Source organism: Pyrus communis, chromosome 17 (assembly GCF_041283825.1).
Source record: "Pyrus communis isolate YQ-2024b chromosome 17, ASM4128382v1, whole genome shotgun sequence".
Lineage (NCBI taxonomy): Eukaryota > Viridiplantae > Streptophyta > Magnoliopsida > Rosales > Rosaceae > Pyrus > Pyrus communis.
In genome coordinates this window covers 18,596,445-18,668,533 of record NC_142581.1, presented here as the reverse complement: position 1 = coordinate 18,668,533, position 72,089 = coordinate 18,596,445, and the positions used below count along the sequence as shown (strand labels likewise).

The following is a 72,089-nucleotide window of genomic DNA, read 5'->3' as shown; positions in this document are numbered from 1 at the left end:
ATAGAAAGCATCATATATTAACCAGCAGTTATTACCTAGGCACAGTCTATGCATAGATAAAAGATTCTGAGTCAATCTAGGGACATATAGAACTGAATTAAGTTGTAGTGGTTTAAGTGGTGTATGTAGAATAAAGGAACCAATGTGGGAGATTGATAAACCTACACTACCACCAGCTGTTTGAATTGTTTCATTAAAAGGGAATGGAGAAGCCAATGATAAGTGTTGGGAGACTTTTAGGTCGAGGTGGACTTAGGCTTTGAGAATGTCTTCTTGTCTCCCTTGGTGCTGGTTTACAACAAGTCTTGGGATATTTTGAAAGATATAGCTTGTCTGAGGAAATAGCCCGGTAACATAAACAACTTGAAGATGGCATGAAATATCAAGATAACGACTTGCTTAAGAGAAGTGTGGTGTGGAAGCTAAAAGATTATCGGTTTACATGAGAAAGAAGGTTGGCATAGTTGCATGGCATTCATAGCTGCATGTTTCAGGCTCTCTTAGGGTGATGGCAAGGCTTCTAATGGTTGAGATGTTTGATAGAAGGCTGTGGAAATTGCTAAGGTTGAATGAATGGTGATGCTTGAGGCTTAGAGTAAGCTTCTGAACTAAAATGGAACTTTCTGGGCTTCTTCATGGGTGATTCTATCTTACTACGCTTTCTTTATTTCTCGCTCTGTTTTCCTCTTAATCCCCTATCCAATAGCTTTTCTCTCTCTTTATGTAGGTGGATGGTTATTTTCTAGATTTCAAGGGAATATCCCTTTATGGCTCGGTCTTCCTTCCCTTTCTCCCTGGCTATCATATTATTCCCCTTTTGGTGTAAACTAGATGCACTATTAAGACCTGCAGATTGCTTTTTCCCGAGGTGCTGCTTTCCCGGGACGGCCTTTCGTAGGCGCTAAATCTGGTAGCACACCTCACGGCTTTTGCGCATTAGCTATCTGTGCAGGTTGGGAAAGGAAAGTCAACATTAAATGCCTGACTTGTTGGGCATAACATGCATTTAATGCAAGAATCTAGTTTATTCCTAACCAAAGGGGTTGGCTTGCTAGGGAAAGGGATAAACTAGGCTAGTTATCTCTTAATGATGCATGCGTGGAATACAAAGGGTATGAGCTTGGACCTTTGGGCTCCTAAGCAACCTAAAGTCTTCCATGACCCCGATTCCACATAGGCCCGATAACAAAGCCTGGCAATTCTTGACACGACCCGATAACCCGACAAGACATGACATGAATTTAACAGGTGTTTAGGTCGACACGATAACGAATAGGGTCATTATTGGGTAACCCGATAAGCACCTGTTAAGATAAAGGGTTAGTCCGGGTATACACGTGAATTACACGATACATGATAAGCAAAATATTAATTTAATAATTTTATAACCAAAAAAAATACTATAATAATTATATATAATTATTTATATTAAGTTAACAATTTTATACCCCTAAAAACTATAATAATTATATATATATATATTAAATTAAATTTAAAATTTTGGTGACCATTGGATTGGTTAAGATTTAATCTCAACCATTCATTATAAATTAGGTCTCTATTTCCCTCGAGCATCTCTCTGTCTCTCTCATTCCCGAATCGTCTGCGAACTCAAACTGAAGCCCACTTCTCTGACGCTGCTCCTTCGACCACCCTCTTCGACGGGAATCCAGCCAGCCACAAGTAAGCCATACACAGAGAGAAGTAAGCACATATTCTCTGATGCGGATTAAGTCCCAAAATCAAGGTAAGGGTTTCTGATTTTGGACGAGTTTTTGTTATTTAGGGTTTAGGGTCAAATTGCATGTTGATTTCTGAGTACTTTATTGAAATCTCTTGATAAAATTGGATGTTGGTTCTTATATGTGAGGGTTTAAGGTTATGTGGGTTTCGAATTAAGGTGGGTGCAACTGTGTTGGTTTCTGTTTTTTACTTTTTCTATGGTAAATTTCTTGTGGATTTTAGGGCTATATGAGTTCTCCATAGTGTTGGCTCCATGCTTCCATCTTCTAACTCCATGCGTGCTCCCTCCATATGCTAGCCCATAAGATTGTGAATGTGTGTGCAAGCTGTCAGTGCATGTGCTAGCCAAAAGTTCTTCAATTTCTATTGTGTATAAATAAGCCTTCTTATAAGGCTTTAGATATTGAATCTGTATTCCATTTTCCCATGCCATCTGTTCTTTGTAAACTGTGTTAGATATATAAAAGTGTCCATTTGCACCAAAGCTTGTATATGTGAATTGGATTTTGAAATTGAATTGGATTGTGATTTGTGGATAAGTGAATTGGATTTTGAAATTGAATTGGATATGTGAATTTGAAATGGATATAGATAAGTGAAATTGAATTGGATTGTGATTTGTGGATATATGAAAGTAAATTTGAATTGGATTGTGATTTGTGGATATGAGAATTGGACTTTGAAATTGAATTGGATATGTAAATTTGAAATGGATATAGATAGGTGAAATTGAATTGGATATGTGAAATTGAAATTGAAATGGATATGTGAATTTGAATGGATATGGATATGTGAAATTGAAATGGATATGGTATGAAATTGGTATGAGCAAGATTTTACATTTTTGTTTTTCTTTCTTAAAGCAATGTATGCTATAGAGCAAGATTTTACAAACCTTAGTGATGAAGGGTCAGTGGAAGTTACAATGGGAATACAACCTGATCATGGAAATGAAAATGCAGAAGATACAAATACAAGTCCGACGAAGAAAAAGGCTAGAGTGATCAAATTAAGGAAGCGAACACTCAGGTCTTGAAGGCAATAGATCAAGCTAAAGTTCCAATACAATTTCTTCATGATGAGCGATGAAAATTGAGGATTTTGTAAAAGGAATAACATGCAAGCTTTGAGTTCCATTCGCAAGGTTTAAACATTTGAGAGAAAGGCTCCACAACCTTGAAAACAAAAACTCTTTCATTTTGCATATCCTTGCACATTTAATATTTTGTAATAGACTAGTAGTCTATGGATTTTTTTTATTAGGCTCTTATTTTCAAGTGTAGATGTAGTACTTAAACGACAAATGTGTTTTAATGTTTTGAATTAATATTTATGTGGCAATGTGTGGTATGTGTAAATTTTAAGAAAAAAAATATATTTTTCTTAACGGGTCATAACAGGTCTGGTCAAAGTGACCCGACCTATTAACCCGACCTATTAAGGACCCGTCAAGATAACGGGTGTGACACGACACGTCATGTTAAGATAATAGGTGTTACATGAAAATGACACGAACACAATAGACATGACCCGTTTGCCAAGCCTACCGATAACCTTCTGTAACCATCCACACCATAATCCACTTGGTAAGCCCCGATTATGTGACTTGGGATTAGCATGATTTGTGGCTAAGGAAGCATGGCATGATGAATAGGCATGAGCATGGCGTGAACATCGGGCCTAATCATCATGGCATAGCATGCTTGTAAATATATTCTTCGTCGATCCCGTGCCTTAGAATGTGCTTGGGCATGAATGTAGGCTTTTCGTGACAATTGGGGATTGAGACTTGATTGGATTGGTGTGTGAGACTTTTGGGCCCCAACATTAGCCTCCTTGATTATTTGGGCTATGAGATACTTTGAGTGGGCTAAATAATCAACCCCAGGCCCAAGGGATTCCCGTTTTGAACATGGGCTTCTTGATAAGACTATTCCTCTTTTTGTGTGGCAGCTGATCATTCCTTACCGTTGTGCTCCCTTGTTTCCCATGCACATCTAATCATACAGAGAAACTCTGGGTATTCCCCCACCTTCACTTGGTAACTGTTACAAACTGCTTTTCCCCGTAAGACAAGTATTTAATTTGTCCTTGTTCTCCCTCTCCTTTAATTCTCCTTTCTTCTTCAAATTTTCATAACTGCTTGCTTTTTATTTTTTATTTATGTGTTCAAATTCTTCTTTGCTTTCTGTGCTAGGTTGTGTCTTCCCATTCATATTCATTCGAGTTCTGCGACAGGGCTTTATCCAGGTAAGGAAATTCTTCCTTTGACCTTCTTCAAATTTTTCTTCTCATTTTTATCTTCTGTGTTTGCTATGCGTTGAAATTAGGCATACATCTTTCTTCTTTTGATTGTGTGTTTTAAAGATTCTAAGGTTTCACCATGGACGCGCAAGGGGTGTGGATCTTTCCTTCGGGAAATCGAACTCCACTTATTGGGTAGCCTTGCTACTTTGAAATTATATGTGTTTACCCTTTGTGGTTTCTCTATTGCTTTCCTTGTATGTTGTGCAAATGTCATTTAGCCTTGCCTTTTTGCATCTTGGTGGGCACTTGAGCGGGATTGACTAATCAATTACATTGATCTGCTTGGCATGATTAGCTTTATTGCTTGTATAACTTGTATTTTGCTTGGGTGCACGTATGGCACACTTTCCCTGGCTATATCTTTTAGGACTTTGATAGCATGGCATGTGTAGGGAAAGATGCATGTGCTTTGCTTGCTAGCATGTAGGGACAATAGTCCTATGTTAAAGTCTTAGACTTTTGCATGAAAGGCTTTGAATTTATGCATGTACCCTTTTGCTTTCCCAAGGCACGTTTGTTTACTTTCCCGGGGTAGATTCCTTATTGTGTTTCGCCTTGTATACTTGCACGTTTCTACTTGCATGTTGCACTGGCTTGTGATATCTATGGTGTGATGCTTGCTTTCCATAGATGTATTATGGTTGCGGAGTCACCAAAGTGCTTAACTGCGGTTGATTGGTCATTCACCCCTAAAGATCGACTTCGACGTGGCAAGCCGCCGCCTCCTCTTAGTTCTCAAAACAAGACTTTCAAGGAGGAAGTGCCTTCTTTAGATTTGGTCCCTCCTATTGATCCCAAACGTATTTCATGGTGCTGCATCAAGAGTAGGTTATTTCCCACCGTGCCGATTTACTTTGAGTTCTCCCATGGTGAAGCCACTGGCTGGGCATATTGGGTGGATACCGAGCTTAGCTTTGTAAACCAGTGCACAACCTTGATAAGGGCCAAGGTTTTAGACGTTGTCTTCCTGACCAAGAAGCAGGTTGTTCGTCTTGAGCACAATTTCTTCTCCATGTGGTTAAGCGGTGGAGTATAGAGACCCATACTTTTGTTTGTGCTTAGGGAGAATTTACCCCCATTTTGGAAAATCTTGCCAATATTATTCATCTTCCAGTTGCAGGTAACGTGGATCATTTCCATTACATCATTCATTCTACAGACATCGACATTTTTAATGTTTGAAGAATGGTGCTCCTACCTCTCCGAGCAAGGCTTTTCGCTTCAACGAATGGATCAAACACTTTTGGAAAAACAAACAAGAGCCGAATTGTAGGTTTGAGGCTATGTTATGTTTGTGGCAAGGTCACTTTGTCTTCTGTGATAGCAGGGATACCTTCAATCGTCAAGTGATTCCTTAGGCCATGGCAATCACACGCAGCCAAGTGGTTCCGCTAGCTTCATTGTTTCTTGGGCTCCTCTACCATGAATTGAAATAGCTTCACACTCTAGAGGAGCAGGTCGTGGGTAGTGCCCTGTTGAAAAGTTTTCTCTATGCTAGCTTCTTGTAAATTTTCTTATGGGAGCGCATCAAAGGTTTGAAGATGAACTTCTTACCCCTCTGGTGCGGGGAAGAACCATTATGTTATTGACTCTTCATCTTATTTGCCTGAAAAGCTCATGCTGGCTTGTCGCTGGTTTAGGAAGATTCCAGCAAAGAAGCAGGACTTCTTGGAGCTTCTAGTTGATGTGAACAACTTTGTTTTCCATCCATACGTGTCAATCCCTGAAGGTTTTTCCTCAATGATGTTCTTTACTGATGTTGTTTGTGATGAAAATCTAGATTTCCCTTCGCTTACCGACAAAATCGTTGGCTGTACTAACTCCTTCCATCCCTTTTCAGGGGGTAGACAGTGAGGAAAAGAGTGCAGTTAACTTTCCTTTCCAGGTACGACAACAACTGGGCTTTGACCAAGGTGTGCTAATGTCTTTCCCTGTTGAAGTTGAGACCTCATTCAACAATCTGTTTTGGAGTTCTATTTATTACCAACCAGAATGTTTTCACCCTTTCCAGTATATTACCAATCAGACTTGGGTAGGTTGCATCTTTAAAGGCTATGCTGCCTATTGGTTGAAGTGTTTCTCTGTTATCACCAAGTTTCATGGTGACAAGTAGCCGCAGTTGTCTCCCAGCGTTGTCAGCCATCCTAGGCTAGTGTTAAAGCCTATGACTGCTGTTTCCAGTTCGAAGTGTCGGTGCCTTACCGTAGCTGAGGAAAGCAATGATTTCAGTGATTCTTCCTTGAGTACGAAGAAGAGTAGGGCGTCTGGTATCGACGAAAAGAAGTTTATAAGTCGAGGGAAGAAGGCGACTTCGGGTATATTTTCTTAGCTTGACTTCCTTCGTTAACTTTCCTCTTGCATGCTTTTCCTAAGTGCTTTACATGTTGTGCCTTAGATGATGCAGTGAAACACTTTAGGCCTCACATGTTAAAGGACGGCCCTCCTAGCAATAAGCCTGATGCTTCCCCTACTCCAAAGAAATCGAAGAGTGAAAGTTCCTTGTGGGAAGCCAAAGCTTGGTAATGAGTCATATTCCCTTGTTTCTTGCTTTCATTGGTTTGTGGTAGTGTGCTAATTATAATTTTGTTCCTGCCAAGGAAGTAGCTCTCGCTAACCCTGCACGTAGGACCAGGAATGCCCGAGCGTCTGCCTCTTTCGGCACTCCCAAGCCTTCTGAGTTCCTTAATATTACTGAGGCAAGTGAGGAAGAGTGGAGCGCTGGGGGAAACTGAAGGTGATGAGGCAACTGGAGAGGGTTTGGCCGTTGAGGAAAGCAACAATACAAGTGCCGAGTCCAACCTTAAGAGTGGGGAACATCCTCAGGCTTCCTTAGGGAAGGATAAAAATAGTGGTAGAAAACTAAGCAGCAAGGATGACAGCAAGGCAACATAAGATGTTGATCTTAATGAAGTTGATGGGTTTTTGAATGATGACGTTTTGGTGGAAACATAAGATATAGAGGTATATCTCCCTGTTTTTCACTTATGCTTGCCCTTGCATGAATTTGTTACTGTCAATTTTCCTTTTAAGCCTTTAAATTTTTTTTGCTTAAGCTTGCATGTGCGTGTAGGAAGTAATTAAACTTCTTCTAGCATGTTGATTTGTTAGGATTCTACCTTGGACTTATGTGGGCTGTGCTACTTTGTGCCTCTGCTTGTTAATTTGTTCCCTGACTTGTGCATATTTTCTTGCTTTCCCTGCAGGTGAATGCTGGTGGCATTGTTCCCAAGCTTACAGAGGACGCCGCGATGGGCGGTAATGTACTACCGGCAGACATCGTACCCCCTCTAGAGGTTCTTTTCCCTGAGGATCAGGCTGCAGTGGTTTCCAGCATCTTCCAACACTCTCAGCATCGTACCCCTTCTCAGATGCTAATTGGGCAGGCTGCCATATTTCTAGGTGACTCTCTCATAAGTTGGAGTGCTAAAAAGCAACCAATCGTGGCCAGATCCTTTACTGAAGCTGGATATCGATCGTTGGCAACCACAATAGATGAAATTACATGGATTTGCAAACTGCTAGTTGATGTTGGTCTGCAACTACCATGTTCTCCCAAGCTTTGGTGTGATAACATCTCAGCTATCTCACTAGCTAAGAATCCTATTTTCCATGCATAGACAGAGCACGTTGAGATCAACTATTACTACATTCAGGAAAGGGTTCTATCTAAAGCTATTTCGGTTCACTTTATCTGCACTCAGGACCAAATTGCTAATATATGCACCAAGTCTCTCCCAAAGGCTCGATTTCATCTTCTTGGAGACAAACTTTCACTTCGAGCTTCTTAGTTCAGTTTGATGGGGGATATTCATGGTAGCATTGTAAAACCAAGTTGATACTTTTCTGTTAGTTTCTGTTAGTTTTCCTAACTGTAATTAGTTAGTTGAGTTGTCATTAGCTAGAAGGATCTATCTTACCTGTATATATATGCACCATAATGTAATCTTATTGATTAAGAAATACAGAAACAGTTTTCTCTTCAGGTTGCCTGTTGAGTTAAAGGCCTTAGACAAGCTCAAATATTTGAACCTATAGTTTACCATTAAGATGGATATGGTTCCTAAGAATGTAATTACAAGTTTTATGACGCTCAGAGTTTTGAGAATGATTATGTTTCATCTGACGATCTTCTGTTTGGTGGAGAAGAATCTGTGTTAGGGAACTGGTGTGCTTGAAACATTTGGATGTGATGACTATGACCATGAGGCGTGTCTCTGCTTTCGAAATATTCTTTACCTCAGCTTACTGGCATGCACTCAAGTTCTATGCCTTGAGTCCTTCACCTCTGTCCAGTGTTTTAAAAAAACGCGCCTGAAGAGGCTCTATGAGCTCCCTTGATATATCACATATATCACCACTGGAAAATATGAAACATCTTGATATCCTTAATATTTGGGACTGCGAAAGCTTAGAAGATTTGAAAACTGATTCGTTATGTAATGGAGGGGCTGTACAAGTATCTAATGATCCTTGCAACTCAATCATCACGATCAAAAGTTGCGTCCACAGCCTTCAGCGGGTAAGCGTTTGAATGCCCCCAAACTAAAGGACTTAACATGGCTTATTTTTGCTCAAACCTTGTGACTACAGACATCTCGACTGCCCTGAAATGGAGCAAATAATCAGTTCTAGGCAATTGAGGAAAGCTGAGGAGGTGCTGGACAATTTAAACTCATTTGCAAAACTTAACAGCTTGATATTGATCAATCGCTCAAAGCTGAAGAACATATATGCAAATGCAGTGCCCACTCCGTTAACTGTCCACAACTCAAGCAGCTCCCGCTGGATTCCAGTGTGAACAGACGGAATATTGCCATCGAAGGTAAAGATGAAGCTACTCCAAATGATTATATTTCCCGCTTTAGAAATTTAAAGATTTGACGTACCTGACATTGTTATGTCGTTGCCAGTCTTCCTCTCATATAAATTGGTAAATATTCTTCGTTTCTGAACATGTTTTTATGTAGGAATTGATAAATGCATATAGTCCGTAAGTTACCCTAATTAAAGAACCACATGGAATGCGGAAACCCGAAACTTTATGAAATTTGCCATCACGGAGATTAACATATATCAGAGAATTTGAATTGCGGCCATGAGTTTGGCTTATTTGGTTCAGAACTGATATATATATTTTTTTTAATTTTCATTAGGGATTTGTTTTATTCTCAAACAAGTGAATTTACCATAAAAATCATATATACTGGTTAAATCTTTATCATGCCTTTCCTAATTATTTGTCATAAACCCTAGGATATGAAAACAAAAACTGAGTATCATAAACATTGAGGTAATCCTGGTTTCAACATGAAGAGCTACCAAGAAAAACAAAGACCATTACCAAACAAACATCCAGGCTGGTTAGTTTCTAAGCGGGAGAGAGGGTTTGTCCTCGTACTGATCGCCAATTCTCTACTTCTTCTTAATAGGTATTTCATGTGATTGTGTATGAGTTGAAGGTGCCGATATTGCAGAGGACGCACTTCCTACTAAAAACGCTGCCAATCTCACAACACGGGAAGCACGTCCAGACTCCTAGATGCTTCTGAAAAGACCACGTAATAGTCCTCTTAAAGTTTTGAATTCTTATGTTTTGAATTTTTTACAGACAAAGTTAAAAGCAGAGGTGAGAAGTGCTTTTAGCTATACCAAAAGAAATTGTAGTATTGTTACCGTCCCAATAGATCTATAAGAAGTCAGGATGTATGGCTTCTTCATTTGCTTCGACAATACAAATACGCTAATTCTCCGACAACCAATTTAGCTCAAAAGTAGCTGCATTAACTTCTTCAAGATCGGTCAGTAACATAGATCGATAAATCTTCACCATAGAATTTCTGTCCATTTTTTGTACCATTAAGTCTCTTAATCTTAACAGACTTTAAGCGCTGCTGCAAACAATCGATGTGGTTGTCAGTTACAAAATCAAACAATGAATAAGAGTTAGTAGATATCATAAACATATAACATAAGACTTGAATAAATTTCAAAATAAAATTAGAGAGATCTTCTTCTATGTATATAAACCTTACTGATAGAGCTAATATATACGTTGCTTTACCAATACCTAGCTAGACCTCATACTTTGATAAGGAATTGGAAAGAACTCTAGAGGAGACAGGGACACAAGTGTTTAATTCCTATTCACATGGTTTCTCTATAAGGCTTCCGGGAGGGCAAACTGACTCAACTAAAGAACTTTTGACTACCTTGGGTCAAAAATTTAAAAACACTTTGGGTCGTAGAAACGCTTTATGAAAATGCTCATGCTATGTAGTTACCTAGGAAGCACTTGAATTTCTGAAGCACGTGCTATGTCCAGAAGTCATATTATGTAATCTACCATACAAACACATATTAATTACATCAACGATTGATACTGGGATTATAAAATTACGTACCTTTATCATATAATTTATTGGGAGCTTTAATGAAAAGGGCTTGAGTCAACAAATATTTAACCAAAAACCATCCTAAAATGTTATTTAGCCAAAATGACTCAAAGTTTAATAAAAAAACCATCCAAAACTATTCTCTACCATTTTCACGCCCTTATCCTCATCTTCCTCGTCATCGTCCTCATCCTCATCTTTTTTTTTTCTGCACCATGAACAATTTATAGTGTTAGTATTTTATTCCAATAAGATCCAATAAGGATCTACGGTCCCGTGATGTACGTATATATTAGACGTCTATAAATAGAAGGAAAAAAAAAAAAAAAAAAAACATAAAACTATTTCTGGAGAACCTAAAACATAACACTGTTTCTGGAAAAAAAAATTCAGATACAGTGTTTGTTTTTTCTATGCACAAACAAACACTGTATTTGGAAAGAAAAAAACCAAAATCCAAAAACAGTGACTTAGATTCCAGAAACAGTCTATGTTTTAACCTTTGATTGTTTCTTTTCTTTCATAGGTCAGTTGATTATATTTAAGAAACAGGATGCTTATTTTGGTTTGAATCCAAGTACAATGAATTTCGCTATTTCTTTTCTAGCTTACATTTAAGAAATAGTGTATCTATTTCATTTGGATCCAGAAACAGTGACTTAGATTCCAGAAATAGTTTATTTTTACAATCTAGAAATCGTGACCTGTCGTTATTATTGAATAACATGCATATCTCAAATTCATTTTCTAGAGAAACAAATGATGAACTCAACTAACGAAGAAGAATTGAAAAACAGTACCTCGAATACTTTATGAATAATAACGACGATTACGTTTCAACGAAATAAAACAAAATATAAATTAAAGAGCATGAGGATCTATATTTTTGTTTCAAAGAAAAAGAAGAAGGTTTGCAAAATAACGATCAACTCCATTAACAACAAAAATCTGGAACTCAACCTAAAAAAGTTAGTGGTAAAATGAACAAATTATAATTTATTATAGTTAGGTTATTTTTAGTTCGACTACTTTAATATGAGCCTCATTAAACAAAACTTATAACATGGTTTTTTTTTTTATTAAAACTAATACTTTTCAAATTCTTTTCATTAGTTTTCCTTAATTTTTATATTAGGTGGATAGGACGCTGTCACAGATAGGGTGAGGGGCTGACAACAGCAGAGCAAACCTTCAATAAGAGCTATATAATCTACCATCACTGATGGATTGTCTACCACCCTCAAATGGGTGACTTTTACTAACGATGATGGAGGAACTGTTTGAGCTTTTCGTAAATCTTCGGGAAGGAAACCCATCTGCAAAATAATGTAAGATGAAAATTAATACAAGCCAATTTTTATTCGCAGCTTCCATGGTACAATTACACATGAATATAAGCTGCTATCAGGAATAAAATTGTGTTTTACATATGGACTTACTTTTGAGTGAGGCTTAACTCCTAAATTCAAATCTTCAACTGGTCTGAAATTCCCAAGATATTCCCACAATTTAAGAACCCATGATCGACCAAGAAGCATACCACATCTAAAATTTAACTCAAGATTAGCTACTTTTAGCTTTGTAGAATTCAACTAAAGAGTGGTGGATGGGATATTGTTAGCTGTGCAATTGTACGAGTAAACGAGAAGATTTGGAGTATTTATGTTGACCTCCTTCACACAATTATTGCCATGCAATGTTATCGATAATTATTTCCTGAGGATATGGCTAGAAACTTTCAGAATCTTAGTGGAGTCAAAAGAGGCGGACAAGGCCAGCTCCTCGAGATATGGAAACTTCGAAATAAGCGTCTCAATAATTTGGTTGGTAATGAATGTGTGATATGTAGCGTAAACTCAACTCCTTTAGATTTCTGCAATACACTACATCCCCGAGAATTGGCATTTCGAAAAATTGAGGAATTTCATTCAAATGAAGAGTTTGAAGATTGATCCCTTTAATATTGTACGTATAATCTTCGGTTTGGAATCCAAGAACAACATTCTTGAGCTTGAAGATGGAAATAATTTGAAGATGTTTTATGTTTCTGCATGATTTGATGTCTAAAGTCTCGACAGAAGGGCAGATCAAAAAAAGGTCTCCGGCTTGCCCATTCAAATCCACATTTGACAACCTCAGCACCTGAAGGCAGCTAAGCCTCTTGTTTCCAAAACACAATTACATAAATTTAACACAACCAATGCACCAACAAGAGTAGGAGGAGGAAAGTGGTACCATGAGAGCGAATAGATCTTATAGTTCAAGTCTAGCTTCTTGACATAGTTTTCGGCCATCAACTCTATTTGATCATCAGCGACTTGCCCCTGCTCTTTGTTGCCATGAACGGCTCGTCCGTATCCCTGCAATCTTGACAAGATCCCTCTCAGCCTAAAGCATTCGCTGATACTTTTTTTATGATCGCCATGTTTATGGCACAGTACTCCCATTGATTTATCAACCCATGCTGTAAGCTGTATCCGCTTCTCCACGTCATTTTTGCGATCGTATCAATCCATTATACAACAAAGCACGGAAGGAATTTCTGTTTGGATTTTGTAATGAGAGTCTGGTACCGAGTTCGATCAATAGTCTTCTATTTCTTGGATACGATGCTCATGTAGAAACTTATAACTTTGTAGAAGAAAAGTCAGAAGGTAGGGAGATAGAGAATTGTAGAGAGAGAAGCTGTTGAATAGAATGATTTCATTACTTGCAACAAAATGTGTACATTATAAATAAATAAATAGATACAATTAGTTGTCACCAACTAATCTAACAAACTCTAACCATCATAGCTTAACAGCTAAGTAAAGCTTTAATCAGGTACATCATTTGTTGGTGGTCCTATTGTATCCTTAACACACCCTCTCAAGCTAAAGTTAGGAGATCTAATTGAAAGCTTGGAAGTCAACTTTGTAAACCGATTAGATGGCAAAGATTTAGTGAAAATATTTGCAAGTTGAAGAATAGAAGGAACATGATGCACAATGACTTTGCCACAGAGAACCTTTTCTCTGATATAGTGATAGTTGATTTCAACATGTTTAGTCCTGGCAGGGAAAACGGGATTGAAGGCCAGTGCAATTGCACTTTTATTGTCACAGAAGATTGTAGGAGTTTTGAGAATGGGAAAGGAAATATCCTGCAAGATTTTACAAATACAACTAAGTTCTGCAGCTGTATTGGCCAGAGACCCATAGTCGGCTTCAGTTGAAGATCTTGCAACTGTGTATTGTTTCTTAGCACTCCAGGATATGAGGTTGGGACCAAGAAAGACACAGTAGCCACTAGTTGATCTTCTATCAATTGGATAACCTGCCCAATCTGCATCAAACCACGCAGTGAGGCATTGAGGATCTTTAGTAAACCATAGGCCTGAATCAATAGTGCCCTTCAAATATCGAAGGATCCTTTTGACTTCCTGCAAGTGAATGGTTCAAGGAGAATGCATGTGCTAACATACTTGATTCACAGTAAATGTCAAATCAGGTCGTGTCCAAGTGAGATAGTGTAAAGCCCTAACAGTTGATCTATAAAATGTAGGATGTGATATAACAATGCCTGAGTGATCCAATTTTGCAGAACCAACAAGAGTGGAGCAAGACTTGACACCAAGCATATCAGCTTTCTTTAACAAATCAAGAACATATTTTTACTGGTTCAGAGACAACCCTTTAGCAGACCTGTGAACTTCAATACCCAAAAAGTAGTGAATGTCACCCAAGTCCTTCACAGGGAACATAGTTTGTAACTGAGCAATAATTAATTGACAGAATGAGCTAAAGCTACGAGTGATGATGATATCATCAACATATACTAAGATGAAGGTGATGGTAGAATCCTTTTTGATAAACAAAATGGTGTTAGAATAGGAAGAGGAAAATCCCAATGACAAAATGGCCTTGTAAAATGCTTCATACCAGGCTCTAGGTGCCTGTTTTAAACCATAACGAGGAATCCTACTCAAACAAGGTTTCCTATTTTAGGAAAGTTAATCCTAAGTTTCCCGTTTTGGTAACCTTTCCTAATCTTAAACGTCCGTATTTTTCTAGCCACTTTGAAGTCTTTGTAGGCGCTTTAGGACACAAAACGAAGGCCCTAGCCCAAATTCTAGCCCTAAGCCGTGCCTTTCCCCTTGTTTCCTTCCCTTGCCGTGCAAGGGGGGGCACTTTGGTCCCATTTTATGCACAAAAATCTTAACCCTAAACCCTAGCCGAACCTATTAAGCTATTCCCTTTAATTTCTGGTTTTATTTCCTAAATTCTAGCAGCCTTTAGGTGAATTTTAGTTAATAAAAATAAATTAGGTTTTAAATTTCATAAAACCCTTGGTCTTACAACCTAGCCGCACCCTACTCTATGCATTTTTCACATTTTTCAGCCACACACATTCCCTTAATCCGTAGCCATCCATTTAATCCACCCATTGATCTATGAAACCACCTCTCATACACATTCATTAATTCCAGAAATTCGTCCAACCCTCTCCACACCCTTGCCGCAGCCACCAAACACCTTTCTCCTTAGTTTTAAGCCTTGCCGCACCATCCCCTTCCCCTAAACACTACTACATCCCTCCATAACCATTCATCCATACACCTAAGGCCCTAAACCTGTCCCTAGACCTTTGCCGCACCAAGGAGGAGGAGAAGGAAGCTCAGAAGTTCATGCAATTCAAGTTCGTGTCGCTGGAATTTCTAGGTGTTTCTTTTCCTTTGATTTCAATGTTTAATTTCAATTCTCTTTGTTTTGTGCGTATGAGGAACTAAACCCCCCTTGGCTAGGGGGGGATTCGAAACCATGAACATACTTGCTATATGAATTGATTACTTCTAATTGCGTTTCATAAGTTGTGAATTCAATTTACTTATCTATGTGAATTACATTGATTTGTGTGTGTTGGTTGAGAGTGCACGCTTAATTATCATGCATAAATTGGATGCTAGGATATAAGGAAATTTCACCTAATCGTTATGGAATTATATTCACAAGTAGTAAAGGTTGATGATCTTAATCGCGTTAAGTAAATTCTTGGCATAAGTTTCATGCAATCATAGTAACAAGTGCTTCGTCAATGCTTATGGTTTTCATAGAACTTAATGATTCTTGCTTGTATCTCTATTATGCAATCATGTAGGGGACTTGTGGGGAATGTTTTGGGTTGTCGTATGCAATCATCCAATTCAATAACGTTAGGAAAATCTGAAGGTTAATTTAAGCGAACCTAATTAACTTGGGGCGTTGAGAATTCATGGGTAATTGAAAAGCAATTGGAAATCGTTTTATATGCAAGTATAACATGTGTGGAGATGAACCCCTTAGCTAGCTTCCCATCCATTCAATTCCATCAAATTCGTTTTACAATCTGTTCTAATTTAAAAAGTTTGTTTTGTTTTTAAATTCGTCCAAAATCAATCCCCCTTTACTTTGTTGAGTCATAGTAGTTAGAAATCACTTTAGTTTGTGTTTTTAAGTGTCTTAGGTCAAAGTAAAACCAATTTTCGTCCAAAGTTGTGTCTAGTGTTCAAAACTGCCCAGATTGTGTTTTTAAGGCTGTTTTGAGTGTTTTGGTGCTGTTTTGAGTCTTTTGGTTTGTTTTGGTGTTTTAAAGTTTAGTTTTGCATTCTTTGAGTCTAGTATAGTGTTTTAAACTTGTTTTTACATATTTGAGTCAGTTTCCAAGTGATTAACAATCCCTCCTAATCCCCGGTCAAGAACGATCCCTACTTACATTCTTCACTACAATTGATAACAAGAGGGTTTTAATTTGTGTGCTTAATTAGTTAGCATCAAATTTTTGGCGCCGTTGCCGGGGATTAGCAACTTTGCTAATCCCTTGGTTCTTTTCTTTTTGGTTTAGTTGTTTTCGTTTTAGTTTCTAACTTAGTGTTGTTTTCTTTGTTTGTTGTTACTTTTGATATTTGATTTAGTTCTCTTTCTTTGATTTTAGGTACTAGAGAAGTAAGATATGGATTTTGCTAGCATTCAAGCTCAATTGGCAAATCTTACTTCTCAATTGTCGCCGTATGCCGAAAGGACCACAATGCAGAGTGTCCCTACATTTGGTGCTTCATATAGGCAAGGATTTCAAGCCAATCAATGTCCACAAAGAGATTGGAGGGATCATTCAAACTCTATGTGGTGGGAAGCTCAACAAGTTCAACGTGAAGCATATTGGCAGCCATATGAGGAGTTCTATTCAAGACCTATGCAGCCACCACAACTTCATATGCAATATGCTCAATTAAATTCAAGTTCGTCAATAGATTATAATCAAATTCTTAATGAATTAAATTCTTTGGTGCAGGGGTCACAAAATCAAGCCAAGGAGGTTCAACAAGAAGCATATTGGCAACCATATGAGGAGTTCTATACAACACCTATGCAGCCACCACAACCTCCCCCACAACAATTCCAATCAAGTTCAAGTATGTCCATGGATGATGATAAAAATTTTCAATTACTAACCTCTTTGATGCAGGACGAACAAAATCAAGACAAGAAGTTGGGTAAATTGGAGGAGCAAATTGGGCAGATTATGGAGTTCATGAAACAAATTCAAGAGCAAAGTGAACTCTCCAACTCAACTATTGAAAACTCGAAGGAAGATTTTGAAATCCATAATGCTATCACTTTGGGAAGTGTTATGGAGGTTGGAGCTGACCTAAAAATGTCCAAACATAGCCTAGAAGTGGATGAGGAGCTGCTAATTGAGGAGGAGGAAGAAGACATGCACATGGCAAGGGTAGAACAACCCTTGCCGCAGCCCCCTAAGCCCTATAAACCACCCACCACAAGTAAGGACGTCCCAATTTCATGTTATTCTGATGTTATTCCACCCAATGTCCCTTTTCCTAGCAGGTTTTTGATTCCCAACCAAGAAGGGAGTAAAAAGGACATCGTGGAAGCCTTCCCAAAGGTGCAAAATGCTATTCCAATTCTTGGTGCAACACAGCAAGTTTTAGATGGTGTTGAATTCTTCAAAGGACTTTGTACACCAAGAAGAATGATTCAAGAGAAGGTAGTGGCTGGAGAAGATGTAGAAGGCATCAAAAAGGACATATTTGAAACCACAAAACCCAAAGAAGTTGAATTTGATGACATTGGACAAGTCATAACCATCACATGCAATCTGGCCAAGTCCAATATCCCTGAAACTTTCAAAGGAGTGGTGTTTGTCATTGAGTTCTTGTCAGACAAAACAAGTAAGTCATCTTCTCCAAATTCCATTACATTTTATACTAACTTGCTAATTTTGATGAATCAGGCACCTACACTAGAATTCAAACCAATGCCGGTTCACTTCAAGTTTCACCTTCCATTCAAGGATCAATTCCATGCCGTGGGACCTAGGGAAGTTTGAATGGAAGCATCGTCCGGCTGCAAGACGTTAAAGCAAGCGCTTCGTGGGAGGCAACCCATGCATTCAAATAAGGAAATCTAGGAATTGCTCTAACAACCAGATTTGAGTTTCTAAACCCTTCTCCTTGCTATCATGCGTAGTTGCTTGTTATTTGTTTGCTTTTATGTGAGTCTTTGTGTGAAACATTGAGGACAATGTTTGATTTAAGTGTGGGGGGGTAAACATGTGTTTTTATGCAAAAATTCGTGGGATTCTATCACCTATCACTTCCAATGTTGTTCTCACTGTTTTTAAGTGTTTTTAGTGCGTTTTAAGCTGTTTTGGTGTGTGTTGAAGTAAAAATCCGAAAATTTGAAAAAAAAAAATCGAAAAAAGTGTTTTGAAAAAGCCAAAAAAAAGTTGTTTTTATGTGTTTGTGTGTCTTAGGGTACCTTCCAACACAATGATGAGGATTTGGTTTTTAATGCATGACTGTTAAAGAAAGTTACAAACAATGATGGACGTGTGAATTGCTCTTTGGTTTATGCTTGGTTGTAGTTATAGTTTACAAATTCACATGTAATCATAAAGGATAAAATCAGTTTTGTAACATGCTTGAAGGAAGGAACTCAAACAAACGCTACATCCCTGAGAGATTTGAGCCTAAACGTTTATTTGGAGAGTTATTAATCTGTGCATTCTTGTTTTCTAAAGTCGTTGCATGATCTCATTATTCCTTGCTTGGTTGCTACTTAGAATGCGTTTCATCACTATAGTTCCAAATACTAGAACTCATACCCGTTTCATTCAAAGCATGAAATTGATTAGCATAACAAATAACAAGATGAAGTTGTGTAGTAGTCACCACCATAGCCAAACAGCCGAATCCACCCTTGTCACTTGTATTGTAGGTTTAAACCCCTTAGAGCCTTATTTAGCCTATTTTCTTGTTAACCACATCATCCTTACCTAGCCTAGAATAGGACTTTCCATACCTTTGTTCTTAAAGTATAGTGGAGCATAACTTAGAAGGAATTCCTATTGAGTGACATTTGTGCAGAAAACAAGTGTGGGGGAAGGGATTTTGTGAGTGTGGGTGTGCCAAAGTCTTAAAAGGGGCACAAGAAAAAGAAAAAAAAAAAAAAACAGAAAAAAAAAAACGAAAAGAAAAAAAAATTTGTGAAAAAGAAGAAAAAGAAGAAGAAAAGGAAGAAAAGGAATGAAAATAAGTGAGAATGAACTCACAAGTGAGATTGTTGAAGAAAGGGTCCAAAAAGTTGAATATGGCCCTAATTTTTGTGTGACTTCCCCCTTGGGTGATCAAAGTTGACTTCCGCGTTCTAAAGGGAATTCTAAGTGCCTAATTCAATACTTTGCTCACTATTGCTTTAAGAATGTTTGTTATCCTTTACCTTTCGTTGTTAGCCAATACCCTAGCCTCGTTACAACCCTTTGACTTCTAACTTGATTGTTATGTGTTTCAATATGTGGAGTTTAAAGTGGGTTTGATCATATGGTATCCCTGGTTCTCGCATCTAAGTGGTAGCATTCCATTCATGAGATCATATATATACATGTTAATAATTCCAGAAAGTGCTTTCCTTGTTATAACATATGTGAGTGTTCGTCTACATGTTTACTTCAATCTTCTCACATATACCTAGTGTAGGGAGTGTAGTTAGAAAATCTGTGTGAAAATTGAGAGTACATCTAGTAAGGAATTGAGGGAATTCTCTAAGGCATGTTACTACATTCAAAATGTTGTTTTAATTGATTAAATGCAAGCTAGTGAATGGTGACTATGATTAAGTATGCTCAAGGGTAAGGATTGCTTAAATCTATGTAAGTAGTGATCTTTAACATGTTATGTTTCATTGGAAATCCCTGAGGCAACGTTGGAAGGTTTAGAGTTATGTTTTGTTTCTTTTGTTTATTTGTTTTGCTCGAGGACTAGCAAAAGATAAGTGTGGGGGAATTTGATAGGAGCATATTTAGGCGACTTAACTAGCTTATTCTTGTGCATTTGTGCTATTATTTCTTAGTTAATGTCGTATTACAACTCAATTTCGTGTGTTTGTAGGTCCTATGGGTTAAAGTATCAAGAAAGTGCATTTTGGTGCATTTTGGAGCTATTTTGGACACTAGGTGGTGAGCTTGCATGTGGGCTAACATGGATGGACGAATTTGGACTTCAAGAAGTTGGAAATGTGATAAGAAGAGGAAGGAACTAAGCTAAGGACAAAGTGGATAAGGAAAGTGCAAGAAAAGAGGAAACATTATCCAAAACATTATCCAACATTATCCAATTATCTAACCTTATCTAACCTTATCCTATCTTATCCTAACCTAATCTTGTTCCACCTTAATCCTAGCTGCAAGTGGACCTAAAAACCTAATTTCTAGAAGCCTTATCTGACCCTAAAAGGGTGCCACACCCTTACCCCTTTTATTTCTTCTAGAAAACCCAAAATCAGCCACAAAACACTTAGTTTCTAGAAGGCCCAATTTTGGACGAATTTCCTAAACCTTTTTCCTTTTGGATTCTGATTTATTAGGCCTCATTCCTTGTGGATTTGGGTTATATAAATCCTTTTATGAAACGAATTGGGCCAAACCCTCTCCTAAGTGGATTTAACTCACTTGTGCTAAACCCTAGGGCCCTAATCCAATAAATCTGCTAAGTGTAACCCTAATCTAATTAACCCTAGGACTATATAAACATATTTTCAGCCACAAATTCGTACCACCCCCTTATGCTATTCAGAACCCTTGTGCCGCACCTCCATTCTCCATTCTACACATCCACACATCTCCCTACACATCCATACACCTCTGCCGCACCCTTCCCCACCATAATCAACCATCCTCCATCCCTCCAAACAAGAAAACACCATCCAAAACCACCAATTCCATCACCCACACTTTGTGCCGCAACAAGGAGGAGGAAGAGGAGCCAATCTGTGCATCAAATCCATCTTGGAATTGCTGAACGTATAGGTGTATTCTTTCTTATGATTTCAATGTTTAAATTCAATACTTTTTGTTGTGCAAGCATGAGGAACTAATCCCCCCTTTGGCTAGGGGGGAAATTCGAAACCATGGTTATATTTGCATGATGATTTGATTACTTTCAGTTGTGATTTCATGAATGATGAATTCAATTTACTTATCTATTTTAATTAAAACTAGTTTATGTATATGAATTGAGGGTGCACGCTTGATTTGCATGCATAAACATGATGCTAGGATATGAGGGAACTTCACCTAATCGTTGGGAACTCATATCCATGAGTAGTTAAGATTGTTGGTCGCAATTATGTTAAGTAAATTCTTGGCATAAGTATCATGCGCTTTCATAGTTACGAATGCCTCGTCAACACCTATGATTTCCATAGAACCTAATGATCTTTGATTGTCTTTCTATTATGCGCTTTCGTATAGAAAACTTTTAAGGAATAATTTGATTGCAATGCGCTAATTCCATTCAATTCAATGACCTAAGGGAAATCTGAGAGTTAATTTAAGCGTACCTAATTAACTTGGGGTGTTGAGGTTCATAAATTCATCGAATAAGCAACTGGAGATTATTTTGTATGCAAGTATGCCATGTGTGGAGAAAAACCTCCTAGCCATCTCACCATCCATTTAATTTCACCAATTTCGTCAGAATCTGCCTATTTTACATATTTGTTTTGTTTGTTTGATTTTCGTCAAAAACCAAATCCCCAATTGTCTTAGAGTGTCTAATTGGTTCAAATATGTTTTAGATTGTGTTTTTAAGAGTTTTGAGTCAAGTTAGAACCAATTTTCGTCCAAAATTGTGTTTAGGCTCAAAACTGCCCAGATTGTGTTTTTAAGGCAGTTTTGAGTGTTTTTAGCCTATTTTGAGTTTTGTGAACGTGTTTGAGTCTTTTTAAGTGAGTTTAAGTGTTTTAAAGATTAAGTTTATTTATTTGAGTCAGTTTAGAGTGTTTAGCAAGCCCTCCTAATCCCCGGTGTAAGAACGATCCCTACTTATTTATATGCTACAATTGTCAAAAGAGGGTTAATTTGTGTGTTAAGTAAATTTTCACATCAAATTTTGGCGCCGTTGCCGGGGATTAGCAACTTTGCTAATCCCTTGGTTCTTTTCTTTTTGGTTTAGTTGTTTTCGTTTTAGTTTCTAACTTAGTGTTGTTTTCTTTGTTTGTTGTTACTTTTGATATTTGATTTAGTTCTCTTTCTTTGATTTTAGGTACTAGAGAAGTAAGATATGGATTTTGCTAGCATTCAAGCTCAATTGGCAAATCTTACTTCTCAATTGTCGCCGTATGCCGAAAGGACCACAATGCAGAGTGTCCCTACATTTGGTGCTTCATATAGGCAAGGATTTCAAGCCAATCAATGTCCACAAAGAGATTGGAGGGATCATTCAAACTCTATGTGGTGGGAAGCTCAACAAGTTCAACGTGAAGCATATTGGCAGCCATATGAGGAGTTCTATTCAAGACCTATGCAGCCACCACAACTTCATATGCAATATGCTCAATTAAATTCAAGTTCGTCAATAGATTATAATCAAATTCTTAATGAATTAAATTCTTTGGTGCAGGGGTCACAAAATCAAGCCAAGGAGGTTCAACAAGAAGCATATTGGCAACCATATGAGGAGTTCTATACAACACCTATGCAGCCACCACAACCTCCCCCACAACAATTCCAATCAAGTTCAAGTATGTCCATGGATGATGATAAAAATTTTCAATTACTAACCTCTTTGATGCAGGACGAACAAAATCAAGACAAGAAGTTGGGTAAATTGGAGGAGCAAATTGGGCAGATTATGGAGTTCATGAAACAAATTCAAGAGCAAAGTGAACTCTCCAACTCAACTATTGAAAACTCGAAGGAAGATTTTGAAATCCATAATGCTATCACTTTGGGAAGTGTTATGGAGGTTGGAGCTGACCTAAAAATGTCCAAACATAGCCTAGAAGTGGATGAGGAGCTGCTAATTGAGGAGGAGGAAGAAGACATGCACATGGCAAGGGTAGAACAACCCTTGCCGCAGCCCCCTAAGCCCTATAAACCACCCACCACAAGTAAGGACGTCCCAATTTCATGTTATTCTGATGTTATTCCACCCAATGTCCCTTTTCCTAGCAGGTTTTTGATTCCCAACCAAGAAGGGAGTAAAAAGGACATCGTGGAAGCCTTCCCAAAGGTGCAAAATGCTATTCCAATTCTTGGTGCAACACAGCAAGTTTTAGATGGTGTTGAATTCTTCAAAGGACTTTGTACACCAAGAAGAATGATTCAAGAGAAGGTAGTGGCTGGAGAAGATGTAGAAGGCATCAAAAAGGACATATTTGAAACCACAAAACCCAAAGAAGTTGAATTTGATGACATTGGACAAGTCATAACCATCACATGCAATCTGGCCAAGTCCAATATCCCTGAAACTTTCAAAGGAGTGGTGTTTGTCATTGAGTTCTTGTCAGACAAAACAAGTAAGTCATCTTCTCCAAATTCCATTACATTTTATACTAACTTGCTAATTTTGATGAATCAGGCACCTACACTAGAATTCAAACCAATGCCGGTTCACTTCAAGTTTCACCTTCCATTCAAGGATCAATTCCATGCCGTGGGACCTAGGGAAGTTTGAATGGAAGCATCGTCCGGCTGCAAGACGTTAAAGCAAGCGCTTCGTGGGAGGCAACCCATGCATTCAAATAAGGAAATCTAGGAATTGCTCTAACAACCAGATTTGAGTTTCTAAACCCTTCTCCTTGCTATCATGCGTAGTTGCTTGTTATTTGTTTGCTTTTATGTGAGTCTTTGTGTGAAACATTGAGGACAATGTTTGATTTAAGTGTGGGGGGGTACCCCACACTTAACTTTTGCTAGTCCTCGAGCAAAACAAAACAACTAAAGAAAATAAGACGAAACAAAACAAACAAAACAAAACCTAAACCTTCCAACATTTGCCTCAGGGATTTCCAATGAAACATGACATGTCAAAGATCATTACTCACATAGCTTTTAGTCCTCATTCCCATCGAGCACATACTTAATTATAGTCACCATTCACTAGTTCACATTTAATCAATTAAAACACATTTCGAATGTAGTAACATGCCTTAGAGAATTCCCTCAATTCCTCACTAGTTATGCACTCAATTTTCACTCAGATTTTTCTGACTACACACCCTACACTAGTTATATGTGAGAAGATTGATGTAAACATGAAAGACTAGTACTCACATATGTTATAACAAAGAACGCAATTTCTGGAGTAATTAAACATGTTTAGATATGATCTCATGAATGGAACGCTACTACTTAGATGCGAGAACCAGTGACACCATATGCTCATACCAAATTCAAACTCCACAATTGAAATGCACAACACTCAAAATAGAAGTCAAGGGTTGTAACGGGGCTTGGGGTATTGGCTCACAAGGAAAGGTAGGGATAAACAAAAGTTCTTTACGCAATAGCAAGCAAAGTATTGAAATTAAGTCCTAGAGTTCCCTTAGAATGCAGAAATCAACTTTTAGACAAACAGGGGAGATTCAAACCACTCTTAGGGCCTAATTCATTGTTTTGGGCCCTTACTTCAACAAACAATACTTTTGAAACTCTTTTTCACTTCTTTTTCTTTTCTTTTCTTTTCTTTCTTTTTTTTTTTTTTTTTTTTTTTTCTAACCGTGCCTATGGCACCTTAACTCACATAAATACTCTTTCCCCCACACTTATTTTCTGCAACACATTAATCAAAAGGAATTCATTGCTTACTATGCTTCAAGAACAAGGGTACGGATGATCCTAATCTAGGCTAGGTGAGGATGATATGGGTTAACAAAGAACATGGCTAACACGGCTCAATGGGGTTAAACTTAAACACAAAATGAGTGAAGGGCACATGGCTGTTTGGCTTTTGGTGGTGGTCACTACACAACTTCATCTTGAATATGTGTTATGCAAATCAATGACATGCTTTGAATGAAATGGGCATGAGTTCTAGCATTTGGAACTAAGTGATGAAACGCCTTCAAGGTAGTAACCAAGCAATGAATAATGAGATCATGCAACGACTTTAGAAAACAATAATGCACAGATTTTAACTCTCCAAATAACGTTTAGGCTCAAGTCTCACCGGGATGTAGCGTTTGTTTAAGTTCCTTCCTTCAAGCATGTTACAAAAACTAATTTTTTTCTTTTGTGATTACATGTGAATCCGTAAACTATAACTACAACCAAGCATAAACCAAAGAGTATATCAAACGTCCATCCATGTTTATAACTTTCTTTAACCATCATGCAATTAAAAACCAAATCCTCATCATTGTGTTGGAAGGTAACCTACGACACAAACAAACACACAAAAACAACTCTTTTTGGGTTTTTCAAAGCAATTTTTCAAATTTTTATGGGATTTTCGGATTTTTAAGTCAACACACTCTAAAACACTCTAAAATAGCCTAAAAACACTTAAAAACAGTGGGAAACAAGTTTAGACATGTTAGGTGGTAAAACCCTACAATTTCATGCAAAAATATCTCAAAACAGAATGTTACCCCCCCCCACACTTAAACTAAACATTGTCCTCAATGTTTTAGACACAATTAAACACATTACACATAACATAAAGTAAGCAACAAAGGAAAGGGTTTAGGGACGCAAATCTGAGTGTGTAGCGATTCCCAAGTTCTTCCTTTGTTGAGTGCATGGGTTGCCTCCCAAGTAGCGCTTTCTTTTACGTCTTGCAGCCGGACGAAGACCTTATTCACTCCTTACTAGGGCCCACGGCATGGAGGGGTATGTCCTCCACGGTATACTTCTTGAAATGTCTCGTAGTATGGCTTACTGAATGGGCGGGGATAATGATCCTCCCTGATGGTGGTGTTTCGGTTCCGACAATCCATATAACTGCTCCCACCACCTTTATATCGATTGGGCTCCTGCACCAACGAAGGTAACAACCTATTAGTTGAAGTAGGAATTGAGATTGGAATTAAAGACTTACAAACATAGTGTGGTGAGGGCTCAAAAATGGCAGCCCTTTCAACAATGTTACTATGGCTACTTTCGGCCATATTGGGTGGTTGTAGACCAATCACTCCAAGTTCTTCTCCAGCGGTGGTTCCCGATACATCCTTCTTGATAGGTATGGATCCTTTCGGCCCCATGTCCTTACGCACATCTATGACAAAGCAAGAATGGCAATCGTTAGGATTCTTAATAAAGTCATAAACATTAAATTTAATTATATCACCACCAAACTCCATTGTTAGTGCTCCTTTGGCCACATCAATCTTGGTTTGGGCCGTTTTCATGAACGGACGGCCTAGCAAGAGTGGCAATGATGGAGCATCGCTCGAATCCTCCATTTCTAGGACATAAAAATCTGCAGGAAAGATGAGATGATTGACCTGCACTAAAACATCCTCAAGGACTCCCTTGGGATAAACATTAGATCTATCGGCCAATTGTATGATTACACCATCATTTTTCAATACTCCTAGGTTCATAGATGCATAAATTGAATATGGCATAACATTTATCGAAGCACCTAGGTCTAGCATGGCAGATTCAAATTTAGTGTTACCTATCACACAAGGAATTGTAAAACTACCCGGATCTTTGCATTTGGGGGGTAGTTTGCGTTGCAATATGGCGGAGACATTTTCACCTACCTTTACCACCTCCTTGGTCGACATCCTCTTCCTTGTGGTGCAAAGCTCCTTGAGAAATTTGGCGTACCTCGGGACTTGCTTGATTGCATCCAAAAGGGGTATGTTCACTTGCACTTTCCGAAACGTCTCAAGGATGTCCTTCTCGGCTTCTTGTTTCTTCGTTTGCATGAACCTACTAGGAAAAGGCACATTGAAAGGAAAAACATTAGTAGGTACCGAATTTGACCCGTTCTTACCATTTTTGGCCAAATTAGACAATTTTGGATCACTACAAACTTGCGGCAAAGGTGTTTCCACCTTTGCCGTGGGTTGGCCTATCTCCTCCTCTTCGATTCTCAGTTTTTCCTCCTCTTCGGGGCTTGATCGTGATGGTTTGGATGTAATGCTAATTTCTTTTCCACTTCTCAAGGTGATTGCGTTGGCCGTTTCAAACCCTCCCTTTGGGTTTGGAATGGTTGAACTAGGAAGTTGGCCTTGCTCACGAAACTTCCCTACAAAATCTGCAATTTGCCCAATTTGTCTCTCCAATTGCTCCACCCTCTTATCTTGGTTTTGCATGGCTTTGGCTTGATTTTCTTGCCCCTGAGACAAATTCGTTAGTAACTTAAGAAGTGTATCATTATCTAAAGTGTTACCTGAACTTGTTTGGGCAGATTATGGAGGTGCTTGTGTGGGTGCGAATGGCTTGGTGAAGAAGCCCGGGGGTTGTTGCCTAAAGCCTCCTTGTTGTTGTGGTTGTTGGGGCTCCCTCCATTTGAAGTTTGGGTGGTCTCTCCAACCGGGATTGTAGGTATTGGAATACGGATCGTTCCTTGGTTGGTTTTGACCTTGAAACCCAATTGCGTTGGCGCTTTCCCATCCACCATTTTCTATGAGTTGTGGGCACTTCTCAGAAGCATGTCCTTGGATCGAACACACCCCGCATACCACTGGTCCTTGCATCCTCATTCCTTCGGCCATCTGAGACACAATGGAAGTAAGATTAGCTAACTGTGAATGAATATCGGGGGTGGAACTTACCTCATGCACTTGCTGCCGTGGGGGTCCTCTTTGGCCTACTCCTTCGTACTGTTGAGCGTTCAATGCTCGGTTAGCGATCAAAACCTTAGCATCCCTGGGTGTCTTGTCCACCAATGCTCCACCCGCTGAGGCATCTAGCATTTGACGTTCGATAGGTAGGAGCCCCTCGTAGAAGTATTGTAGAAGCAACTCTTCCTTCATCTGGTGCTGTGGACACGAAGCAACAAGAGATTTAAAACGTTCATAATACGTAGGAAATGACTCACCTTCTTCTTGTTGAATCCCACTTATCCTTTTACGCAAAAGGATGATTCGAGAAGTTGGGAAAAACTTCTCCAGAAAAGCCCTCTTCATGCTCTCCCATGATGTGACGGTTCCGGGAGCTAAGTCGTACAACCAATCCTTGGCTTTGTCCATCAAAGAAAATGGGAAAGCCTTCATCTTCAATATGCTTCCGTCGACGTTGACGGGAGTCATGCTTGAACACACTACCTCAAATTCCTTCAAGTGCTTGTTCGGATCCTCCATAGACAACCCATGGTACTTCGGAATATGATGGAGCAAACTGGACTTCAACTCGAACTCGTCGGTCTTCCCTTCGGCAGGTGGGGGATATTGGATACACAAGGGTGCTGCATTATCCAATCCCGAGGCCGAAAGCTCCTTGAGTGTCCGGGTATCCACGGCCATGACTTGTGGTTCTTCAAATACCCTTGCCGTGGGTTCCTCAAATGCACCTGTCGTAGCCTCTTCTTCTTCAAGGTCAGATTCCGGACGTTGTGGACTTGGTTCGTGTGGCTTCCTCTTCCGTCTCAAAGTCCTCTCAAAGAATACAAAACACTTATAAACGCAAACTAAGACACTTTCTAACTAAATAAGACACTAAAGTAAAGGGGGATTGAGGTTTTGACGAAATTAACTAAATGCAAAGATTATAATTAAAAGACAGAATATAAATATGAATGTGAGGAAAATATGGATGAATGATAGCTAGAAGGTTCTTCTCCACACATGTTACACTTGCAAACAATTTGATTTTCAGTTGGTCTTTCGATGAATTATGAAACTCAACACCCCGAGTTAATTAGGTCCGCTTAAATTAACCGTCAAGTTTTCCTTAAGTTAATGAATTGGATGATTGCATGCGACAACCCAAAGCATTCCCCACAAGTTCCCTACATGAATTGCATAATAGAGATACAAGCAAGAATCATTAAGCATCATGAAAACTATAAGTGTTGACGAGGCATTCGTTACTATGATTGCATGAAACTTATGCCAAGAATTTATTTAACGCGATTGTTTATAAGCAACCTCCACTACTTGTGAATATAAGTTCATAACTATTAGGTGAAACTCACTTATATTCTAGCGTCATATTCATGCATGAAAATTAAGCGTGCACTCTCAATAAACATACACAAATAAGTTATCGATCAAGCAGTTAAACAAATTGAATTCACCATTCATGAAATTCCAACCAAATGTAATCACTTCATATCGCAAGCATAAACATGGTTTCGAATCACCCCCTAGCTAAATAGGGATTTAGCCTCTCATGTTCACAACAAGAAAAATAAAATTGAATTTAAACATAAAGAACAAAGGATGGATTACACCTAGAACGCCCAACGAATCCACTTGAATTTCTGCGCGTCTAAGTCCTCTTTCCTCTTCTCCTTGCTGCGGCAGTGAGGTTAAATGGATGATTTGGATGTTATTTTGGGTTGGGGATGGATTTAGGGAAGTGTGGTTGTGTAGGAAGGTGGTGGAGTGATGGAGGAAGGTTCGGCAAAGGTTTTGGGTGATGGTGGCTGCACGGTTTTGGGAGGAAAAATGGGAGAAAATCTGTGATGGTGGCTGCACGCTTTTTGGGAGGAAAAATGGGAGAGAATGGGTGATGCGGCTTGGTTGTAATTTAGGGTGAATGGCATCCAAAAAGGGGTGACGGCTTGAATGATATTTTATGTTGAATTATCATGGAATGCACGGCAAAGGTGATTAATCATGTATGGTGGCTGCACGAATGAAAAAGAATGGGATATGGTGCTGCCGCTCTTGTATTTTTTTTTTTAGGAGTGAATGGAATCATGTGCGGCTGAATGAATTAGGGTGGAAAATTAGGAGAGAATTAGGTTACGGTTTTTAAGAATTATGGAATGGGAGGTGAATGGCTTGCATGCGGCTAAAAGACAAAAAAATGGGATAATGGTTGATTGAAAATATGAATGAAAAATGGGATCTTGTTTTGCGGCAAGAATGATTTTTATGTTTTTTTTAGGGTGAATGGTAAATGGGGTCAAAATTAGCTGCGGCCCTTGATGTATTTTTGGTTTATTAGGGTTAATGATAAAAATGGGAGGCCACGGCTATTAGGGAATTTGGGAGAGAACGGCTAGGGAGGATATGTGTGAATCATCATGGAATGCACCGCCAAAAAGAAGAAAATAAAATGGGATGGTGGCTGCCTCAATTAGGGTGAATGATAGAATAATTTATTATGGTCAATGGCTAATGGGGGGGGGGGGGCACGGCTTATGGGATTTTTGGGTAAATATTAGGGTGAATGAATATGGAATGAAAGGTCAATCAATATGAATTAAGGTGCGGCTGCAAGGTTGTAAAACTAGGGTTATTAGGGTTTAGGGTTTAAATGCATAAAATGAGACAAAACTACCCCCCCTTGCACAGCAAGGGAAGGGAATTGGGCTAAAGGCACGGCATGGGTTGGAAATTGGGCTAGGGCCTTGGTCTTGTGTACTAAAGTGTATACAAGGCCTACAAAGTGGCTAGAAAATACGGACGTTTAAGTTTAGGAAAGGTTACCAAAACGGGACACTTAGGGTTAACTTTCCTACTTCAAGTAGGAAAGTTTGTTTGAGTAGGATTCCTCGTTTTGGTAAGAATTCATCGTTGGAGTAGGGATTCGTCATTTCTTCAAATCTTCAACTCATTCATTCCTCTTTCGCTCCAAAAGACTCCAATTTGCATCTTCTTGCACACTTTGGCCTTATAATCTGAAAATACACAAAAGTAGCCTTAAACACTAAAATAGCTAAGTAAACACAACATAAATGCACGAGAACAAGCTAATTAAGTCGCATGAATATGCTCCTATCATTGGATCATGTAAACATCCTCCTTTAAAGTGCCATGCAGGAAAACATTACTTACATCAAGCTAAGGCATAAACCAATCATAGGAAACAACAATGGATAACATAATTCGAATAGTTGTAGGCTTAGCAACAGGACTGAAAGTCTCAGAGAAATCAAGCCCCTCTTGTTGATGAAACCCTTTGTCGCTAGACAAGCCTTGTATCGTTCTATTGAGCCATCTGGTTTATATTTAAACTTGAACAGCCATTTGCAACTTACCAGATTTAAACTAGGATGAGAAGGAACCACATCCCAAGTTCCAATGGATTGCAAAGCTTGAAACTCCTGCCTTATGGCTATTAGCTAGTCTGGATTCCTTGAAGCATGCAGAAAAGTTATAGGTGTTGGAGGAAGACAAGCAAGTGAATCGACATAAGGTGAGAGAGATTGTTTGGTTGCAGTGAATACCTTTGGTTTGCCAATACTAGCTTTAGCTCTTGTAATCATCGGTTGCGAATTAGTAGTTACAGGTGCAAGTGCCAAAGAGATAGGAGGTTGTGGAGTGCTTGAAGTAGTAGATGTGGATGAGGTAGAACTAGCAGATGTTGTAGAGACTTGATTTTGTGATAAACAACATTGACTAGCAGACTGGGAATTAGTTGTTGTAGAAGGAACTAGAAGAGTCACAGTATTGGGAGAAGAACTTGTAAATGGTGCAACTAGAGAGAAGTTAGAGGCTGAGAACATACCATTCTTAAAAGGAAACAGTTGTTCATCAAAAGTGACATGCCTTGATACATAAACTTTGTTAGTCATAGGACTAAAACATTTGTAACCACTATGACTGAGACTATACCAAAAAAAACAAAACACACAGCTTGCTCTTGGCGTCAAGTTTGTGAGATGAATAGGGTTGCAACCAAGGATAACAAGCACAACCAAAAGCTTTAAGAGTATGATACCTTGGAGTTACTTTGAAAAGTGTTTCCCAAGGACTAACAGAAGAGGATTAAGAAGGCAGCCTATTGATGGGATAGATAGTAGTTTGAAAAGCTTATACCCAAAATTTTGTTGCCAAACCACTCTGAGAAAGAATAGTCATACCCATTTCAACCATATAACTATGTTTCCTCTCTGTACACCCATTTTGTTCAAGTGTATGAGGACAACTTAATTGATGTGTAATGCCTTGTTCATTAAGAAAACTATGAAAGTTCTTGCTTAAGAACTCACCCCCTAAATCTGATCTTAGGCATTGTATCTTACAGTAAAAAAATGTTTGAACTTTGAGAACAAAAGTCCTGAAAACTAAGTAGACATCATATTTACAAACCATAGGATATAACCACCTGTATGTAGTATAGTCATCTGTCAAAATGAGGTAGTATTTGTAACTAGTACATGAAGTAATGGGAGAAGGACCTTAAACATCAGTGTGTAGTAAATGAAAGGGCCTAGTGGAAGTACAAGGCAAAGTAGAAAATGGTAACCTAGAGGCCTTCCCCAATTTACAATCAATATAAATAGACCCTGTATTGACAGAACCAATAACAGATAGCTGGTTTTTTTTATTGACAACAGTAAGTAATACTAAATTTGATGGATGACCCAGTCTTTTATGCCAGATATGAACATCAGCTTTAGTTATCATCAATGCCTAAGGAGAGAGTGTAATCCCAGAGGTACCATTGGATGCATCCCTGTAGAAAGGATATAGACCACCCTCACAGGGGCCCGAGAAGAGCATCATCCCAGTTCTTAGGTCCTTTATATAGAATTCAAATGGATCAAAGTTCATAGACACCTAATTATTATAGACAAACTTTTAAACTGATAACAAGTTATGTGATGCTTTTGGAACTAACAACACATCATTGAGTTTAAGGGTAGCATTTGTAGTATGAATTAAAGTAGATCCAGTATGAGAAATACACAAACGTTTACCAGTACCAATAAAGAATTGATCACTGCCAATGTAAGGAATGGTAGAATTAAGAGATGTGGGATCAGGTGTCATATGGTGAGAGGCAAAAAAATCTTAGAAGGAAAGATTGAGTAATATGGAGTGCTAAGCCAAGCATGGATGTGATTAGGGAAGATACAATTGTTGGAAAAATCCTGTTGGAAATATTGGTGATAAGAACTACTTTGTAATAACCAGTCCCAAATAATTTTATGGATTTTTGATCGGAAGGGTATTTTGATAATTTCATTAGGTTTGGGCTAGACATTTTGAAACGGGTACTATTTGGTTCTTAATTTGTGTGCCTTGTGAGGCCCATTTTTGTTGGTTTGTCCCCCGGCCCACACTCATTTCTGCTTTCCCTTCCCCGTGTACAATCCCAGACCTCACTTTCTCTTTTCCTCATTTTCTCTCTATCTCTCTCCCTCGCTGCATTCATTTTCCCCCGAGCACCCACACACACCAACTCTCTCTCTCTATCTCTCCCTTTCTCGGATCTCCCTCACCTCCCTTATTCTTTTTTTTCTTCTACAAGTGCAAACCAGGAATAGCACCATGGAAACCGGTGCAAAAACGTTATGATAGAGTTTTATTAATTGGTACCTTTATGTGATTACGTGCAATTGTGTATGGCATTTCCGTCTTCTCTTGTTTGCATGGTTCTTCGACGACGAAGTATCTGTGAGTGGCTTCTAAAATGCATGATTTTACTATTAGAAATGCATCCATGAAAAGCATGATTTTATGTCTACATTTTGTGAAATGTTTATGAGTAAATTGGTTTCACGCTTTATGAATTATCATGCTTATTTGACTTTACGTTCTTTGTGGTATATATGATTGATGACTATATACCTATTTATGGACGTAGTTTTACAATATGACGTTTTAGTTACTAAGTTCCGATTATATATATATATATATATATATATATATATATTAGAAATATTATGTTAATGTTTTTATGTGGTTACTTAGTAGTTATTCATATGATACTGCCTACGGGCGAATGATATATATGACTTCGGCCGAGCGTAGGTTGGTCGCTTTAGCAAGAAGATACTTATATTTGGCTTCGGCCGAGTGTTTAGTTGGTGGCTTCGGCCGGAAGGTATTTATTTATGGCTTCAGCCGGGCGTTGGTAGATAGCTTTGGTCGGAAGATATTTATAAATGGATTCAGTTGGGTGATGTAGGGCCTTCGGGTGACTTTGATACCGCTTTTAAGCACACTATATATAATATATGTTTTATGAAGTTTTATGGCATGCTAGGGTTTTCGGAAAACTTATTACTTATTATACTATTGAGTTTTCATAAACTTTGGGGGTTAGTACGTTAAAGATTAATTGTTTTAGTATTACTTATATATCAACTTGGTCCACTCATGTTTTGTTTTGCGCCCCCTCAGGACTTAGAAACAAGGCGTACAATCCCAGCATCAAGGCGTTCCTGCATTGGCATCTTCGACTCCTCTCGGTGTAGGACTCATCCCTTTGTTCATTCAATTTAATATTATTCCTTTTTAGTGTCTCAGATTATTTGTATGCTCTGAACACGTTCCACAATTGCATATCATTATAGTTAAATTTACAAGTTTTATTTATGTTAATTATTTCTTTTTTGATCTCATGCATTCTAATATGGCTTCGTCATCTGTGGGTGTCGGCCAACACGTGCCTGAAGGAAGATTTGTGAAAAACAAGTTCATTTGAGCAACATCAACAACATGCAATTAACAATTAAAAGGCGGAATCATGTTTATATGCACTCAAAAACAAAACTTAACCCATGAACTTCAAAGCCTAGTAGATAGGTGAACCAAGACTCAACTCAAAAACAAAGTGAGTTGAGAAATCAATACCTTTGTAGATTCCTCTTTGCATAAGCAAAGGCTAATCACCCAAAGAGAGGGCCTTCATTCCTTGCATCTTAGATCCATGGATTTGGATGAATGAAAAGGTTTCTCCAAGTTCCCAAAATTGAGAACCTCTAAGTCTCCACACCAAGGTAAGATTGGAGAAGAAATGAGTGACCTTGAGGAAGTAAGATTGCTAGATGTTTTTCCTCAAGGTGGCCGGCCATTTCTAGAGAGAAAGGAGAGTTTGTTCTCATCTTTACTCCTTAGAAAACCCTAAGGATGAAATGGCTATAAAGATGTCTTTATACCACCTCACAATGGAGTGGCAAACTTGCAATTAAGCCAAGTTTACTACCCTCCTCTAAATGGCCGAATTTAAGGGGATTTATTGGGCTATTTGGGCCTTTGTGAATCATTATTCATTAAGTTGTCATACAACTTAAGTCAATGGACTTGACGTTCGAAGCCCATTGGGCCTTAAGGTCCAAAACTATCCCGAGGTCTTTAACGAACTTATTCGTTTGATTAATTAACATATTAATTAATCCTTGCCATAAATAATTAAACCATTTAATTATTCTTACTCATCTCCGTTGAATCTTCAATCTTTACCTTACACGGTGTACGATCCATTAGGTTCCTTTTAGCGAGGCAGTGGGCGATTCAAACTCTTTCAAATCGATTGTGAATTGGAACTTACTTTCAATTCTCCCGTTAGTGATAATACACTTTTAGGGCTTCCACAAACCATGGTTGACGCCTAGCAGCATGTCATGGTTACCCAAGCTAATCAGAAGAGGTGGAGAACCTATTCAGTTTTAGGATTACAAATGCAATACGGTCTTTCTCTAATACAATACTCTTGACCACATTGTTTGGTTTGATAGTTTATTCATGTCTACTATCCAATGTGAGTCTTGTGCTTATATGATTACCTTGAATGTGATCTGGAACGCATTCCAACATCTCATTCATACTCTGGCCAGAGATTCTAAATCATATCATAGAGTATTCTCCCTCAAACAGTTTGAAGGTTAGAGATCCCTTGTTGCGCATTCACTTGCCTCCATGGCTAAGTGGCTTAACCCCAACGATGCTGTGGACACCCTCCTGATGGAGTGACTTTGACATAATCAAAGATTAAGGACCTAACCACAAGACAACTGTGATGCCTCAGGTCAAAAGACTAATTTGCATTATCCCAACCATGAGTTCTCATGTGACATGAATATGAGAACTCTTCGTTGATCGTGTTCAGTGAACTCATTCTCTATTGAGCACCGACGTACTTGTCTTGATGTCACACACACCAATGACTCGAGACTAGTCACTCTCCCTGAGAGAAGACATAGCACGTACTGATCTTAACGGACTGTCAATGCCCAATTGACAATCCTATGATCAGGAACGTTTAGGATGTGTCAACGAAAGAATGGTCTCATGAATCTAACTTCTTTAGATCGCATTCTTCCAATCACATATTCCTTGGACTTATCGTTTAAGCATATAACATTTATATGAGACGGCTCAAACAATAATCTTTGCCCTTTACATTTAAACTACATTAGTTTGAAATGTCCGTAAAGTATCATCATATGATTGGTTTTAGGGCACATTTCCAACAGTGCCTACCTTGGTATTTGGAGGATATCAGGGCCGAGCGTGTCATACTTTCCTACAACAAATCACATAAAATTAATAGCAGTATATCACAATTTATCAAATAGAATAAATCAAATACGATAAAATACTTATCTTTTGCAAGGTAGAAACAATTTTTTGTCGATGCTTGATTAGAAGATTTTAGGTTGAGGCGTGCAATCATTGTTCTTAAGAGTCAATTTTGCCCCTCGGAGACTATGTCTCGATGTAGCAAGTTATGGCGCCCACCCTCTAGGATACAACAACCTATGACCCTTGTAAGCGTATGCTCACACACTTAGATCGGGTGAACAATTCAATTCTTCCATTGGTATAAACCAATTGAATGACATATCAACATTTGAAAGAACGAGGAATCTATAGATGAGAAAATGAGAGAGTTTTAGAGAAAGAGAAATAGATGAAAACATATATAAAAAATAAAAATAGTCTATCTCTTTGCCACAACGTAAAGGGGAGTTTATATAGGACAATGAGTAATTAAGTATTAGATATATAATTACTAATTGAATGAGGAAACTTTACTATGTATTTTCCCACTAATGGCTTAATCAAGATAAGATCTTCAAAGACAAAATATGGTTAAAACACCAACATAATGACTCCTTTAATTTGTCAGTTCTGTTTGCAAACAAAACTGATATTGAGATTAAAAGAAATAATTAAGAATGGTCAACATGATCAATGAGGAGTTGTATTTTGAAATAGCCAATAATAGTTCCTACAATACCCCACATATTTCAAAATACAATTCAGAACACACACATATTTTAAAATACAATTCGAATCACCAGAAATGTATTTGAGTAACACAAGTTTAAAGAGGATAAGGAAGAACCAAAGGAAAGTGAGAATCCAATGCATTAGAACTGATGTCTTTTAGACTTGAACCAGCCTTAGGACTGACCATTCACATTGAAATTTGGTGAATTTTAAATTTTCTATGAACCAATATTTCTTGTGTGAATCATAGGACTAACCATCCACATTGTATTCTTGGAATCTAGCTTGTTCGAGCGGGTTGTCGTGAATAGGCCATGGGCCCACTTGAACATTCATGAGTGTTTGAGAGAACCTACCTAAACTCTCATAGCAAGTGGCCCCACTCCCACACGCATACAGGTGAATCAATCAATTGTGCACTACAGTCAAGCACACCACCCATATATAGGCTATATTATTCATTAAGAACATAAGTTCAACCTTGGACACTATAGTAGTTGCAATCTTTACACCATAGGGATAGACTCTCAATATTATAAATTTGATAGGGCATGCCCGATCAACAAGTGACATGTCTTTTACCCATACGAACCTACTTCCTAGGATCTCCATTGACATAGGTTGGGTTACCATCACTCTTGATCAATGTTACAGGCATAAGTCTCATCGCCCTCAATGTAATAATCATCACTAGTATTTAGCTTAGTAGATTTTTCAGAGGATAGCTAGATCCAATTTTGACCTCAAAGTAGTTATATCAAATACATATGCAAAAGTCATTCAGCTTAAGCTCTCATAGCTATGACATCACACACAATGACCTAGCTGATTTCTTCCACGAACAGTGGGGTATCTCAAACCAAATACATTAGTCTCTTCCACAAATAGTGGGATATCTCAAACCAAACACAGTGATCTCTTCCACAATTAGTTGGATATAAACCTCGATAAGAGGCTTTTACGTCATTTAGCATGCACTGAAGCATTTGTAAAGGCTAATAACTTAGGTTTCATAAATTTACATATCTATTCAAACATCTCCGAAATATGACATTAACATGTATAACATCTATCACAAGTATCGTTATACTTATTAGCATCTTAAAAATATTCAGTACTCAGACTATACCTTTCCAATGATCCACGCGATTTTGGTGCACTACTTAAATATATCATAGAAACATAGCATACTCCTACATTTTAAAGTAGGCTTTTTAGCCAAATAGTACTGAGATTTGTATAACTCCTCATTTTGATACCTGAGATTTGAAATCAATAGAATTGGTCTCTGAGTTTGTCTACCATCAATCATATTGGTCATTCCTTGAAAAATCTTCATTAAATAAGAATAGAATGATCGAAATACCCTTAATTTTTGTCAAATCATTTTGTCCCATTGTTTATTAAATTGAGGGTACATTTGTTATTTTGATTCTTATTTAACATAATTTTGTATGGAATGACCAAAATGATTGATGATGGGTAATCTCAGGAATCACTTCTATTGATTTCAAATCTAAGGGACCAAAGCGACGTTTTATGCAAATCTCAGAGATCATTTAGCTAAAAAGCCTTTAAAATATATGTCATCTCCAGTAATAAAGTTATTCCAGTACATTAGGCTCCTTCAACCCCACAATTTTTAATGATGTCATGAAATTTACTCAAACAAACTCATTAGTGTCAACATCTAGAAGATGTATAGTAATACTCATAATCACACAGGACAAAGCATCTAATTTAATTCCTCCAAGTAAATTCAGATGGAAAGACCCCCACAGCTTAAAGATGCTATAGAATTTGTATGCCAATATTGTCTCTAAATTAAATTGTATTAACATTTTGAAAAGAGGAAAGAGATCCTCTCCGGATCTCTTCCACCAAGGTCACTGAATCAAGTGATCTGGACCGTTGAAATTTCATCCAATGGTAAAAAATTATTATAATTTTTAAGGAATCAAAACGGTGGACCGTTGAATGAAAATATAGCAGCCCTAAAGACCAATAAGGAAAAGTGAACTAATCAATTTAAAAGGCAACCGTCTTATTCTCTTAGCCCCGTTACCAGGAAATAAGAAAGAAAGAAGAATAAAGTTAATTATATAATTGCTAAACAATGCATTAAGAATAAAGTAACAATATGGGTCTTACATGTCAAAGAGGCTTCCTTTCTAGTGATAGACAATGGCCATTAAACGAACATTGTCTATGCAAAAGGTTTGTTGCATCGACCTCCAGAAGAAACACATGATCCTAGCCAAATGAACATTTAGTACTTGGAAGTAATTATTTCCAACACTTTACAACTTCCAACACACACACACACACACACATATATGTATATATCACTGCTTATAGTTAAACACTACAAATTTCCCCACATTTGCACGGTATTCGTCTCTTTAAAATATAAAAGCATGAAATATCATCTCTCAAAATAATTTGACTACTAAATGCTCAAGAGATTTAGGATATGTTCGGTACTTTACTTGAATCCAACTTTTTAAATCCAACTTTTTAAATTCACAATCACTTTTCAAGTTTTAGACCTTAAAAACTTGTTTGGTAGAACTATGTTAAAAAACTAAACTCAAGACTAACTTTAAAAAAAGCATATTTGTCGATTTGCCCCCTAAACTTGAATAGAGCTGTCAATTTCTCCCTTGAACTTTAATTTTAGCAAATTACCTTCCTAAACTTTTATAATTAGCCAATTTCCCCCTTGAACTTTCATTTTAGCTGATTACCCCCTGAACTTTTTTAAATAGCCAATTTCCCTCCTAACGCTAGATTTAAAACATTTCATCCAATTTTTTATCCATTTTGATCACGCAGACAACACATAACAATTGTATGTAGGCAACAAGAATGGAAAATTAGATGGATGAAAATTTGATGAAGATTTTAAAACCTAATGACACACCCCGACCTGGAATGTCCACCTGAACTTCGAATCGAGTTGTGTTGGCCGACACCAGAGGGTGACGAAGCCATAAAGTGTAGTGATATGGAAAATGTGCATAAATTTAAACCTAAAAGTGCCTAAATATAAGAGTGTGTTTATGAGTGGGAATGAACCCATTTCACATGTGATATCAGAGCAGAAGTAAAGTACAGTAAGGTAGGATAAGAATTATACCATCGAAGGTAGCCACCTATATCAAGATTTACGAAGGATCCTCATCGACACGAAAGCTCAACACTAAAACCTAGAGGGGCCAAAAAAAAGGGTGAGTGGGCCTAAAAACAAAGCTTTGTAAAAACCTTTTCGAAAACAGAATAACCCCTCGCCGTAAAAAAAGCATAGTTTCCAAATATATATACTACATATAGTAAGAAAATACTTATCGTGGCCTACACAATCTCAAGAATTCAATATGGCATAATATTTCATAAGTAAGCACATGACATCCGTAATCACATAATCTCGCATAAGCAAACATATCATATTGAGTGCTCATCGATATATGCTGACACATGAGTTCATGCAGAGATATTTTGACATGAATAAAACTGGGTGTAACAATGATATACACTCTAGTAATACAATCACGTGAAGACTGGTGCTATGCATATCACATACGAGTCCTAATTGCCTATAGCAATCTAGGACTGGACTGGCACCTACAATGGATCCAAAGTAAGCCTACAGTGCGATGTGCACATACACCTGAAGGCCTGGCCCTGGCCCAGGCGAGTACTAACACCTGTGCAGCAACGATGAACATATAACATAAACAAAATCATACAACGGTATATCAATAACTTACACCAACATAATACTATGCACTGCGATAATATAATGAAGGCATCCCTTAATAATATGCATACATTTGCATCCCATAGGATTTAAGATTATTTCGTAAATTCCGTTATTTTGCTAATTCTTATAAACATTAGTCTAATCTAGGCATACGTAGGAAGTTCTTTTACAAATGTATAAATAGAAACTAAATAAGTATATAATATTTAAAAGCAAAGACCTATTCACATATACCTGCGAGGCCGCAACCGTTCGAGCTAGGATAGCCGGAGTCTTCGATAATAATCGCATCTAATCATAATATTGGGACCCATTAGTAAAACTCTACAAAGACAATTAAATTTGGGAAAACGGATTGTGGATTTGAAATTAGTATGAACTACGCTAAGGAGGGTCCTTGAAAAATTTTACAAAAAGTTAATAGAAAAATCAATGGTCAACCCTAAAAGTCAACCGAGCCGCCCCGACAGTCAACTACGTTAAAACTTTGAAATTTCACTAAATGGATGTCAAAAACAGACTCGGGGCATTGAAATTAGCCTAGAAGGTTTTCCGAGAAATAACTGACTGCCAACAGTTAATAGAATATTCCCTCTAAATCCCTAAATGGGTCCGGGTCAGTTGGTTCGGATCTGAGCTCGGATCCGATTCGAATCCAGGCTTGGACCACCTAAAATCTTCACTAAACCTAGCTTTCCAATATATCAAATCGAAGATCAGAGGACAAGGAATCAGAATATACCTTTGGTTTCCTCGGCCGTGGCAGGTGTTGACCAGAAAACAGCTCGAAAGCCGTAGGAAAACTGAGTTAAGCTTCCCCGAGTTAAATCCACCATAAAACCAATCCAAAAATCATTTACCATACATAAAATTGAAACTAAATGACAAGAGAGATTCATCCAAGCCATTTTCAAACTCACCTTTGTCGAAGAACATGGTGGACAGTGGCCATGGCTGCCATTTTGCAGAGAAGGCCTGGGTGTCATGAGTAAAATGAAATGATATTCGTAGTGGTCTGCTATGAAGTTTGGTGGAATGGTGATGGTTCGATGGTGGTGCAACTCGTTAGAGTTGTGAGGGATGATGGTATAGTGTCAGGTTTGCGAGGGAGACGAGATGGAGGTTTCTGAGAGAGATAAGTGAAGAGATAGAGAGAGTTAAGTGATAAGGTGAGGTGGTAGCAAGGGAGTAGGTGAGTAAAAAGAGAGAGACCGAGATATCTGGTGGGTAAGGATACGGGATAGGGCAAGAGTGGAGTGTGGGCCCTAAGTGGCTCACAAAACAATACAAAATATCTCTAAACTATGAAATTACCAATTTACCCTTGATATTCTATGTAAAATTTTAACCTTAACTCCGATTTTGATTCCGCTTACGCCTATGCATTCGTACCATTGAGAACTTCGAGAATACGGCAAAATAATAGCTCATATGCATCACAAAAAAAAAGGGTCAGTGAAAGTCAACAATCTCACCTTTAGGGCATTTTCGTCGATTTACTCTCTTAAAATTTATAAAATCGTAAAATTTGGGATGGGTTGTCACACCTAATGCTAGGGGGGAGATTGGCTGTTTATAAAATTTTTGAGGGGTAATCGACTAAAGTTAAAGTACAGTGGGGAAATTGCCTAATTATAAAAATTCAGGGTGTAATCGGCTAAAATTAAAGTTCAAGGGGAAATTGGCACCTCTATACAAGTTCAGGGGAAAACCGACAAATACCCCTAAGAAAAATAGTCTATTCTTCAAAAAACACTAAAAGTGAGTTTTTAGAGTTTTTAAACTTAAAGCTCACTCCTTTCTTTTCCATCTCTCCCCTTCCCTATCTCTCTTTTTTTCTTCTCTCTCTTCCTTCTATCTCATTTTTCTTCTTTCTCTCTCCTTCTATTTCTCCTTCCTCTCTACCTCATTCAATCCTCTCTCCTCTGTCTCTCCTCCAATCCTCTCTTTCTTTCTTTCTTTCCTTCTCTTTACTCTTTCTCCCTCTTCTACGACTCCCTCTTTGTAGATCTCTTTATCTAGTTTAAGTTTTAAGATTTAAAAGAAATTTTAAATCTCATACTAAACAAGTTTTTGGGTATTAAAGAAAAGTGTTCTTTTCAAGAGATGTTCTTAAGAAGTGTTTTGATAAATGATGAAAAACAATCAGTATATATATATATATATATACACACACACACATAATATATATATATATATATATATGTGGTACGAAAAACAATCAGTATAATAATGTAATGCATGCAAATTGCTAATGTCTAATTATCACTTTTTAATAACTACTATCAACATGCATCCTCTATAGCATTAAGAATAAACCTTTCCAGAAGCGGCCATAACCCCTCTTGAGCATCTAGATAAGAAATTGTTGAACAAAAACTGCTTTTTCAACCAATGCATTGGTCACACCACTCGAATTGCTATATGCACAAAGACCATATTGAGGAGCTCTTCGATCATAGGCATTGTTGGGAGTTCGTCAGGAGCAAAACTAGGAATGAGGGATCCGAAGGAGGGATCCGTTGGAGGAAAAGACCAAGGTAAGTTTGGTCGCCATGAGCTTAGTGATAATGAGGCTGATCGGCGTCCAACAAAGAAACCTACCTTCAGCTCAATTACATCTATAGATGGTAGGGGATGCGGAAGGAAAGAAAAGCTGGCAAATCCAAGCAAAAAAAAGGAATTCCAACTACTTTGAGGTGAACTGCCCTCACCACCACCAGACTGACTAAAAGAACCCTTAATTCTGAATCGTACCTTAGAATTTTGACCATGCACTCAATCGTTTCCCCATAGGAGTTGCACATACGAAGCAGTGATGCTACCATCATTCTGTCCCGGAGCAGTGGGCAAAGTCCGACGACTTCGCTGAGAAATACCATGTTGGTTCCACAAGACACAGAAACCTAATTTAGAAAGGAATCAACATGTATCCTATATTCTTGGAGTCCTTACAATCTAAGGATTGGCATGTGCCACAAATAATCACACTCCTATGATTATTCAATATCTACTTCCTAGATATCCTCTGGGATTTTCCGATTCAATACAGATTCCATATCCTAAAAGGCCTATCTCAACTAGTATAAATACATTGTTTTATGTTTCATCTTTGGTAATGCAATTGTCACACACTTATTCTTTTGCCTACTACTTGAATCTCATAATATTGCTTACTTGCCGTCGAAGAGCCTTTAACTGACACACCCTTGCTCCGTTCTCGGGGTCCTTGGCTACTTACGGTTGTTTGTTATTTTATAGGTTACTCCAGTTTGTGTATCTCCACCCTTCACATTGGTGCACGAATTTGGTTCCAACAATACATAATGGAATTAGGATTGCAAAATGAACTATATTGTCTAAAACAGTTGATAAGTTCGAAATAACCCAACACATAAGTCATGTGCAAGGCACACAAATTATTTTGGAGTAAAATTTAAGATTATGTATAATGTGTGATGATAAATTAAATTTTTAGAAAATTGAGAAGACAATTCATTTAACATTTTAATTCATGTGACAAATTGTAACAAGTGTACATATGTTCATATGACATTTATAAAAAAATCTTTTATCAAATTCATCCCTATCATCATATCAAAATTCGTGTAATGATAAGGTTGATATATATCACATGCATACTTCTCTATATTCCCCATTGGACTTTTATCACAAATGGTCCCTGAAACTAACCCTTACCATCAAGATGATCCTTGAAATTGAAAATCAATGAATGTAGTCCTTGAAAATAGGTGTCGCAAATCAAAGTGATCATTCCGTCACAATTTTGTTAAAAGTTCTGTTGAGTGCTGATGTGGGACATGAATGGGCCCCACTAGATTTACAAGTTTTTATCACAAATGGTCCTTGAAATTGACCCACACCATCAAGATGGTCCCTGAAATTGACCCACACTATCAAGATGATTCCTGAAATTGAAAATTGATCAATGTAGTCCTTGAAAATAGATGTCGCAAATCAATATGATCCTTCTGCCATAATTCTATAATTTTTTTTTGTTATGTGTTGATGTGGGTTTAATAATTAATTAAAATAAATACCTTTTGGCACAATGGAATTTTTTTTCTTGTAGTAGGGCCTACTTCGAACAGAGATCCCTTCCATAAATTCTTAAAGGCATAAGGTAACCAAGGCCTAAGAGGGGGAGAGGAAGTAGTTTTCAATCAACAATAAACGCACCTTGGGTATAACCTCATTGTCTCATGGAAAACCTCCATGTTCTTTGCATCACCAGATCACCAGGGAAGCGTCAAACAAACTCTCCAAGATTAAGGTTGTGAGGATGTTGATCGCCTAAATGTTAATAGTGATGTCCCAGAAGTCATTGCCAATCGGCCAAGCTGTCACCAAAGGTGATCTCGATCCAAGTTCAATTCGGTAAAGGATGTCGAAGTGTGTAGAGATGGGTTATTGAGATTTTTTTGTTTTTTTCGTTAATCGAATAGAGAGTGAAGGAGGTAGAGAAATGTGGACTGGGATCAGAGGTGATTGCAGGACTAGCTTTTTGGGTTGACAACTTTTTTATTAACTATTAAATTATTAAGCCTATTTGTAATTTTTTTTTAAATTTAATTAGACTTGTATGACTCATTTATGTGTCACGTCAGCACATACAAAATTTTTGACAAAAATTGTGACGGAATGACTACATTGATTTGAGACACTTGCAGAACTATATTGTTCAATTTTTAATTTCAGGGACCATTTTGATGTTGTGGGTAATTTCAAGGACCATTTTGATGTCCCAGGTCAATTTCAAGGACCACTGTAAGAAAAAATGACTTATGGGACCCATTTATATACCACATCAGTATTTAACAGAATTTTTAACAAAATTGTGACGAAATTACCACATTGATTTGCGACATTTATTTTCAAATGCTACATTCATAGATTTTCAATTTCAATGATCATCTTGATGGTAAGGGTCAATTTCAAAGATCATTTGTAAAAAAAACCCTTTCTCATTTTATTTGTGTGTGTATAATTGAATTGACGATACGTCCTTCTAAGATGTCTCTAAACTCAATTTCCCGCATTCATAACACAATGTAAATAACTTTGCTATACGAAGTACATTAAGAAAAATGCGCTCATTTTTGCTGGCTGAATCAAATGTTCAACGTTAATGCATGTTCTTTTTTTCTAGTTGGTAGTTTACATTACTAATTTTGTGGGTGAAATTATTAGGTAGCTGCCTCGAAGTGCAGCGACACGGCATCAATTGACCTGAGAACATATATTTAGGTTTTTTTTTTATTAGCATTCCACGTAATGTTGAATGCATTCTATTTAAAATTTAATATTAAGTGGCTTATGTAACCTACTATGCAATGACAATTTCGACCTTATGAGGTTTAAAGAAAATAAGAAATTTCTAAATACATCCCAAATTAATTTTAATGTATTATTTATCTTCTGAAACTATCAAAACCCCTCTCACCCTCCACTCCATTGTTAAATAAAATTCTAACTATTGAAACTATAAACGCATTGATTGAGAAAAAAATTTAACGAATAGAATAGGATATCAATATTTTGGAAGCTTCACATGAGGTAAAATTTCATATTTGTCATTGTTTTAATTATTCAATGACATCAATAATTATTTAAGCCTGCTTTTGCTTTCCATACTACCCAATTTCATACGAGGCTAACCAGCAATGCCTTTTCCGTTCTTATTCATTTTCTGGGGTTTACTTTTGCTCTGTTAGGTTCCTCCCAGTTGCTGTTTTTCATCAGAAATCCTTTTTTGTTAGCAAAAGACTTAAGAGACAGAGATAAAGGAGATTGGTTGTGATGACCCAATGAAATTCAAGCTCAACAGACGGATTGTAGACTTCTATTTTTAGAGAATGTTAGGGTTTTAATCCTAAGTCAATTTAATTTATTAAAATTGAAAATAAGTATTATAAGATTTGAAGAACGTGTGGTGTATGTGGAAAATATTAGGTGTATGAAAAAGTGGGGTGTAAGAGTATTATGAGAAGTGTTAATAGAATAAGCCTATATTGACAGTTGTGTATATAATTTATAAAAGCAGAAATGAAATTGGCCACCTACCACCCCATTGGTTGAAATTACAAACTTCATAAAATTAAGAGAGCGGGGGGGGGGGGGGGGGGGGGGGGGGGGGGGGGTGGTGGTTACATATGGGAAAAAAAAGTGTGAAAATGATTTGGACAATTGGCCATCTCAAAAGGCTAATCAATCTTGCTTGAATCATAGGCATTAGGCACCATTTTATAAGGAACTGACCAAGTCCACAAAATATTATTCTGAATTTATATTAATCGATATAATTTTAAATGATTTACGACAAATATTCTTCTTCTTTGTTCTTATCTATCCTAATTAATAATATGCTCGTTATTGTTTATATCTTTTTTCTGAAGTTGTAGTACTTTTCTTAGTTTTCTAATGAATTTCCTAGCAATTGGTTAGCCATTGACTTAGACTTACTCTCTAACGTGTTGAGCTTAAGTCAAACTGAAGGTAAATCAATCTTGCTTGAATCATAGGCATTAGGCACCATTTTATAAGGAACTGACCAAGTCCACAAAATATTATTCTGAATTTATATTAATCGATATAATTTAAATGATTTACGACAAATATTCTTCTTCTTTGTTCTTATCTATCCTAATTAATAATATGCTCGTTATTGTTTATATCTTTTTTCTGAAGTTGTAGTACTTTTCTAATGAATTTCCTAGCAATTGGTTAGCCATTGACTTAGACTTACTCTCTAACGTGTTGAGCTTAAGTCAAACTGAAGGTAAATCAATCTTGCTTGAATCATAGGCATTAGGCACCATTTTATAAGGAACTGACCAAGTCCACAAAATATTATTCTGCATTTATATTAATGATTTACGACAAATATTCTTGTTCTTTGTTCTTATCTATCCTAATTAATAATATGCTCGTTATTGTTTATCACTTTTTTCTGAAGTTGTAGTACTTTTCTAATGAATTTCCTAGCAATTGGTTAGCCATTGACTTAGACTTACTCTCTAACGTGTTGAGCTTAAGTCAAACTGAAGATAAATATGGTTTGGAGTACTCTAAATACGTATATGAGGTTAAGGTGCGTGCGTTTATTTATGTATGTGGACAAAGATTTGTACATGTCTTTATTTTGTTGACACGGAAAGCCACCGGGACAGTATGCATATGTTATATATAGGTTATTCCCACACTAGTAAAAAAAACCTGTTGCGCGACGAAACTTTAAACTTCGTCGCTCAAAGTTTTTACAAAAATAAATAATAATAAAATTATTTTTTTTAAAATCTTTGCACTTCGTAATCCAAATATTTTGTCGCCTAAACCAGTTTATTTTGTTTTTTATTTAATTTATATTATAAAATTTAAAATATACTTATTTTCATAAGTTTTTATTATTTTTTAAAAACTATGCACGACGAATATCAATATTTCGTTGCCTAAACCTTATTTACTTATTTTTAATTTATTTTTATATTTTATATTGTTAAACTAAATTATTTCTTTAATTTTTTATTATTTTCTTTGCACAACGAATACACATTTTGTCACATCCCGGCCCGGGGTCCATCATATCCCAAGCCCGCTCCATCACCGTAACACGATATTGTCCGCTTTGGGCCCCGATCATGCCCTTACGGTTTTGTTTCTGGGAACTCACACGAGAACTTCCCAAGGGGTCACCCATCATGGGTGTGCTCTCGCATGCTACTCGCTTAACTTCGAAGTTCCCATGGAACCCGAAGCAAGTGAGCTCCCAAAAGGCCTCACGCTAGGTAGGGATGGGAATATACATATAAGGATCACTCCCCTGAGCGATATGGGATCTTACAATTGATTGCCTAAACTTTATTTATTTTAATTTATTTATATTTTAAGTTGTAAAATAAAATTATTTTTATTTTTATTATTTTTATAAATTTTGCAAGACGAACTAATATTTCGTCGCATAAAATCCTTAAATTTGGGCGGGAGCGAAAAATTGGATGTAGGAATTTTTTTTAAGACTTTACATGACCAACAATTCGTCTTTGTGTGACCAACACTTCGTCGTGCGAAACTCTAAAAATTTGGGCGGGCGCCAAAAATGGGACGCGGAAATTTAAAAAAAAAAAAATTTATTTAAGACTTTGCTTGACTAATATTTCGTCACGCAAACTCATATCCTTCGTCGCGCAAAGTGATATGGTTTTTAAAACCAAAATAACTCCTCCACTATTTTCTCAATGTCTTTCTCTATTCTCTTACCTCTCCTCTCTCTTTCCCTCCCCCCAAATCCGACCCTCTCTCACACTCACTCCTCACTTAATTTATCTTCTCTCTCTTCACTATCTCTCACTCTCACTCACTCTCTCATCTCTCTCTCACTATCTCCTCTAATTCTCTCACTCACTCCTCCCTCTCATTCTCACCCACTCTCAATCTTGCCAAAAGGTATATTCTCCCCAAATTTTAATTTTTTTTTCATTAATGTGTTTTTGGAGTTAATTTTGAGTTTGGTGCGGGGTTTAGGGTTGAGTATAGGGTGAAGGGTGGAGTTTGGGGTCGAATTTGGGGTGTACCTGACACACCCCGACCGAGATCGGAGCGTGCTGGCCGTCACACAAAGGTGACGTAGCCATGTGCACGTGTGGAAGCTAATGAAGTAGTAATATAAAAGTACGAATAATTCAAAACTAGCATACAAGGTACTAATATAAGTGCTAGTAAGTGATATACAAAATCAGAGTAGGTCTAAAGCAGTCCAAACAAAAGACGATAACAGTAGTACGCCCGAAGGCGACCCTACAAAGTGGAGTGTCTGTCAGAACGCCGAAAAGCTCTCAAGGGAAACCACCGCAACGGCTAAGCAACTAGAACCTGGAGGGGCGCAAAACAAAAGCGTGAGTGGGCAAAAACAAAGCTCTTTGAAAACCATTTAGCAAAATACAATCTAACCCCTCGCCGTAAAACCTGTATACTTCCCAGAAAATAAACATATGTACGTATGTATAAACATGCACAACATGCTCAAGGATATGCCAATCATGCTAAAGATATGCCATGCCAAAGCCTCAATATGAATGTAAGTGCCCAGGTATAAATCATATCAACATCATAACATCTGGCAGCCGGAGTCACCTAACGTGACCTGTACGGCTGCATCTAGAGCTCAAATCTCAACTCTAAAACTGAACCTGCCCACAAGTCGGAACCACTCAAGGTGGTCTGTACGACAGGCCTGGGTGTAACATATATATATACGCTCTAGTGCTACGATCACGTGAAGACTGTGCGACTAATCGCGGGTCACCTACAAGTCGGAACCACCTAATGTGGTCTGTACGACAGGCCTATGCACCTAACTTGGATCCAAGCTGAGCGTGTGGTGCGGGAGGTGAACATCACGTGAAGGACTGTGCCCTACTCTGGGCGGGAGCACTAACATCGGGGGTGCAGGTTATGAGCTCTCTAGGCATCTCAAACCACTACTGAAACATAAACGTGAATGTCACTTACCTGGCACTTACCTGCGCGTCCACAGCACCCAATATGCATATGTATATGTATGCCACTAATAATGCATGCAATGATGCGTAAACGATAATAATAAAGTGCATGGCATAATGTAAATAATCCTTTTTAAACAATTTCTGGGAATATAAATGTATATAGGTATATACGGAAAATAAAAGCCCACTCACTGGTATGTAGAAGGGTCGTAGCCCCCCTGTCTCGCATGTGCACGCTCGTCCTCTGGGTACGTGTCACCTAAATGCGAATCAACTATAAAAACGTTAACTTTAAAGCACATAACCCGTTTCTCGTAATAACTTCTCATACATTGCTCAAAATGGACAAATGAATATACCAACGTGCTCTACACAACCTCAGGATCACAACCATATTTTTAGAATAATTTTTGGACCCCACACGCGCCCCCACGCGCCAGCACAGGCACGGACCTACGCGCCCCCCACGCGCGGCCACGTGCCAGGCACACTGACGGTGTCAACAGACGCCGTCAGGAATATTCCGTTAAACTGACGGAATATTCCGTTAAAACTAACCGGATCCGTTAACGGCGTTAGGAATATTCCGTCAGAATTGACGGAATATTCCGTCGCCTTCTTCATTCGATCGCCGGCGACGTCGCCGGCGCCGGAAACTGGGAAAACCTGCAACTTGGGTTTTCTCGCTCATTTTTCATCCGTTTTTCGTGATTCTTGGACCAAATGAAAGCCCTAGACTAGTAGAACATGTCCCAACAAGTTTTAAGGGCTAAAACTAAGAGATTATACCTGTCCAAAAATTCCAAGCTCGGCCAACTTCGAACCAGGCCTTCCCGACGTCCAAATTCGTCCAACGAGCTACGCCGACGCTCCTGGGAACCTCACCAACACATCTACAAGCTTCAAAAGTCCAAAAACTCAATGTATAAATTTTGCATGAACAGTACTCAATTCGGCCATTGTTGAATCGACGTGAAAACGAAGTATTCCTCACCTGAAAATGGTATGGTTGTGCTCGCCTCGACCTCACGAGTTGAATGGTGTCTTTGGTTTCCACGATCTACTAAGTTTTGGGTGTTTTTGTGTGTTGTCCGTACGTTACAGAGAGAAGAGGAAGGAATGGAGCTCGGGGAACCCACAGAGAGAGAGAGAGACAGTGTGTGTGTGTGGCTCTAAGCTTGCCAACACCACACAAAGTAACGAAAAACAATAATACGAAAACCAACTAGGGGTAAAAGGGTCGTTTCCTAAGCACGTTTCCGATATTTTCGGGACGGGATGTCACAACCTTCCCACCTTAATAGAATTTTGTCCCGAAATTCAAAACAACCAAGTAACAACCCCTAGTGGTCAAAGAACAGACGAGGATACAAATCCCTCATCCGATCTTCTGTCTCCCACGTTGCTTCCTCAACTGAATGATTCCTCCACAAAACCTTCACTAAATTCACTGTCTTGTTCCTCAGAACCTTCTCTTTCCAATCTAGTATCGTCACCGGCTCCTCATCGTACGTCAAATCTGGGTTAATCTCAAGCGGTTGAGGAGGTATCACATGAGATGGATCAGCAACATAGTGTCGGAGCATAGACACGTGAAAGACGTTATGCACTCTAGCCAACTCCGGAGGAAACTCCAACCTGTAAGCTACCTCACCAACTCGCTCTGTGACCGCGTATGGTCCGATGTACCTGGGACTCAACTTCCCCTTCTTTCCGAACCGCACAACACCTCTCCACGGTGAAAGCTTCAGAAATACCCAATCTCCGACCTCATATGCTCTGTCCGTAGCATGCCGATCCGCTAGACTCTTCTGCCTGTCCTGAGCTGCTTTCAGGTTAGACTTGATCACCTGAACGTTCTGAGTAGTCTCCTCAACAATCTCTGGACCTACTAAGACTCTTTCTCCAACCTCTGACCAACACAACGGTGTGCGACAAGCTCTGCCATACAAGGCCTCAAATGGCGCCATGCCAATGCTTGAATGAAAACTGTTGTTGTAAGCAAATTCCATCAAATCTAACCGCTGGTGCCAAGCGTCACCAAACTGCAACACCGAAGCTCGCACCATATCCTCCAAGGTCTGAATAGTTCTCTCTGACTGCCCGTCGGTCTGTGGATGATATGCCGTACTATAAAGTAATCTCGTGCCCAAAGCTTCCTGGAAAGCTACCCAAAACTTCGATGTAAATCGTGGATCTCGATCCGAAATAATACTCACAGGGACACCGTGGTACTTCACAACCTTCGAGATGAACAACTCCGCTAAACGGCTCAAAGAATACTTCTCTCTCACTGGAATAAAATGAGCCGACTTAGTGAGTCGATCAACGATCACCCAAATGCCGTCAAAGCCATTATGTGTACGTGGGAGCTTGTACACAAAATCCATGGTGATATTTTCCCATTTCCATTCGGGAACGGGAAGCGGCTGCAACAACCCAAACGGCTTCTTCCTCTCTGCTTTAACTTGCTGACAAACAGCACATCTGCTCACATACTCGGCTATCTCCCTCTTCATACCCGGCCAATAATAAAATGGTCGAATGGTATGATACATTTTCGTAGCTCCTGGATGCATAGCGTAAGCCGAGATATGTGCTTCGTCGAGAATTTCTTTCTTCAACTCCACACTCTTAGGCACGAACATTCTACCTTCTAGCATCAACATGCCATCCGAATCACGAACTCTGAGGTCTCGCCTCTTTCCTTGATCTCGAGCTTGAATAAGTTCTTGAGTCTCCTGATCAGCTACTTGGGCTTCAAGCACCCGATCAACAAGTATCGGCCTAACTTGGAAATTAGCAAGTAATGCCACATCTCGATCTTCGGCTTCTAGCCTTACTCCCGTAGTACGCAAGTCCACCAAAAGAGGAACACGACTAGCGTACAACGCGTTAATACGGCCCTGTGACTTCCTGCTAAGTGCATCAGCCACTACGTTCGCACGACCAGGATGATAATCAATCGTGCAATCGTAATCGCTGAGCAACTCCAACCACCTCCGCTGACGAAGATTAAGTTCTTTCTGAGTAAAGAGATACTGGAGACTCTTGTGATCTGTAAAGATCCTGCACTTTTCCCCGTAAAGATAGTGTCTCCACAACTTCAACGCAAAGATGATAGCAGCCAACTCCAAATCATGTGTAGGGTAATTCATCTCATGGGGTTTCAACTGCCGCGAAGCATAAGCAATCACCCTACCATGCTGCATCAATACACATCCCAGACCATTCAAGGAAGCATCGCTATAAACCTCGAAATCACCGCTATCGTCTTGGAGTGCCAAAACAGGTGCATGAGTGAGACAATGCTTCAACCGCTGGAAACTCTGCTCACACCTATCATCCCACTCAAATTTAACATCCTTCCTCGTTAACCTCGTCAACGGGAAGGCAATCACCGAAAAATCCTTAACGAATCTCCGATAATACCCTGCCAAACCAAGGAAACTTCTCACCTCGGTGACGGTTCGCGGCTGCTCCCAACTCTCCACAGCTGCAACCTTCTGAGGGTCAACCAAAATACCCTGAGCAGAAATGACGTGCCCCAAGAACGCAACTTGGTCTAACCAGAACTGGCACTTGCTAAACTTAGCATATAACTGGTGTTCCCTCAACCTTTTCAACACCAAAGTAAGATGTCGAACATGCTCCGCTTTCGACTTAGAATACACCAAAATATCGTCAATGAAGACAATGACAAATCTATCCAAGTAAGGCTGGAATACTCGGTTCATCAAATCCATAATGGCATAACCAGAAACTCGTAATGACCATAACGAGTCCTGAACGCCGTCTTAGGGACATCATCCCTACTGATCTTCAGCTGATAGTAACCAGACCTCAAGTCTATCTTAGAGAACACACAAGCACCTCTCAGCTGATCGAACAAATCATCGATACGAGGCAATGGATAACGGTTTTTAATCGTCACCCGATTGAGTTGCCTGTAGTCGATGCACAGCCTCAAAGTTCCATCCTTCTTCCTCACAAACAACACTAGAGCGCCCCAAGGCGAAGTACTAGGTTGGATAAATCCCTTATCCACTAACTCTTGCAGCTGAACTTTCAATTCTCTTAACTCCGCGGGAGCCATACGATAAGGAGTTAAAGAAATGGGATTGGTACCTGGAAGTAATTCAATAGTGAACTCTACGTCTTGATCTGGGGGTAAACCAGGTAAATCCTCGGGAAAAACATCAGGGAAGTGTCTGACCACTCTCACATCCTCCATTCTGCTAGTAACAGTCTCTTCTAGCACCACATGAGCCAGATACCCCTAACAACCCTTAGTTAACAACTTCTTCACTCGCAGCGCCGAAATAACGCCATGTCTCACTCCACTCTGCTCACCCACGAAAGTAACCACAGGTAGTCCAGGTCGGTGAAACGTAACTACTTTCCCGTAACAGTCAATGTTGGCACGATAGAAGTGCAACCAGTCCGTGCCCAGAATCACATCAAAGTCCACAATATCTAACGGGATAAGATCGGCTGACAAAGCAACTCCCTCTACGATCACTGGACATCCTGGGTACACACAATCTATGACACAACTCTCTCCTCTAGGCATAACAACCTCTAAATCATACCCTAGAGGTGTGGGGCGAGGTTGCGTCACTTGAGCAAACGTATGAGAAATTACGGAATGTGTAGCTCCACAATCAATTAAGACTCTAGCAAAACAACCAAGAATGTTCAACGTACCCATAATCAAGTCTGGGTTGTTCTGAGCGTCCTGCAGAGAAATATTGTGAAGACGCCCCTGTCCCTGCTGACGCCCGCCGCGGCCTCTGCTCGCCTGAACGCCGCGTCCCTGAGCACCACGCCCCTGACTGGGCTGGCCCGACTGTCTCGAAGACCCTGCACTACTAGTGGCAATCTCCCCCTGCTGATACTGTCCTCCCTGATACCACTGTGAACCACCCGCTGGAGCTGGAGGATACGGCATATAGCCGCCCGAATACTGGGGATAGCCACCCTGGGAATAGGGATCCTGGGGATACTGATACTGCCCCGGAGCATAAGGGACAGCATCGCCCTGATAGTGGTAAGCACCACCTCGACCCGTCTGGCCGTAGCTATTAGGACCCTGGATCTGCTGGAGTGGTGCAGGTGGTGGCATAAAGGTCTGCTGTGGTTTCTGCTGCTGCTGACCCTGGGGACAATTCGCCGCTCTATGTCCCACATGTCCACATGTGAAGCAACCGTTGCTACCACGTCTACACTCGCCGAAGTGCCGGTTGTTACACCTACGACAAACTGGGGCTCTGCCTCGCCCACCATCGCCCTGCCTCTGGCCTCTAGCACCACCTGAAAATCTACCTCCACGACCCTGTCCAGTGGCACTGAAGCCACCACTCGAAGAACTAGAACTAGCTCCACCTCTCTTGAAGTTCTGAGTCTGACGGGGCCCGAGCGATGCCTGACCTTTTCCTTTGTCATCTTTCTTCTGGTTGCTGTCCTTCTCTTCATCAGTATCGCTCGACATATTCTCCGAATCCTCGATCCTCAGCAGTATCTCATAAAAGTCCCGGTAAGTCTCGCTGTGGACAGTAGACGCCATAGAACGCCACTTCTTCCTGGTGCCCAGACGGAAAAGACGGAGCATCTCCGCCAGATTACCGGCGACATCAGGGTGATAACGGGACAAGTCCGTAAACTTACGGTAGTACTCATTCGCTGACATCTTCCGCTGTTTCAGTTCGGAAAACTCCTGTTTCTTACGGTCAATATACTGAGGGGGCACATACCTTCTCCTAAACAACCCCGTAAAAACATTCCAATCAATCCTCTGATCCGGAGTCAACCTACGAAGCTCCTGCTCCCACCAAGCTGCCGACTCCGTATCTAGAAACCAAGCGGTCGTCTCGACCCACCTCTCCATAGGCAAGTTCCCCTGATTATGCAGCACCCGGAAAGTCTTCTCTATGTGTTCTAGCCAGCGCTCTGCGCTCTCGGGTCCCTCACTGCCCTTAAACTTATCCAGCTTCAAATTGTACATAGTCTCCAGAGGAGTCATCTGGGGAGGGCGCATCACTGCCTGAAGGGCTGTAGCAAAAGCTTCCCCCAACTGAGTAATATCGAGGAAACTAGGCTCAGAAGAGCGACGAGGTTCCCGACGAGGCGGCATAGTTTTGACAGAAGACACCAAAATTATTAGAATACTCACAAGGACACAGGACTGTCAAACCTAGGCTCTGATACCAAACTGACACACCCCGACTGAGATCGGAGCGTGCTGGCCGTCACACAAAGGTGACGTAGCCATGTGCACGTGCGGAAGCTAATGAAGTAGTAATATAAAAGTACGAATAATTCAAAACTAGCATACAAGGTACTAATATAAGTGCTAGTAAGTGATATACAAAATCAGAGCAGGTCTAAAGCAGTCCAAACAAAAGACGATAACAGTAGTACGCCCGAAGGCGACCCTACAAAGTGGAGTGTCTGTCAGAACGCCGAAAAGCTCTCAAGGGAAACCACCGCAACGGCTAAGCAACTAAAACCTGGAGGGGCGCAAAACAAAAGCGTGAGTGGGCAAAAACAAAGCTCTTTGAAAACCATTTAGCAAAATACAATCTAACCCCTCGCCGTAAAACCTGTATACTTCCCAGAAAATAAACATATGTACGTATGTATAAACATGCACAACATGCTCAAGGATATGCCAATCATGCTAAAGATATGCCATGCCAAAGCCTCAATATGAATGTAAGTGCCCAGGTATAAATCATATCAACATCATAACATATGGCAGCCGGAGTCACCTAACGTGACCTGTACGGCTGCATCTAGAGCTCAAATCTCAACTCTAAAACTGAACCTGCCCACAAGTCGGAACCACTCAAGGTGGTCTGTACGACAGGCCTGGGTGTAACATATATATATACGCTCTAGTGCTACGATCACGTGAAGACTGTGCGATTAATCGCGGGTCACCTACAAGTCGGAACCACCTAATGTGGTTTGTACGACAGACCTATGCACCTAACTTGGATCCAAGCTGAGCGTGTGGTGCGGGAGGTGAACATCACGTGAAGGACTGTGCCCTACTCTGGGCGGGAGCACTAACATCGGGGGTGCAGGTTATGAGCTCTCTAGGCATCTCAAACCACTACTGAAACATAAACGTGAATGTCACTTACCTGGCACTTACCTGCGCGAGACTAGTAGAACATGTCCCAACAAGTTTTAAGGGCTAAAACTAAGAGATTATACCTGTCCAAAAACTCCAAGCTCGGCCAACTTCGAACCAGGCCTTCCCGACGTCCAAATTCGTCCAACAAGCTACTCCGACGCTCCTGGGAACCTCACCAACACATCTACAAGCTTCAAAAGTCCAAAAACTCAATGTATAAATTTTGCATGAACAGTACTCAATTCGGCCATTGTTGAATCGACGTGAAAACGAAGTATTCCTCACCTGAAAATGGTATGGTTGTGCTCGCCTCGACCTCACGAGTTGAATGGTGTCTTTGGTTTCCACGATCTACTAAGTTTTGGGTGTTTTTGTGTGTTGTCCGTACGTCACAGAGAGAAGAGGAAGGAATGGAGCTCGGGGAACCCACAGAGAGAGAGAGAGACAGTGTGTGTGTGTGGCTCTAAGCTTGCCAACACCACACAAAGTAACCAAAAACAATAATACGAAAACCAACTAGGGGTAAAAGGGTCGTTTCCTAAGCACGTTTCCGATATTTTCGGGACGGGATGTCACAGTACCAATTTTAGGGGAGATTATGTCAATTTTTTGGTATTATTTTATGTTGTTTTTTGGTTATTTGACCATGTTTTTTTTTTTTTTTTTTTTTTTTTTTTGTAGGGAATGGTCGAGACTTTGACGACTAAAGTTGAGGATTAGGATGCTATCGAACCATATCGCCTACCCCCCCCCCCCCCCCCAAAATTAGCACCACCATAATAGACTTGTATTAGGATTTTATTATTGTACTTTGTTAATTTATGTGTACATTTTGAATATAATATATATATTGGATAATTCGATCACTATTTTTCATATGTAATTTTACTTTGAATATGTCAATTTAAATTAAAGTAATTAAAAAAATAAAAAATCATACAATTAAATTAAATTAAAAATGTAAAAATTCGAAAAATCTTGTGCCACCAAATATTTCGTCACGCAAACAATTAATATAATTAAATTAATACTAGCATTTGCCTACATATTTTGTATGTATGAATACCTTTTTTTAGAAAATGAGAATGAGAGAGGGGGAGAGAGAACGTGGAGGGAATGAGAAGTTTTTGTTTTTGGTTTTTACTTTTTTATTTATTTTTTATTTTTTATATTTATTTTTAATATTGGAGGTATTTCAACATCACATGTAGGTGAGGTTTCAATAAAAAACAGTAAAATTTGGACCTATGAAATTACATTATTGCCCATCATTTTTTTTTGTGTGATAGAAGACTAAGTAGTCTTTTCATCCTGTTTTGGTTGACAAAGAGAGTTTTATTAATTAATAGAGATAAGAGAAATAATTAAAAATAAAAAATAAAGTCAAAAACCTTGCGTGACAAAATATTTCGTCGCGTAAAATATTAAATTAATTTAATTTAATTAAAAAATTAAAAAACAAAAATCTTTGCCCAATGAAGTATATTGTCGCGCAAAGTAGCTTTGCGTGACGAAGATTAATTTTCATTGCACAAACCCTCTCTTCACAAGCTTTGTGTGACAAACCATGCGCGCCCAAAATTTCGTTGCGTAAGGTTTTGCGTGGCGAACTTGTACTTTGCGCAACAAACTTATTTCGTCGTGCAAAGTGTTTTTTGTAGTAAGGTCATCAAGAAGGTGTGCTGGTAAATACCACATGATACATAAATTTTAGGGAACTTTAACGAAAAGCTCCCGATACTGTTTACTTTAACGAAAAACCACATTTTTACAAAAAAAAGTCAATTCTTGTACTATTCACTTTACCCTTTATTTTATCCTTATCGTTAAAACTCAAAGTTTTCAAACTCTTTTCATTAGTTTTCCTTAAATTTTATGAGTTATTTTGCTATGATTGGATAACAAAAAAATAAAAAAAAAGAACAAAAACTTGTATGAATTGTTAATGACTTCAAAAAAAGTCATGTAGGAAAAATTATTCTTTGAATAGTACAAGGTAACTTTTTAGAGTGAGAATTACTACTTAGGACTTACGCAAACTTGAACTTTTTAATTGTGATATACAGCAAGTGAACATTTATTTAAGTGTGTCCTCGTTCATTTGTATGGTTAAGTAACGTCAAAGTCAAGATAAAGCCAGATAGATGACTTGCACGCAAGTGTGCATAAATGAAGGGATGTGCTGATCACGACAGGAGCATTGAATTGGAACGGGATCTGGATCCCTTCCACCAAATCCTTCCCATCAATTAATCGGGATCCTTGAAATTTAATCAAACGGCTAAAGTTATTATAACTTTTTAAGTGGGTCCCTATTTTTAGCCATTTGATCAAATTTCAAGGATCCAGATTAGTTGATGGGGATGATTTGGTGGAAGGGATCCGGAGAGGATCCCTTTCCCATTGAATTTACCAGTTCTGAGTACGTACCAATTAGGGTTAGAGAAAGAAAATAGACTAAGTCTCTAATTGTTAATATATTTCTCATTTGACTGCTTTGGCAGTATATATATGAACTACAAGTTGATTTCCATGGAAATTCTCCACATGCAAAAATTCTTTTTACAAACACAAACAAATTTGACTAAGTATCCAATAATATCTCTTTTTTTTCTTTTTTTTACAATAATTCTACTACTTTGGCAATATATATTGCAAGACTATTCATGGAGAACATGCTTGAAGATCAACTTAGAGAGAAATGGGAATGTTGAAAAACCTTCGATTTGTATTCGTTTGCTGTTTTTCTATTATACTTCTAGTTCATGCACAAGATGATCAATCAGGTAAAACATTTGATCATCTAAAACTTGAAAATTTTGTTCATAACTGTCCACCAGTCTTGTTGCTAACTTACCGTCTCCGAACACTCAGGTTTCATCAGCTTGGACTGTGGACAGCCATCAAATTCTAGCTACTCTGAGTCAACAACCGGCATTGACTACATTTCAGATGCAACCTTCATAAGCACTGGTGTGAGCAAAAGCGTAGCACCTGCATACAAAGCTACTTATCAGCTACAGGCAGCTTATGTCAGGAGCTTTCCTCTGGGGGTCAAGAACTGTTACAAAGTAAACATCACAAAGAACACCAAGTATTTAATCCGAGCGGCTTTCCTGTATGGTAATTATGACGGCCTAAATAAGCCGCCAAAGTTTGATCTTGTCATCGGAGCTAGTTACTGGGATTCAGTGGCATTTACTGATGCATCTTTAATTACCATCAAAGAAGTTGTTCACTTTCCCACGTTAGACTACATAACTGTGTGTTTACTCAACAAGGGAACCGGAACACCATTCATTTCATCATTGGAATTAAGGCCTTTGAAAAACACTACGTATCTGACTCCAACGGGTTCATTGGCACTTTCCTTTCGATTAGATGTCGGTTCAACAGTTAATCAAGCATACAGGTAAGGTCATTTCAGTAGTACTGGTTTTAATTATATTCTATTTGCTCCGATACTGACAATAAGTAGCACTTTTACTTAATTAAGGTATCCCTATGATGCTTTGGATCGGATTTGGCAATCCTTCAACTTCAATACGTGGACGCAATTAGCTACCTCGCTTACCGTTGTTGATCAAAGTCACAATGATTACCAAGTACCATCTATCGTAATGAGATCTGCCGGCACGCCTCTAGATCCTAGTGATACGATGGACTTCTATTGGAATGCCCCGGATACAAGTACTCAATACTATATCTTCATTCACTTTGCTGAACTCCAGCTGCTTAAAGCGAACCAGTTCAGATCATTCAATATCACGTTGAATGGAGATTATTTGTTTGGACCTTTTGTCCCGGCTTACTTATCCACAATCACTGTGTTTAGCCCCTTTATAGTTTCTCACTTGTTCAAACGGAGAATTCAACTCTCCCACCAATTTTCAACGCCATGGAGATCTACACATTGATAGATTTATCACAATCTGAAACCAATACAGATGATGGTAAATCAATCATTTCAACATCTTCTAGTCAATTTCTTCCACTAAATTCGTGTATTTGCTTTATTAAATTGACTGCTACATGAATATGCCTGTGAAAATACTAGTGTCTGCCATCACAAACATAAAGTCAACATATGGAGTGGACAAAGATTGGCAAGGAGACCCATGTACTCCTGAAGGCTACATGTGGGAAGGTCTAAATTGTACCTTCAACGGTTCCCCCAGAATTATATCCTTGTAAGTTTAAGCAGGTCTTTCTTTTTTTAGAAAGCAACGATTTTTATCGTAACTTCGTTAATTAACAAAATTATCGAACTTTTATTTAGGGACCTGTCCTCGAGTGGATTGACCGGGGAGATAATTTCATATATATCTGACCTTGCCGTGTTACAATCTTTGTAGGTATCACATCATCACAAGCTCAATGGTTCATATATTTCTCATAATGGGTACTAACAGTGTGAATCTTTCTTAACTCAGGGATTTATCAAACAACAGCTTAACTGGATCAATACCTGAATTTCTGTCTAAAATGCCAAACCTGAAAGTCCTGTAAGTACCTTCGATTGGAATAGTTACTCCAAATTCCATGGTTAAGTAGAAAATGAGGTGATCAATAACTTTGCTCTTCCTTTGCAGTAACTTAGAAAGAAACAAGCTCAACGGTTCAGTTCCAGCCGACCTCATTGAAAGATCGAAAAGTGGTTCGCTATCATTGAGGTTTGTTTCTGGCCAAAACCATTTTTCTAGTATATTGCCTTAACATTTCCTTTTCCTCTTCTTTTCATTACAATTTTCATTGCTTTGATAAACGCTGTGATACCGACTGTATATTCATCAACCTTGTCAATGCTAGTGTTGGAGAAAATGCAGACCTATGTGCAGAAAATTCATGCAAAAAAGAGGAGACAAAAAAAAAGAAGAAGAACATAATTGTTCCAATAGTAACAGCAATTGGTGGATTTTTTATTCTTGTGGTACTTGTAGTGTCTATATTCATGTGGCTAAAAAGAGGAAGGAAACAAAAAGGTAAATCCAGAATATATGTTCTGAAGTAAATAGAGCGAACACATGTTCTGATGCTTATGAAACTTTTGATGATCTATTTAAACAGTTGTAACAGCAGTTTCACATCAACCCAACAATCAAGTTGATTCATTGGAGTCCAAAAAACGACAGTTTACATACTTGGACGTCCTGCAGATTACAAACAACTTTCAGACAATTATTGGCAGAGGTGGATTCGGAAAAGTTTACCATGGTTTTGTCGATGATACTCAAGTAGCTGTAAAGATGCTTTCTCCAACATCAGGTCAAGGATACCAACAGTTTCAAGCAGAGGCATGTCCCAAGAACCGATACAGAAACTTTAATGAACTAATTTCTACGAACAAAATTTGACTTTGAATCTTAAATTGCAGGTCAAACTTCTAATCAGAGTTCATCACAGAAACTTGACAAGTCTTGTGAGATACTGCAACGAAGGAACCAACATGGCGCTGATCTATGAATTTATGGCCAACGGAAATTTGGACTCGCATCTTCTAGGTATGGTAGAAACTTGACAATGCAAACACATTAAAGTTTGAAATTTTACCTAGTTTTATTGAAACATTTAACCAATATAAATGGGTTATTTTCAATACTATTGTACAGGTGAGAATAATAATGCAAATGTTTTGACTTGGGAAGGTAGACTCCAAATAGCAACAGATGCAGCACAAGGTTAGCCAGTAAACTTGGGCAAAATCCAAAATTCCAAACTTATTCAACGCTTTCCTATTTTGTTTCCCGTAACAAATTAAAGAGTGAATTTGAAATGTAGGATTGGAGTACCTTCACAATGGTTGCAAGCCACCCATAGTCCACAGAGATGTGAAGACAACAAATATTTTGCTAGCCGAAGATTTCCAAGCAAAATTAGCTGATTTTGGTCTGTCCAGAATTTTCCCAACTGATGGAGGCACTCATATGTCTACTGCTGTAGCTGGAACCCCGGGATACCTTGATCCCGAGTAAGTCTCCATTTCATTTTGTCAATATCGATTTTCATACTCTAGTTTTTTTCTGATTGAAGCCTCCCTTTGTTTTTACGCTTTGATTATTCTCCTTTTTTTCACTCACAAAAAATAAGAGGAGCAAATAGATATGATAAAATGGGCGTGTACACCTTGTATGCACGCTTTCTAAATGGTACACTTGAGTAACATTGGTCTGGATTTGCAGGTACCACACAACAGGTTGGCTCAATGAGAAGAGTGATGTTTATAGCTTCGGAGTTGTTCTGTTGGAGATCATCACTGGCCGCCCTGCGATATCAAAAACACAGGAGAAGGTTCATGTAAATCAATGGGTTAGCTCCATGCTTGCTAGAGGGGATATCAAAACTATTCTAGATCCGAGATTACGTGGAGATTATGAAATCAACTCTGCCTGGAAGGCTGTTGAACTAGCAATGAATTGTGTGTCGAATACATCCAACAAAAGGCCAAACATGAGTGAGGTAGTCAGAGGGCTTAAGGATTGTTTAGAAGTTGAGTTGGCTCGAACGAATGTCAACCGTGTGACTGAATCAACAGATTCAGTTATTTACTCTATGAATGTGACTACGGAACTTAGTCCTTTGGCAAGGTAGTTCTTTGTTCAGAAGATGAATTTCCCAATGCTTTTGTATTTCAATCTTTTTTTGTTTATCTTGTATTGAAGCTTGCAACAACTTAATTGTAAAAAAATCAATTACCAGAGTTTGTATGTGCAACTTGATATAACATCATGAGTTGGCTATCATTTCCTTTTTCAATTAAGAGATGACTTTTATAAACCCTAGAATTTTGCAATTTGGATGAACCAAGTTCTCGCCACTTGATCAAGATTGAATAGTTTTGGAGCAAACTCCGTAATCACGGATAATCTGCGTAGTTACTTTTATCAAACTCGTGAAGATACGTTGATCGATAACTACGAACAGAAAATGGTAAGGCAATCTACAATCCGAAATCTACATTGAGCCTATTTCCCCTGTTAATCTCCTCGAGGACATTCTTGAAAGGTTGCATAATTTTCAGTGCCAAAGTTCAGTAAATTATACCTTCCCACGAGTAAATTTGAGGGGCGCATGGATCTCCTTGCCAGTTTTTTTTTATTTTTTATTTTAGGAGCAAGTCTCTTTCACCACCACCCCCCCCCCCCCCCCCCACCATTTTCTCTAATTTCTTGAATATTTTCATAGAAATATCCACCGTATCGAAAAAAACTTTAAACATAATTTAGAACAACCACATATATAAGGTTACATTGACAGTTTGCAAGTCATGTTACGTATATCAGCCACCGCTTAACCGTGCACGTGGAAAATATGAAATTTGTTGTCCTTTATTTTATGGACACATATGACCCTTATCGGCCTCTAACCATTATTCTTAATTTTGTCTTTCACTGAGGTTGGGCCTAGGTTGTGGTCATACTCATTAAATTTCGAGGCACAAGAACGTGCATCATAACTAGTGAACACTCTCGCTTCTCATATTAAGTTATTGCCTTGCACACCCATATAAAAATAATGGGATTCTTTTTTTCAAATTTCACAAATTTTTGCAATTGGAATCTTGAAACAGAAATTGGAACATACCCAGTATTCTAGCACGTCAAAATTAAAGTTTTTTCCACAACTCATAGCCTCCAACATGAAACGCAAACCCTAATTGAACTTCTAAGTATTAATTCGTCATACAAACAACCCATATATTCCCTAAATCATTGATATATGAACTTGGAATTAAACACGTTACCTTTCTATGCCTGTCGAAGCTTTAGTCGTCGGAAAAAATGGAACTTTCCAGCCAAAACAAAAAATATGGTACAAACACCCTATCTTTAAGGATGGAACAATTTGTTGTGTTTGATTATGGAATAATAACACACATAGCTCACATATCTGAGCTCGATTTCCCTCTTCTCACCTCTCTCTCGACATCCTTGTGATCAAAATCAAAGCTCTGATCTCAACCCAAAACCCAGATCTCACTCTTCTCACCTCTCTCTCGACTTCCCTCTCTTCAAAATCAAAGCTCACACATCTGAGCTAAACCCAAAAGCCCACAGCTTTCTTGCTCGACATCCCCAACTTCGAAATCAAAAAAATGACACAATAAGCTGTGAGTTTTACAATTTGTGTGGGTATTTTCGTCATTTCACTTTGTGCATACAGTGTGCATGCCCAATTTGTTCTATTTTGGTCCCAAGAACAAAAAAATGGCCCATTTATCTCATTCCCCTTTTTTTTTTTTTGTGTAAGTTCTGTTTTGTTTCTTCTCATATTTACTTCCCGTTTGGTTTGCAATCTTAGATAAGCAAAAAAGTTTGTAAAGGGATATACAGTCACCAATCCTTTATTAGTCCGCAATAAAATGTCAAATACTGGATCATGATCTGTTATAACATATAGTTTTATTCAAGATGGGACATGGTTTCCAAGAAGAGGAAGCCCGTGTTCAGCTTTCTATATACAAATGATCATTAATTTTCCTTCACCGTGACATGAAGCCAGGTATATATATATATGTGTACACATATTTGCTGTATCATGGTGACCCTTCCTGGGACTGAGTTTCAATTGGTGTAGCACAACAATCGCAACAAGAGCCTTGTGGTGCCGGTGCGCAGCATACACAAGCTGGACATATAGGAGTTGTATCTGAAAGGCAAACCAAATACAGAATCAACATTTCATACACATATGCAGATGTTCTTATGTTGGTTATCTAAGTTCGAATCTCCATTTTCGTAAATACAAACAGGTGCAGAGATATGAAATAATATAGGTGATGTGAATTACCTAGAAAAACGAATCGAGCTGCCTCTGGGGTTGAAATCGGAGAGAGTACGACGGCAAAGATGAAGATGGTCACCAAAGCAGACCTCATAGAGCCACCTGCCATTAGTTCTATGTTATTAGAAAACAATAACAAACTTGTTGGGATGAGGTGTATATGTAGGTTGGAGCGCGTTGTTTGAATAGGAACGTTGATTTTTCTTCTCAGTTTATGGAATTAGACTTTGACGCAGCGCTTGTATGTTGACGTTCTAGAATTTCAATACAGTATACCCCTTTAATTAATTAATTAATTCTAGGATATTATTCGTGGATTATCAAACATAAGTTTTGCAGATGATCCGTAAATTGTCTAAGCTATAAAATATATGGTTCTTTAGATGTAAGCCCTGACAAATTACATTTCATAAACAAAAACCTATATAAATTTAAATCTCTAAATAAAACCCAATTTTCAAACAAACTGACATGTAAGCAAAAAAGTGACGTATTGTTACAATATATTTACAACTTATTCCACAACTCCCTAATTAAGTCAATAAAGGTTATCATAACTCACCCTAATTATGATGAGCAACAAGCTTCTATACTGTTAATATATTATACCAACAAATTTACCTATATTTTGTTGATTAAATAATAAGTATATTTATCTAAGAAATATCAATAGTATGCCTAATAAGTGTATTTATATGAGAAATATCGATAATATGCCTACTAATAGAGGCTCAGAATGCATGATAAACATGTATGAAATATTATACTAATTTACCTATACTTTGTAGATTCACTAATGTAAATAATAAAATATATTTTATACAAGAAACATCAATAGTTTGCCTAATATGTATATTTATATGAGAAATACCAATAATATGCCTACAAATAGAGGCTTGGGATGCATGACAAACATGTATGAAATATTATACTAATTTCCCTATACAAATTAATTTACCTATATTTTGTAGATTCAGTAATTTAAATGATAAATATATTTTATACGAGAAATATTAACAATATGCCACCTAATAGAGGCTCAGGATCCATGATAAACATGTATGAAATCTTATACTAATTTACCTACATAAATTAATTTACCTATATTTTCCAGATTCAAAAATTTAATAACAGGTGCATTATTTTTCAAAATGACCAAAACTATTTGTACTAAGTAGGTACACTAATCTTTTCAAAAACAAAAAAAATAGGTACATTGATGTTCGAAAAATAAAACAAAACATACTAGACACATCATTTTTTACCCCTTTTGTTTTAAAGAAAACAAAAGCATGGTTTTTATTAAATCGCAATAGGGTACATTAATCTGAAAATTTATTGTTGAATTCAAAACGTTTTGAATTTTTATTCCTACGTCAACTAAAATTTCAAAGCCAGTACACACGTTACAAGAACATTAAAAAAGCTTTCCATTTTAATTTTGATATCAACATAAACTGCTATAATGACTTAACTAAGGGTAATTTGGGGAATCCAAATAATATTAAATACGACGCACAATCTCGATTAGGTAATTTGCTTAGGTGGAGCCTAGTCATTGGGTTTTTGTTAGAAAAATATATTATTGTGGGTTTTATATAAAAAAAAATTGAGTTTGAAGGGGTAAAGTCACATTTTCAGTAAAATATATGAATACTGACAGGGTAGTCAATTACGGTTTGAATTTGAGCACCTGTTAAAACATATGATGCATTAGTGTTGTTTGGCAAAAACATTTTCAACATATTATCACTCACTATCAAGTCGTGGAGTGCTTATCACTTCAATGGAATTCTCCCTAAACTTATGAAGTTGGTTTCCCTGCTGATGCTAAACCATAAAATTGGTTGATTGCTAGTGTTAGCATTTTGATTAGCCAAACCCTAGGACTTAGAATCTCTGGAGAGACTAGAATGTTTAATCATTAATCAGTTACCAACTCAATATAGCACTAATTAGTGTTTGGGCTCACTTCACAATATTTTATCATGACCAAAACCATTAATGTTTTAGATCTTCATTCAAAGGTCACCATTACCATCCAAATCTATCAAAATAGGATAAATTAGTCCAGATTCTTATCCGTTTAAGGGAATGTGATATCACTTGTAATTAATTCCTACCACATAGGGGTTTTCTCTAAACTCTATATATTGTAAACTTTGTACATAATTAATTCAAGGAGTCATATTTCTACAAAATCGGAAGTAATTTAGTCATTTGATTATTGTCATGAACATTTCATGTGTTTTTTGCAACACTGTGTCACAATTAGATATTGAAAATGTTCAGCAGTGTTGAAGTGCTAATCAGTTAATATCTTAATGATGTACTAATCACTCGTTTGACCTTGCTTCACTATGTAATCTTATGATTTGAACCCTTCAAATTTTTAAGATATCACTACTAGATCATACTTGCAAAAATTTATTTAAATCGGAAATTACTTAGCTCTCTATTATTATTATTATTATGAACATTTCATTGTTTATCGACAACTCTATCTTCGTCTATTTTTTTGTTGAAGTACAGACTCCAAGCTCTTTACTTTCTTCAAAAATCATCAGAACCAATTTCAGATTTCTCCAAATTTGAACCTATTTTTGGGTATTTGGTAGATTTTTTCAATGGTTTTTCTGGGTTTCTTTTATAGTTTTTGAAATTACGGAGCATTTGATGAGTATGAAGGGATAGAAGTTGCTTTAATTAAACTAGGTCAAGCTCTATGATCTCCTGCAGTGCCCTGAAGATCTTGAGAGGCTCTACTAAATCCGCCTCCTCAACACGTCGAATCACAGAAACATCATGAAGTTCTACCCTTCCTCGGTTGATACTGCCAACAGAAACATCAATTTTGCCACTGACATGTTCGCCTTTGGGACTTAAGCAGTATGTATTTTGTGAGGTTTTTTTATAAAATTTTTATGATTTTGTCACTGAAATGTTCACCTCGCTCACTGCGTTACTATAATAATTGCTTCATAAATTATCATACTTGAATCTAATATGAGTGCCCCTACGCAAATTTTGTTGGTCTGTCAAGTTGATTGAAATAAGGGAAAACTATTTACTTAGAAGGTTAATATGTGTTTAGATTTCAATTCAATTTTATTGGAGTGGGACACCAGAGTTCATGGCTCCTGAAGTATGTGAAGAGGGAAACGAAGAAGATGAAGAAGGAAGCAGTAAAACTCAGTTGGGTCCTCAATGCACTCTTAAAGAACAGATTGTGCTCAAATGTGGCAAAATGTTGCTTCTTTTTACATCATTTAATTTTCTTTATGTCATTTTTATTTGCTGCACCGTTGGTTGACTTTGCTGTTTCAGGATGGTAGAGACTTAGAGAGTCTGAGGGGGACGGAGCAGCTTCTTATGACTTTGAACCTTGACTTGTCAACAATTCAGGGCTGCAAGACTTGACCAAGAGAATAGAACTCAATTACGCTAAAGCCTGTAAGCTTGTATTGACGAAGAGCGTACATGACCTCATCCCTGTATGTAATACTTCCACCTACGAAGTACGGATACGGGAGCGGGAGTAGAGATTTGGAGGCAATTCCAATTTAGAGCATGAAAATTCAAAAAATCCCGATTTGGAAGCGGCGGGGATTCATCTATTAAAAAAATATAACATATAATTAATATACAAAATTGTACATATAGTATTAAGTTTTGTTTTTGTTTGAATGAATAATATTGTCTACAGTAAGGGGTATGAGATGAGCTAACTCTCACAACGGGCTAGCAATAATGTGGTTCAAATTAGCCTTTAAAGAGAATCGAACCTAAGATCAGCCACTTACAAGTGAAGAGGAATACCACTAAACTGTGGTACTAAATAGCTTAAGTTTTGGCTTAACAAGATTGACAAAACCCAAGACCAAATATGCAGACTTGAAAGCACCCAACTTTCTACGGGAGATGTGTGGTGTCATTGGGTTGGCTCCAGGTTAGAGCCCATCTCAAAAGCCTATATCATAGCCCTTACTGGGCTGGAGAACCAAAAACTAAATTAGGCCCAATTTCAGTGGGCTAACTGTGGATCGATTTGTACAATCTAGCAAGGTTGGTCAAGTGCCACCTGTCGGAAAAACTGACAGAGCTGTAGGTAGCCGGAGAAAAGCTATTGACGGCACTCTGCGATGGTCATAGATCGAGGCCGTTGTCGTGAAGTCTCGAAGGACAAGACAATAGGATATGCAATTCAGAGGGTCAGAGACGATGGGGGATCTAAGAAGATAGTCGTAATAGTGTGGACACCCATGATCCATCGGAGAGGGAGGGGAGACAGCATCAAAATGACGTGTCGTTCTGCAATTTAGGCAGTAGCTTGGCTTGGCATGAGTGCGAACTAGGGTTTCAAAATCCCTTTTTTCTTTCTTTTCCTTGCTTACTCATAGATATTCAATTCACATAAAATAATAATATTAGAATATGCATGCACGATTTATGTAGAATCTATAATTTGTAAAACATAAAATTGGGTCATGTATTATGGTAAAGGTTCATGCAATCAGGGCTAAAAAAATATCGAGATAAAACCCGTTGTTTTATAAGAACCTAAATTATGTGATGAATATTGTGAACGGTTTTGAAGGAGTTCTTCCTCCGGATTTCGTATTTCTATCTTTAAGGCATGTTGTATCTCGTTTCAACATAAAAAAAAAATATTGAATCAATGGATGTATACGAATTTAATAAAATCAAAAGTTAATCAAATAAGAATAATTGAAATGTAATACTCCCTTGATTGAATATGAACAAATTCTCTGTAGTGCAGTGCCAAGAGCGTGCTGATAACATGTTATGACCTATTTTAGAGAATGGAGGGAAAGGGTGCACGCCACAGAGAGAAGGAGAGACAGAGAAAATGGTTGAGGAATTCTATGTGTTATTCCCCAATCTTTGTGCCTTTATTTATAATAAACTAAGAAGGATTTCTTGCTTTGCAAGTAATACAATCTTAAAAGGAAAAAATATTCTAGTATCCTAAATACAATGATTTACACAATCAATAATTTGCTAGAAGTAAATTCATAACAAATACTATTTATTCTCAATCGCCAATTGCATAGATTTAAGTCGAATAACCTAGTAATCTGGAACTTGACTAGATCTCTAGTTCTTTGACTTTGCTGTATATAAAATTTGAAGAATTATTTTTTGCCAAATTTTTTTTGTGGTCCCTATGGTGAGACGCTAATTTTGAACGAACCCCTGTGGTGAAAAAGTTGGTAATCATAGCCTTCTAGGTCAAGTACATTAGCAATGTCAATTTCATCATTATTTAGTTACATCTCCGTAAAGATGTGGGGACAAAACTGTCTTTCAATCCAATTTGTTGTCTCAACCAATTATATATTGCCACATGGATAAATAAATTTAATTATTTATTTATTTTTTAGAACTGAAGGAAAATAATATCTCAAATTCTCATAATCCCATCTTCCCTGTCCCATCTACTGGTTCTCAAGGAAGGAAATAGAATGATAGTCATGGAAGGTGTTCTTCATAATCAACTTACCTTGCCCCAACAACCATTGTAACCGATAACGATGGAGAGAGCATGTGGTGCCATGAAATCATCGCTTGAGGCAGAGATGGAAGACAATGCCAAGAAAGAGCAATTGATTCATTTATTGTTAAAGAGGGGATGTTAGTGGGGTTAGATTGAGAAGGAAGTGGTGCTTGGATGGGGAAATAGAGATGGACAGGGAGCTGATCAGAGTCATGGAAGAGATGAGTGGCCGTTTTTAATATTTTAGTATTTTGTTGTTGTGAAATTGAAGATATGTGTGTAGTATAAAGTAAATAAGATATAATATTTACGAGGTTCGACAAGTGTGCCTATGTCCTTGGGCCAGCAGTAGTACCTTCTCTCATTACGTAAAATAATAGGCGTACACAGATAACTCTCACTATTTTTCTCCCTATCTCTCTAGCCTTTCTTTTCTCTCCTCTATTTCTTTCTTTCTTCTGTATCTTTTCTTCTGCTACTTTTGCTACTTCTTCTCCTCTTGGTTTTTATAGGTAGATAACCAACCATCTTTTCTTCATTCTACCTCACCTTTTAGTTAGTCAATAATATTAAAT

General features: G+C 38.2%; 2 protein-coding genes across 2 annotated transcripts; one reads left to right on the top strand and one right to left on the bottom strand.

Moving 5' to 3' along the window:
- Positions 1–13,257: 13,257 nt before the first annotated feature.
- On the bottom strand, positions 13,258–55,847 carry LOC148689564 (uncharacterized). Its single transcript, XM_088688502.1, has 3 exons — positions 54,534–55,847; positions 13,906–14,070; positions 13,258–13,863 (listed from the first exon to the last, which is right to left on the bottom strand). The coding sequence occupies exons 1-3, from the start codon at positions 55,761–55,763 to the stop codon at positions 13,258–13,260; spliced, it is 2,001 nt and encodes a 666-aa protein (XP_088544628.1). The 5' UTR covers positions 55,764–55,847.
- A 3,913-nt stretch (positions 55,848–59,760) lies between these two features.
- On the top strand, positions 59,761–63,955 carry LOC137708285 (LRR receptor-like serine/threonine-protein kinase IOS1). The gene is given in 14 exon segments (XM_068447329.2): positions 59,761–60,001; positions 60,090–60,627; positions 60,712–61,046; positions 61,049–61,168; positions 61,273–61,405; positions 61,495–61,566; positions 61,649–61,720; positions 61,808–61,888; positions 62,025–62,197; positions 62,283–62,509; positions 62,590–62,716; positions 62,825–62,893; positions 62,994–63,183; positions 63,395–63,955. Coding segments are annotated over 14 exon segments (2,631 nt in total). The 5' UTR covers positions 59,761–59,916; the 3' UTR covers positions 63,804–63,955.
- Positions 63,956–72,089: the final 8,134 nt, after the last annotated feature.

What these genes read in the sequence shown, in the direction of transcription:
- LOC148689564 (XM_088688502.1), bottom strand. Translation starts at nt 55,763, where the DNA reads ATGTCAGCGAATGAGTACTACCGTAAGTTTACGGACTTGTCCCGTTAT. An exon ending in TAGATATTGTGGACTTTGAT is followed by an intron (nt 14,071 to 54,533) that starts GTGATTCTGGGC and finishes GATTTGTTAAAG; the next exon opens with AAAGCTGATATGCTTGGTGT. An exon ending in TGACATTTACTGTGAATCAA is followed by an intron (nt 13,864 to 13,905) that starts GTATGTTAGCAC and finishes ATTCACTTGCAG; the next exon opens with GAAGTCAAAAGGATCCTTCG.